Below are 64,465 nucleotides of genomic sequence, written 5' to 3'. Positions count from 1 at the left end.
AAATTTTTTTGGAGTTTCAGTTTTTGATGGGTCTTTCTTTTCTTCTATTTCTTTTATTTTCTTTTTGAAGAAAATAACTATTCTATTTTTGTACAAGGTCTTCTCTTCTTTTTTTTTTGATATCCATCCAGTTCTTAACACCTCAGCTGGGTAAGCTTTTTATTTTGTGTTGTAACGGGTTAGGAATTTATGGTGAAAAATAAAAAAGGATTTTAGAAAGAGTGAAGGCTCAAGAGGGGCAACTAAAGGAAAACTATCTTTTTGGGTTTTTAACATTTATTTGGCTATATCGATCCAAAAAGGGCCTAAATTCTCTCATAAGATATGGTGTGGTGATCAAGCAAGTGGAAGTGTGGCCTTTCTATTCGAACATCCTTTGTGTCAGCACTCAATAATCATTCAGATGAGGCTTTTGGCTAGATTCTCACAGGATATGGAACTTAATTGTTCTAACTTTGGCTTCGGAAACTCACTGCTATATACAAACAAGTGATGATACATGCCATTCATGAAAAGATGCAGAAACTATTGTACGTATATTAGTCTAAGTACGAAGAACAAGTCCTTACTCTATTGCTATAATAAGACTTTTAAACTTTTTATTCATCATAGAAAAAAGAAACAAAACTTTTTAATACTAAATGGAAAACTATTTTTGGTCTTTTTTGAAATTTTTTGTAGAAAGGAAGAAATATACTATTATATCTACTATATAGAAAATGCCTAGTTTTTACAAAATATTACTATACCACCCCAAAATATAACTATGCTTTGTCCTCAAAGTATGAAGAGACAAGGAAAGAGATTACCATAGAAGCATGAGCAAAAACGGCGATGCACATGTATTATGTTCTTCATGATGAAAATACGCCACCCCCAAATATGTTTGGGGCATGGGTTGTTTGATATAGAACGAGAAATACATAGTTTATTATACTAGGGATATTTATTCAACTATAAAATCTTTTTGGGTTTTTGTATTTTTGAAAACATGCATGGAAGAAAAATGGAAAATTTTGGCATGATGTATCTGTTTTACCGTCTACTCATATACCAAATTCCACAAGAAAAAGCAAAATAAAACAAGCAGATAATATTAAGAATAAAATTAAACTTATACTATGTCATACACATGAAAAATAATTAGAAAAAGAAATAGATTCAATAATTCCTTCTCTTTGGACACATAGGAATCCTAGTCAGAATCCGTGCATGACTCGTCTCGACGTCTAGAAGATCCTTCTCTTTGCTGACATCGAGACCTAGCATGGCTATCACTATGCGAGAGCGCGTCTCTGATGCTCTACAGTGTTCTAGTGACACTGTGCTGAAAACGTCGCTGCTCCTACTGGAAGGATCGCTGCTCCTCTCTGAGGGTATGCTACCACTCGGATAATATGTTGTTCCGTTATGATGTTCTGCTGAGTTTCCCTGAGCTGGTAGATATATGAGTGCAGAATCCTCTAACCTCCACGGAGGAAATGAATTCCGTCCATGAGCTAAGTCAATTGTTGAGTGGCATCTTCAGCGAAGTAGTCTACCTTCTTGGTCGGGCGTGCTTGCTCAGCGGCTCTAGCGGCAAGTGAAAGCCAAGACTTCTGGACGCAGTTGGCATAGATAGGACCTATGGTAGTGTCTTTGACCTCCACTAGTGCGTCTGTGGCTTGGAACCCCCAGTGCTGCCTGATCTTGGTGACCAGCACTAGCAGAGGGGCAGTTGACTTCTTCGGTTGCAGAGTTGCTCGAAGATAAAGGAGATGATGCAGAAGCTATTCTTCTGCTCTTGAAGAATCTATAAAAGATGAAGCATCGCCTTGCCTATATCCGAAGGTTTGGCCAAGCCTAGCAGGTTGTATGCTATCCAATGAGATACTGCTAGCTGGTTTCTTCGTAGCGAACTTTGGTAAGCACAGTAAAACTTGGGGTTTTTAACCCCCTCGAAAAGTGTTTGTACCATCATCACATCAATGGTCTTTTCATCTGGTTACTGTTTCGTCTAAACATAAGCATTCAGAGGAATCCCCAAAACTCCACTCACCACCTCCGTGGTAAGCTCCATCGAGCGGCCATCCTTAACAACCGTAATGCAGTCATCCTCCCCTCTAAGCATGCATGTATAAAATGAAAGAGTAAGAGAGGGAGAATAAACCACAACTTCCAACAAAACCAAGGGTTCCCATCCTTTTCTTCTGATCCTAGCCCTGAAGTGCACTTCAAACAAATCGAAATAGAAGAGGTCTTGAAAATTTTGCTCTGGCACGATTTTAAGAACTCAAGCCATTTAGAGTAGGGATTGATGAAATGGGGGGTTTCTTGTTGGAATAGGGGTTGAAAATGGGGAAGGTTGTGAAAAAACTGGATGGAGGTGTGTATGGGTGAGGTTGTAACCGCGAGTTGCGAGGGGGCAATCGCGAGTTGAGTGGGGTGGCTAGGGTTAGGAATTTGTGAGGAGGAAGAAAAGAAGGTGGGTGGGCACGTGGGTTTAATGGGTTGATGGCACGTGCCTCTTTTAAGAAATTGAAATTTTGGCCTAAGCCCAAATGAATTCAGGATATTCTGATCTTGTCCTCAGTACCTTGCCAACTTCAAGAGCTAATACGCGCTTCGTTACTCGTCTGATCTTTACTCGTGAGGTACCAAAATGATCAACATCGAAAATACAACATAACAGTATAGGGTACACTCACATCTAATGGTATATGAAAAATAGATGATGGAAAGAACTGTATAGGAACTGTAAGGAAATATGTACAGATAACAGAAGGAAAATTTTAATTAACTTTTTTGGGTTTTGAATAAGTTTGGCTGAAATTTTAAAAAGGTGGGTAATTTTAAGTCAGATCCCCAAGACTTGGAAGTTTTTGAAAACTTGAGTCAATCCCAACCAGATGCCTAGATTACTCTCTTAGACCAAGCATAATGCACTGAGGGGATAACACATGTAGACTTTGTAAAAATAATTATTATGAGGTTAAAGATGGGGGCAAGTTGGTGTTTGACAATTCAAGCACCAACCTTCTCTCTTAGCTCATCTCTGTAGGAACCGTTATTCAGAATGCAATATTTCGACAAACCGCGAGAACCCACGCGTAGCGGAATCAATGGGGTTCTCATGATTTTGAATAGAAAACATACCTTTGAATCTGATTTAGATAACTCTGAGAATCCAAGCTTTATCAAATCCAAAATCAACCCTTTGATATTCTGTTGTATTCCTTTAGAACAGATTGGACATTATGTGGACAACGATCTACCAACCCCCTTCTTTCTCTCAAGATCAGAAACGAATTCAGATCTACTTTTCTTGCCTCTTTTTCAGAACCAGTGAATAGTGAATTTCAGCCAGAGAGAAAGAGTATTCTATTTATAGGCTAACACAGGGACCATGAGGAGAAATTAGGGTTGGGCCTCCTGACGGGCTTGGGCTTCCCATGTTTGTCCCGAACACACGGCCCAAGTCCGTCAACAAATGGCTAATTCCACTAAAGGCCATTGTTGCACTACCGCCCTAATCCTAAATTACGTGTCAGCGTTTATGGGCTCCATATTATATACTCGTTGATCTCCCCGTGTTTAAGATATCGAATGTCCGTTGATTAAGTCAAGTTACTGACAACTACATTAATCAACTTCTTATGTCCTTGAGTAGTACCACTCAACCTCATTGTCATGTCGGAATAAATCCACCTGCAGGGTTTACATGACAATCTTTTTGAGCTCCTCAAGGGGACATCATCAACCCGACTTCTTGCAGGACACAGATTCCTTCTATAATCAACAACACACCTTACATACAATGTCATTACCCAATCAATCGAGTTTGTTGATTCACAAATGAATCTCACTCATTGATGATTTAAAGTAATGTACAATGCATGTAAGTGCCCGTTATTATATCCGAATTAGGAGGACAAACATCCATAATAACAGAGGTGTTTGTTCTCTTATACAGTCAGTATAAAGAGAAACAACCCCACTTGGTCCTGTTCAATACACACAAAGTGTACTAGTGTAATCCTATAGTCAAGTTAGACTAATACCAGACTATACTACAACCGTACTAATGGTTTGTCCAAATCCATATAGGTTATAAACGATTACTTATACTTTATAAGGCACTGATGATATGATCTTCTGTGTGTTCACACCATATCATCTACAACATAAAATATTAGACACATGCATATAACTAATAACATATATAATATGCATAATATTTTTCCATATGATTCTCATTCAAAAAATGAAGAATTAGAGTTAATACAAAAGTAATGCTTTTAGTATATAACCCTATCAGTCTCTTACGTGCGTATGAATTCTTCCCTAAACCAGGAATGATTTTCAGTATATGTGTCAATATCTTAAGTTGTAGTTCTCTAGGAAGTGTTTGCACACGATTATTGAAACTGATCCATCTAGTCTTGCTAGGTGGAGGGTTTTTTGTTTGCTACAGAAGACATTTTTAAAAAGTTTTCAAAAACGAGAGAGATTTAGAAGGGGAAAAGATTTAAACGAGAGGGGAAACATTTTTAAGAAAGGAAAATTTTCAAATTTTTGAAAATTTTTGAGTCTTTTAATGTCAGATTCTCAAGACAAAATAGAGAGGTGAAGGCAAAAGATAGAATTAACAGAGAATAGTATCACTTTGGGTTACTCAATTTGTTTAATTCTCGTTTGGAGATGCCTCATTTTTTTTAGTTGGTTTTCTCATTCAAAATATATCTCTATCCATATAGAGGTTTTGCCAAGAAGATAAAATTATATGTTAATCTGGTATCATTTTGGTTACTCCAGGCGTATAACTTTCATTTTTATATCTTCTGGTTTTGAAAACTATGGAGAGATGTTTTAAGAAACTCGTACCCAAAAGCAGTGATTCTAGATGTTACTACTCGAAAACAAAACATGACAGATAATCTTATGCAACTTTCATGTCGGCTCTGTGGCGAACCCAATCTAGATAGACAGAGCTTCAGCTATGCGAGTTAGGGGATTTATTGCGCAAGACATAGAATGTCCTGACCTGGGCAAATATCTCGATTATATAGGTGACCCTTGGTAAGCAAAGCTGATCTCAAATTGCCCCTAGATTACGTTGTTCTAGGGGTTGGTCTGTGTATGAGCATTGCCCATTTTGAAAAATCACTTAACTATTAATGTATCGAGAATCAATCATTAACAGCATAAAGAAAACAAACATTTTTGAAAAAGAAGTGTAAAATAAAGAAAAGAAAAATTGTATACTCGTTCCATAGATTCACAGTTACTCCAACGACAAGTAAAAAGTGTTTTACAAAGAATATGTGAGATATACTGTGGACTAAGGCTCCAGCACTTACAACCACACCCTCCAAGTGGAGAGGTCCGGTTACCTTATTGATGTATCCCTTTAAAGCAAAATATGGAATAGAGTGGGATAGGAATACATCGGAACAAGAGGAGTCAATCCTCGTAGATGGGGTGATCAAGAAAGAGTTTTTAACACTCTAGCTTCATTCATGTCACTTGTTGCTTCAAATGATGTGTTTGTTGGTTTAGGATTAGGAATAGCTTGACCTGGGAATACACCTTTCTGGGTTTTATCTTAGGTTAACAAGTTCAGAGATTGTTGCATGGATGCTAGGATTTGGGTTTGCTGTTGCATGATAGATAACATTATTTCGGTGGGCATATCTGTTTGGACACTAGTTGTGATAGGGTTATATACTAAAAACATTACTTTTGTATTAACTCTAATTCTTTATATTTTGAATGAGAATCATATGAGCAAATATTATGCATATTATATATGCATGTGTCTAATACTTTATGTTGTAGATGATATGGTGTGTGTTGACACAGAGAAGATCATATCATCAGTACCTTATAAAGTATAAGTAAATGTTCATAACCTAAATAGATTTGGACAAACCATTGGTATGGTTGTAGTATAATTTGGTATTAGTCTATCTTGACTATAGGATTACACTAGTACACTTTGTGTGTATTGAACAGGACCAAGTGAAGTTGTTTATCTTTATACTGACTATATAAGAGAACAAACGCCTCTGTTATTATGGATGTTTGTCCTCTTAATCCGGATATAATAACGTGCACTTACGTGCATTATACATTGCTTTAAATCATCAATGAGTGAGATTCATTTGTGAATCAACAAACTCGATGGATTGGGTAATGACATTGTATGTAAGGTGTGCTGTTGATTATAGAAGGAACCCGTGTCCAGCAAGAAGTCAGGCTGATGATGTCCCCTTGAGGAGCTCATAAGGATTGTCATGTAAACCCTGCAGGTGGATTTGATCCGACATGACAATGAGGTTGAGTGGTACTACTCAAGGACATAAGAAGTTGATTAATGTAGTTGTCAGTAACTTGACTTAATTAATGGGCATTCGATATCTTAAACACGGGGAGATCAACGAGCATATAATATGGAGCCCATAAATGCTAACATGTAATTTGGGATTAAGGTGGTAGTGCAACAATGAACTTTAGTGGAATAAGCCATTTGTTGACGGACTTGGGCCGTGTGTTCTGGGCGAACATGGGAAGCCCAAGCCTGTCAGGAGGCCCTACCCTAATTTCTCCTCATGGTCCCTGTTATAGCCTATATAAAGGAAACCTCTTTCTCTAGCCGATTTGTACACAAGAAAAATCAAGGTTTTGCTCAAGAAAAATAGATCCAAAAATCGGATCCAATTTTGTGAGTGAGAGAGGCCAAGAGAGAAAGAAGAGGTTGGAAGATCGTTGCCCACACAATGTCCACTCTGTGCATAGGAATATAACAGAAGATCAAGAGGTGGTTGCTGATTTCATAGTTATTGGATTCTTAGAGTTATCTTAGCCGATTTTAAAGGTAAATTTCTAACCAAACTGTGACACCCCTTATTCCGCTGTGCGTGGGTGTTTCGTAGTTCGTAGTAAATCATTCGGTGAAACCATAACGGTTCTTACAAGTTGATGGTGTAACAGGGACTACGTCTCTTTTGTTGTTGATAGGTGGGTTTTGGTAGTTCTAGTTAAACCTGGATGGAACCAATGCTCTGTTCTGATTGTTATAGGTACCTTGTCCTTGTCTTTATCTGAATGTATTTGTTGAAACTTGGTGGTGTTTGGTTTTATGGAATGTTGGTCAATGCAAAGTTTGGATGTTGTCTCCATAGTGCATTTAATACATTGAAATCACATACTTCTTTTGGTTGAAGTGATGATAGGTTTGTGATCAAGGGACAAGTGGCATCTATATGTTTTAAGCTTAGACAAAAATGCATGGTAAGGTATTTACTTTCATGACAGGATGAGTGGTCTGGTCTTTTTAGTTGGTCGTGAGGGCATCTATCTTTCTTGTGAGGGTTTCTATTAGGGTTTTAATTTATGGATCTGATTTCACCTAAAAAATACCACTAGCCTTAGATGTACTGGGTTGGGCTTTTCTGGAATTGTTTATGTCGCTCCAATGGGTACTCTTTTCAGCTTGGTTTTCAAGATAGTTAAGGCTTCGGTTGCACCTCTATCCAAAAAATTACCATTACTCATGATGTCGAGGATTACTTTGTGTTATGGGAGAAGGCCTTTGAAGAAACATTGGACAAGAGTGGATTTTTCTAGTTTATGGTGAGGACATGAATGGAGTAGGTTAGAGAATCTATCCCATGCTTCGGAAAATGTCTCACTCGGACTCTGTCTGAAGAACTGTATTTTGCTTACTATCTCTTCTGTTTTCTTTGGCGGAAAGTACTTCTTTATGAAGGAGAACACAATCTTTTCCCATGTATCGAAAGAGTTGGCCTTCTGTGAAAGAAGCTAAGCGTGACTCTTGCCAGCTAGAGTGAAAGGAAACACTCGTAGCTTAACCTGATCGTCGGTGACGCCCGGATGATAAAAGGTATTACATACTTCATGTATCCGGCGTAGATGCTTGTACAGTAACTCGTGTTCTAACCTGTGGAAGATGGGTAGAAGATTGAACACGTTCGGTGGAATCCTAAAATCGTTCGTAAGTGGTGTGAGTCATATACAAGATGGAGGCCCATCTTGCAATGGTGTGTAGAAGTTGGAGAGAGGCTCTTCAACTTGCACTACTTTGTCAGCCATGTTAAGTGATGGATGGCTAGAAACAGGAGATTGTCTAGGGCAAGGAGCTCTCCTACGTGAGTAAGTTTTATTCTTGCTAATACTAGAAGTGCCTGAATACAATATCATACACTTTTAGCAAGACCCCAAAACTATCCTAACATGCACAAACGGTGCAATGTATGCTCAAGCAATCGAAATTCGTTTTTGCAAGTATGGAGTTTTGAAAACTTTGCTTTTGGTATATATTTTACAATAAAGGCCCACTTAAAAAGCCCACAAGTTGGGTTTTTGACAATTTATACAACTTTGCCTTCAAGGGCTCAAACTTAAAGCTAAACTAAGATTATACTAATCTAATTAACTAGTTTTAGATTAATCACCAAGATTAACTAGAGTCAATTGGACTTAGAGTGTTGATTACCAAGTTGATCCATAGAATGTGAGCTATGATCCACAACTTGCCTCACACACTTGAACTTCCCAAGGCAATTAAAACTCTAATCCTTTGGTAAGTATAAAACTTAAACCAAGTTTAACTCATGTTCATTAGAAGAAATCAATCAAAAACCAATTTTTTATTTTTTGTTTTTCTTTTTATTACTAACTATTACAAACAAGTTCCACTATTTTCTCATACTCTATTATAAAATCCGAGCTCGGAGTATAACTGTTCGTCACAAATCAGTTGGACTGCAAAAAGACTGGACACCCTTCACTGGAAGTGCCTGGGAAGTAGCCCCCGCCACACCGGCGCGGTAGCCCGCCGGCACCGGTGAATGATCATCGATTTTTGTGTGTGTCTTCAACTCCTTATTTCCAACTTTGTTGTCCCGCAACCTGATTTGTAAAAAGGTATCTCAGTACAGTGAAATAATAAAATAAAATGACAAAAAGTTGAAATAAAAATAAAAATGGAGAGATGAGAATGATGCTCCCTTCTTAGATTCTCAACCAATCACTCTCACTTCAATCCCCGGTAGCGGTGCTATTTGAAGTTTTAGTAGTGGTTTGTATATTTCAAAAGAGTTTAGATTAGAAGTTGAGGTTCATCCTAAATTGTTTAGAGTTTGAGTGAGGGAGATGTGCAGAATAAAGGTAGACTCTAGAAAAGATTAGAATGGTTGTAAGCTAGTGAAAACTTGAAAGCTAGATTGTTGTATTGAAATGACTTGAAAACATAAAAGGAGATAATGATTAAAACATTGAAATAAGAACAAGTAAACAAGATTGAAGATTAAAACAAAGAACAAGTAAACAAGATTGAAGATTAAAATAAAGAATAAGTAAACAAGATTGATTGAAATAAAATAAAACAACAAGAAAGTAAAAACATGAATTGAAAAACAAGACAAGAAATTAAACAAACCAAATGGTTTGGATCCTAAGACAATGGATGGGTTATCTCTTCTCTTGTTTTTTGCTTATATACCCCTACTTTTGCCTTTTACAGATTTGCTCTTCTACATTACAAACTAGACACCTCACACTTTTACTTTTGCTTTTGCTTTTGCTTTTACTTTTTGGTTTCTTCATGAACAAGGTAGGTTTAGGGAGAAAGTCCTCATATTTTGAGATAAGGGCCTCCATCTCTGGTCTTCTAATTTGAGGGCTTTGACTTTTGACTTTGACCGATTGACTTTGACTTTTTAAGCACTTTTCCATAGCAGCTACTGGTCTTCATAATAAGCGTGATTAAGGCTCCTTTTGGTGGTAAGATACAACTTTTATGATAAGTGGTCTAAAATACTCCTTAACCTGAAAAAGGCAATAAAAGCTATGAGCTATCTTTTTGTTAAGCATAAAAGGGACTGTAATGTAGCAATATACGGGTAATAAAATGCACATTTGGGAGCTGATTACAATTCAAGTAGTTTAAGTAGATAGTTTAATCAGTAACTCATGACAAAGAAATCAAATTGATAAAACGTGTACCTGAACCTATGCTGTAGATATATAAAGTAAAGAACTCACGGATCTCACATTACCTCACCTATTTAAGAAAAGCTTTTCCTATTTCCATTCCAACTTTCATTATCTTTGTCCAAATCCAATTCTTAGAAAATAAGCTTTTATTTCCTACTGTCATGGGCTTTGTTGTTTTTAATTTCTTAGAATATCAATAGTTTATTGAGTGAGTGATTAGTTTTTAGGAATAAAAATAAGATTGAAAGAAGCTTAGAACTATTATGTGTGATGCGTTTGTGTTAAGTTATGTTTTAGTAAGCTGAAATCTTCTCTATTCCGGACAAGTAAGTTAGAATCCATTTTTATTTCGGACCTAATTCTAATCGATAACCACTTGAACCTAAAAACTAAAAATGCCCAATCGACTAGGGTATTATTATAGAAAACAAAGAAGGCCCAATACTTTCTTTCACTCATTGCCTCCATCTTCTACCTCCAGCCGCACTAAACAATAAAAGACCTCTCCTTCACCCAAAACCAGAAGCTACAGCTTCATCTTCTAGTCTACCCCAGACGTGGCACACTTGTAAATCGGCAAGGCTTACCTACATTCAGTTCACACTTGGCTTTGAAATTTAAAGTTTGGAACTCTACATTCCCAAAACAATAACTTTGACGTCCTCCTCTCCGGATAAGCTATCCCCCAATTTTAGAATTCTCTAAATTCTAGAAGCTCTCGATTGCATTTAATAGGTATTAGGTTTCTATTTTTGTCATTGTTACAATGCGAGAGATAGAAGAACATGAGGGGTGATCACGTGCTCTCAGGTATAGGAAAGGAATGGTAGATTATGGGTATTTGCTTAGGCTTGAGAGAGATTGGAGATAAAGAAGGTCTCGAACTTAACGACTTATTAGCCAACACTTGTTCTCTTTGGTTCTTTTGTAGTTCTTTTCTTAAGTTTGGCCAATATCTTTATTCTGTAAAGAAAACTCCTCAAGTAACAGTAGTGTTTCGATCGACTGGATTTTTTGTTTTCCAAATTTTCCCTTGCTCATATTTTCTATTTACAATAATCTAATATGATTTTATTTGTAATTTGTTGTATTTGACAAGGGTAAATATGTAAATATAATATTCAACTCTAATTAGAGTGGCCAACAATTGCGGCTGAGCTTATATTGGAATTCGATGGGCTTTTTGCTACTGGGATTCGGTTGCAATTTGGTTGCGCTTATTTTGAGTGGGCTTCGGTTGCAATTTTTTAAAAATCAACCTTGCCACATTAACTAGGCTTTTGTTGGGGTCGCTTTCGTGGCTTGGTTAATTGGACAGCTCTCACTTTCATGCTCATAGAGCGTGCCCAAAATGCTTGTATACTTTAAGCCATTTCAAGGACATTTTCGCAAATAGATATGATGTTAAAAATAGATGCCGCCAAAAATTAAAATAGTGTTGTTCCAATACTTTCTTTAGGCTCAAATTAGTAACTATTTAGATCACTCGTGTACTTAATTGTCTAATATGGCTTTATCACTCTTATTTTATGACCAAGACAAATCCTATATTATATTAGACAATGAAACTATTGATTCTAGTTATTGTTATTTTATTAATTGTTGTTTATTTCTTTTTTATTTATTAATTTATTTTCAGTCATGTCAGTTGTACATGTGACTCATGCATTCCACTCTAGCACATTTTCTCCGCCATTTTGGAGACGTGTAACTCTATGGATTGAGCACATGACAAATATTTAGTCATTGTAGTAATTTTAATCCTTATGAATCATTACTCTTATTTGTTTTGTTAAGGATATAAATTCTACAGGTTTTAGGTGATGTAATTTTGCACTCATTTAAGGTAATATCCCCCTTTCTCTAATCATCATTTCAATTATGGTAATCTTTTTACATATCTTATATAGTCATTGAGGACAATGCCTAATTTAGTTAGGGGGGTGAGAATTAAAATTTTGCAAAATTTTCATTACAATATTTGGAAATTTTATATGTGAATTATGGTGATTCTAGGTGAAAAATATATTTTTATCGTTTAAACTGGCTAATGAAAATTGAAAATTATAAGTCATAGTCAGGATTAGTAAGACTTTTAGACTAATTGGAAATTTAAGCACTTCTTTGCATAAATTTTATTTGCATATAGTCGATGGTATTACACACATACCTTTGGATCTAGTGATGAAAGGCGTTACTGAATGGGATGAATATGTGGTAGGATTCTTTCTAGAACGCAGACTTCCTTTCCTTACTATGAGAAATCTCTTGAGAAAACGATGGAACTTGAAAGGAGACTTTGAGATGGTTGCAGATGAAGAAATTTATTATTGCAAGTTCTCTAATGACGATGACAAGAAGAAGGTCTTAGAAACTGGATCTGTCTATATCTCTGGTCGATGCTTTGTGATATCGAAGTGGTCTCAATATATAGAACGAAGGAGGAATTCAGTACAACTAATTCCCATCTAGGTTAATTTGTACAATGTATCCAATGAGTTATGGATAGGGGATGGTTTGAGTTTTCTTGCTAGTCGTATTGGCATTCCAGTGAGTATGGATGAAGCTACTACACAGAAGAAAAGATTGAAATATCCCCAAGTAAGTGTGAAGGTTGAGATTACTGCTGAACTCCCAACTTTCTTTGATGTTGAAATGGGGGAAGATGACATACGGAGAATTTCTAGGGAATATGGTTGGATTCCTAAGATGTGTGGGAACTGTAATTTTTTTGGGCATCTTACTGTAGACTGTATAAGGAAGACGAACATTCCGGAGGCCCAGGTGAATAGAGAGAAAGAAGTAATGGTTGATACTACTCCTATACAACCGAAAGTAGCTGCCTTAGAATTGATGCTGGCGAGGTGGTTGTTAGTGGTAATGTTATGGTTGGTAATGCTAATGTTAATCCAGACACTAGTGAATCAGGTGTACGTGAATGTTGAGAGTGATGATATAGTTGAGAACCAAGACACTGAACAAGCTACTGAAGTACAAGAAGCAGATGTGGTTTTGGCAGAGGAATTAGAAGTTATGGTCAGATCTATTATTGTCGACGAAGCACAGCACAGAGACATAATAGAACAAGAAGAACAAGAACTCCCTCTAGTTGCTTTCAGGGAGCCAATGGTACATATGTCAACAGAGATAGCACCGTATATCAAAACCATACAGGAGTTTACTAAAGGTGGGGATCCACTTGGACATTATAGTGTGGAGCACAATGAGTATAACAATCTTGACGAGGAGATTAGAATTGGAACCTTGTCGGGAGAAGAAGTCTCTGAGGAAGAAACTATTCACTTTCAGGATAGAATTTCCTCGCCAGGTCATGAGGAAGAGACTCCATATGCTTCTAAGGAGATTGAAAGGAATAACACTCCGGTAACAAACAGTAAAAATAAAGAGAAGCATAATCAGAACAGCAAAAACAAAAGTGGGAAAATGACTAGGGGTAGGCCAAAAGGTTCCAAGAACAAACACCATTATTAATGACGATAAGTCCTATAAGTATATGGAATGTAAACTAATGAAGTGAGAAGAGCAAAAGAAATAAATAGGATGAGGTTGGAGAAGAAAATTAGCATTTTTAGTTTACTTGAAACAAAAGTTAGTCTTCACAAGTTTGATCACATTAGGCGTATCTGTTGCCCTCAATGGAGTTATGTGGAAAACTACGATAGAAGTCCAGCTGGTAGAAAATGGATTTGTTGGGACCCCTTTCAGATTAGTGCCCAAAAGTTGAGAGGAACATATTAGTTTATACATTGTAAAGTTAAGTATCTTCCCTATAATGAAGAGTACTTACTCACAGTGGTGTATGCTAGTAATAAGTTATTTGAGAAACAAGTTCTTTGGAAGGATATAATGGCTATTTAGAATACTGTGTTGCTACCATGGTGTATTGCCGGGATTTTAATAACATTTTGGAAGCCAAGGAGAGGAGTGGTGGGGAACCTATGCACCCAAAGGAAGCTATAGATTTCAGATTATGTCTCCAAAACTCAGGGTTATCTTATTTGGCTTTTAATGGATTTTACTATACATGGTCCAATAAGTCAATCGGAAGAAACATGATTATGACAAAGATAAATATATGTCTTGTTAACAATCTTTGGCACATTCGATATCATTTTACTTCTATCGAATTCTTGCCACATGGGGTCTCGGACCTCTCTCCACTTCTTTTAAGCTGGTATGACTTCAAAAGGAAACCTTCACCTTTCAGATTTTGCAATTTTTGGGTATATCAGGAAGAGTTTCAAAGTATGTTAAAGGAAGTGTGGGAAACCTCTGTTTACAACAATCCAATGTATGTGTTGATACATAAACTCAAGATGTTAAAAGATAAAGTGAGACTTTGGGCTAAAAGGAACTTCACCAACCTTTATGGACAGATGGAGGATGCCAAAAATACATTACATGATGTGCAAACCCTTACTGCAAACTCAACCTCATGATCCTTTCCTTGGTGAGAAGGAAAGAATAACACTTCAAATTTATGCTGATTTGGCTAAGGCAGTGGCCATTGATAGGGAGTAGAAATACAAGGATGAATGGATGAAGGATGGTGACAAGTGTACAACTTTCTTTTTTAATTAGATTAGAGAAAAGAGAGCAAGGAATGAAGTTTGGTCCATATCTGATGCACAGGGAGTTACAGTCACCGGCTAGAATGGAATTGCTCAAGTCATAGTAAATTATTATAAGCAATTGTTGGGAGCAGAGGCAGAACCTATCAATGAGGTAGAGTTTTTATGGAATTTGCAAGTACAGAATGTGGTACCAGGAACTGTTTACGATCAGTTAGAGACTGAAGTGATTGACTTAGAAATAAAGAAGGCTCTTTTTGATATGCTCCAGATGGTTTCAATCCATTCTTTTTCAAAGCTTGCTTGGTGACAGTAGGAGCCGATTTCACTAAAGCCATCCAAAATGTGTTCATAACAAACAAACTACCAAGAGGAGTGAATGCTACTTTCTTATGTCTTATCCTCAAGGTAAGTAACCCCTCTACAGTACAAGATTTTAGACCGATAGCTCTCTGTAATACCACATACAAATGCATCATTAAAATACTTACAAATAGACTAAAATCCATCCTCTCTGACCTTATTCACCCTACCCAGTCTGCCTTCATTATGGAGAGATCTATACAAGATAACATTATTTTATCTCATGAACTTTTGAGAGGTTACGATAGAACACATGGGCCTCCAAGGTGTTCAATCAAACTTGATGTAAAAAAAGATTATGATATGGTCAGCTGGAATTCTATTTTACATATGCTTGACAAGTTTCAATTTCTACCAAAGATCAAAGAGTGGATAAAGCTGTGTATTTTAACACCTTCATATTCAGTTTTGGTAAATGGGACTCCAGAGGGTTTCTTTTCAGGAGGAAGAGGGTTACGACAGGGATATCCAATCTCGCTATATTTTTTTGTGCTGGTTATGGAGATTCTGAGTTGTGTTATTGAAGAAAAGATTCTAAACAAAAGTATAAAGTACCATTCAAGATGCAAGAAATCAAAAGTTTCCCACCTTGCTTTCGCGGATGATGTCCTTTTCTTTTGCAAAGGAGAAGTTGAATCAGTGGAAAATCTCAAAGTGTGTCTCCAAGAGTTTGGCCAAGCCTCAGGTTTTCAGATAAACTCTCAAAAAACCACTATTATAACTGGATCCTTGAGCATTCAAGATTCTAAGGTCCTAGCAGAATCATTGGGAGTAGAATTGGTGTCTCCACCTGTCAGATACCTCAGTTTGCCTATTTTCTCAGCAAGACTTGGTATCCAGGAATGCCAACCTCTTATAGATTGAGTAACTGCCATAATTGCTGATTGGAAGTCAAAAATTCTATCTCACTCAGGAAGATTGCAGTTAATCATTTCTGTCCTCAGTTCGATGCACATTTACTGGTCTCGGTCTTTCACTATCCCTGTGACAGTGGTGGAAAAAATATGTGCCAATTTCTTGTGGAGTGGAACTGCTCATCAAAGGTGCTTACATCAAGCCAGTATCTCGACTATCTGTAAATCTAAGGAGGAAGGTGGTCTTAGGATTATGAACATGAGACTATGGAACAAAGGTGCGTACTGTGGTCTAGTCTTCAAAGTGGTTGCAAAGGAGTCAAGTCCTTGGGTTGAATGGTTCTGGAAAAATCAGATTAGAAACCAATTTTTCTGGAAAATGCAAATTCCTATAGATTACGCTTGGTCTTGGCGAGGAATTTTGAATAGTAGAAAAGAGGCAAAGGGATTTATCACATACATCATAGCAAATGGAGAAGGAACACTTATCTGACATGATCTTTGATGTTCTCGAAGCCCACTTATTCAAGACAGTCAAGCAGTTGCAAGCCTTCAAATTCCAGCGGATTCTGAAGTCAGTTACCTTATCATAAATGGGATGTGGAATGACAAGGTGGATAGTATACATGATACTTCCTTGAAGGACTGTATAAGAAGTGTAGTCATTAATGCACATCTAGATGCAGATAGAATCATCTAGAAACCTCATCCAAGTGGCAAGTTTACAGCAAACAGTGCATATCAGGCTCTAAGAACAGTGGGAAACAAAGTAAGATGGCAACATCTGGTATGGGGAAAGATGGTGCAGCCACGACACTCCTTTATAGTGTGGCAACTTTTTTCTAACAGTCTATCTACCCAGGACCGACTAGTATATAAGAAGGTACTTACCCACTCATCCTGTTGCTTTTGTGATCATAGCCGTGAATTCTCAAACCATCTTTTCTTTGAGTGTGAGTATTCAAAATAAATTATAAATGGCATCAAAGCACTGTTAGGTATCATAACTGGCACAAGATCCTCAAACTGAGAGTGGTCTTCTCTATTGCGAATCTGTAAAGGAAGTTCACAGATGGTTGAACTCTTCAAAGTATATATCTGTGCAACAGTCAATGCCATATGGAAGGAGCCAAATTTGAGGAGGTTCCAAAATAATTCTCGGCCTGCTTAAGTGGTTTTGAATAGAATCAAAAGGGAAATGAAGAATTATATTCAGGTACATCTAAGTTCTATGGTTGATTCTCCTGAAGCTAGACTTCTATGTCAATCCATTGGAATTCAGGTCCAATACAAGACAAAGGCAACTGTGTGGTGTGAGTGGGTTCCTCCACAAGAGGATAGAGTGAAGCTTAACACTGATGGGGCTTTAATAGAGTTGGGTGCTGGTCATGCAGGGGTTATCCAAGATAGTAGAAGAAGAGTAATTGATGCATTCTCAGGATCGGGTGGAGAACAAACAGTAATCTTCCAAGAACTAATGGATATTGAAATTGGGCTAAGTAGATGCCTTGAGTTGGGTCAAAGAAGGGTAGAAGTTGCATCTGATTCATTACTTGCTATTCAAATCCTTAACAAGATTGCGACCCATCCTTGGAGTTGCTTGGATATGGTGGTGCAATAGAGAGTCTATCATTAGATTTTCATTTTTGTTCTTTTTCCCATGTATTTAGAGAATGTAATAGACCTGTAGACCTCCTTGCAGGTCAAAATGTTGGATTACTTCTTTCATTGTTAACTGTTGGTCCTCCTTTAACAAAGGAACTACATATAATGATAGAGGAAGACGCAACAGGAACACCTTTTGTACGTTTTACTTGAGCAATACTGGTGGGGGTCTGCCTAGCCCTAGCTTAACTCTAAAAAAAAAAGACTTTTAGACTATAAGTTTCTATTACTAGAAATAGATCTCACTGATAAAAGTCTTAGTCTAGAATAAGTTCATATAATACACCACTAAAGGAATTTCAAATAAAAGAGCAACTCAAACTTTTACCAAACTAGAGGTCTAGTATAGAGACTTTACTTGTGAGACGTGAGCTAGCCTTTCAATTCTAATTTCTTGGAGATTATCTATGTAAATCTGAGTCCAAGTTGACTCAACCATTTTTCTGTGCTTAAATTTGTTGTGTAGTCTCATTTATTCTTGATTTGGTTAATCACGATGTGGGATCAACTGGGGAAATAGCCATTAGGTCTTGTAGTCTATTCGAAGCAGAATATCATACTGATAAGTCAAGTAGTGAACCAATCAGCCTTTATCCCACCTAGTAGGATTATCATGTTAATCTCTTTTGAGCCTTATATATTAAGTCTTTTCTTCTTAAAATAATCATTTTAAACCCAAATCCAAATAAGGAGTATAACCCGTATTATTAGCCTTATCTATATTTATGAGGATTTCTAAAGAACTAAGGAGAAAACCAGAATGAAGAAGATTCTGAAGGAAATTTTACCAAAGAAAAATGAAAAAAGCATCCATTATGCTCAAAGTGATAAAAAATAAACAATAAAATAATTGAGTAGAAGTGGTGAGAAGTTTTAAAGTGTTATGGTCTACAAAGTGAAGAAATTTCCAAGAAGGTCAAGTGCAAAATGCCTTTAGTATATTCTTAGAAATTTTTGAATCATTTTTACCCTTTTCTTGTTAACTTGTCCTAAGCCCCGTTTTAATACCAAGACTTATCACTAAAGTATCATATGAAGTGTAGAATAGGTGAGAGGATGCTAAAGTGAAGGACCTGACATTTCAAATGTGATTGGCATTCTTTTCATGAGACTTTATTTATATATTTGTAAAATTTTTGTCTTTCTGACTAAATATGTGGGATGTTCTACTTTTTATTCATTTCCCTGCATATGGAGATAAAATTGAAAACTTATCTGAGAGACTTTCTTGTGAGTGTATGAAATGGTGAGATTTGAAGTCAAAATACTAGTCCAAAGGTGAGGTGGAAATTCCATTGCTTGGAAAAGATAAAGGAATCAAAATGATTAAAAATGAATAAGCTCTAGTTAAGATGATTAGTCAGTCTTTTTCTATCTTTATGAATAGAACCTTAGCCTAATGTTTTATGATCATGGGCGTGATAAGTAGCAACCTTTTGATTTAGACATTTTAACTGAAAAAAATTGCTTTCTCTTGATTTCACCATAGTTCATATGTAAAATTGATTTTGTAGGTATATCAACTGAAAACCTTCACGAGACTATAACTTGTCCTTTAAGGGTAACTTAAAGGGTTAAGGGCTTGTGGCATATGGTAAATGCAACCGCAATGCTTGTGAAAGTAAGTTAGTTTATTATTTAATTAGTATTGTAAGCTTTGAACACTTCTCTAGTATAACACATATTTGCTAAGAAACTAGCAAAATGCTAGTTGGGGGCTGTGATAAGTGCTCAAAAGTAATGATTTATATCCCCAATTATATGTATGTTAGTCTTTATTTTATATTTAAATGTTCTAATATGATGCAATTTGAGTGGGCTGGAAAGATGTTATCTTTTCAGGGCAGAGTGGTTCTTGCAGGACACGTTCTTAACAACATTCCGGTGCACAACATGGCTATCTATAGATAGCCAAAATCAGTCCTGAAGGAATGTGAGACCATCATAAGAAACTTCATCTAGAGTGGCAACCCAGCCAAGAGGAAAGCAATAACATTTTCTTGGGAAAAGACTTGCAAACAAGTGGAGGAAGGAGGTCTGGGGATAAGAAGACTGCAAGACATTAATCTTGCAATGCTCATGAAACAAGCTTGGTGTTTACTAATAGAAGACTATGACTAGTCATCTTTTATGAAGGGTAAGTACACTAACAGAGTTAGGGGACGGTCCAAATACAAGTCTTTAACAGTTTGGTTAGGAATACGATGGGCCCTTAAAGAAATGGCTCCACTTCATGGATGTATTGTGGGCAATGGAAAAGATATACACTTATGGAGGGACAATTGGTTACTGTAGAAAACTATTTATGATTTCTTTCAGGAGGAAAGAAATGAAATTATGAAGCTTTAGGCTACTCTGACTGATTGCATCCATGGAGATGACTATAATTTTTCTACCAAGATGATTTAGGTGCTAACTCACATTGGCATTGAAACCACAAAAAATCAGCAACCACACAGTTCCAGAGATGATGAAAGAATATGGCTATCAATGAAAAATGGATAATTCACTTTCTCGACAGGACATGAAGGTATAAGAATCAAAGCGCATAAGCCCGTGTGGTGCAAATTCATATGGGGTGCCCATGTCCTACCAAGAATGAAAGGAATAGCTTGGAAGCTGGCACATGGCACGACTAGAACAGATGAGCAACTGAAAAAAAGAAAAATCCAGCTGGCCTCGAGATGTTGCATATGTAGAAAACAGGAAGAAATATTGGATCATCTACTATTCCAATGTGATATGGCAAAGAAGGTTTGGCAGTATGTAGGACATTGCTTTGATCTCAATTAGAGCAAGGAATCACTAAACGACATCCAACAACAGGGTAAGCACTATAGCTCTTTGATTCTGGATATGTGGAAGGCATGTTCCATGACAAGTCTTGTGAGTCTATGGAAGAATTGGAACAAGGTACTATATGATAACAAGGTTTCCAACATCAAAGAAATATGTTTCTTGATTCGAAGGGCAATAGTAAGGGTTTATCATAAGTCCTCGGGACACATGGAAAATTCGATGCAAGATATGAAGATTCTTTGAGTCTTCCACCTTCAGCACAAACTTTGAAAATCTCCAAAAATATTCGAATGTTATTGGAATCTACCCATGCCTGGAATTCTAAAGATGAATGCTGATGGAAGCTCCATGGGTAACCGGGGTAACTCAGGGTGGGGTGTTGTTTATAGAGATCATAAATGAGCAGTCTTTGGGGCAACAGCAGGTGGGTTGGGAATCACAACCAACTACATGGCTGAAACCTATGCAATAATGGAAGGAGTCACAAAAGCTTTGGAAATGGGATGGAGATATATATGGGTGGAATCCGATTCTTCTATAGTAGTCCAAGCCTTTCAGAAAGGTAACATGCACTAGAGAGTAAGGGCACGATGGAAGATACTACAATCGCAAGCAACATGGATTAATATCACCTCAATATGGAGGGAAACTAATTTGGGAGCAGATAGTTGTGCCAAACATAGAGCAGGATTAACTAAAGGATAAAGTGTATGGTGGCAGTCTCGACCTCCATTCATGAGACATCTTGAGAACCATTACACTAGGTACATTAGATTTACTCATTAAGAACTTTTGTATTGAGAAAGGTACACATATGATTTACCCTTCTTAGTCATTTCATAATGCTCGTATTTTTTCTCATTGTAATATTTATCCTTTGAAGTTAATCAATTACCTTTTAGCAAAAAAAAAAAAGTTTTTATAGGTCAAAGAATCTAAATGTGAAATATGGAGGAAAAAGAAGTCAAACAAGTCAAAAAAGAGTCATTGGGAATTACAACTAAAGACATAGGGCAAAAACGTCATATTTCTCTCCAAAAGTACCAAGCCTAATAGGATTCTAAAAGAGGATAATAATTGAGTTAGAAAAGTTTTAAATATGATCTCAGAGCTTTAATTTTGAATTCATAGGAAGAGGAGATCAACATGAAAAAAAAATTAGAGTTTCACAAGAATTAGGAAACTAAAAGCTGTCAGAAGTTGCAGCGTCAGAAATAGCCTGCAGGGAAAAATGGGTCACGTCTAACTTTTGTGTAAAGGAATCCAACTTTTTTAGGATTTCTGCAAAAATGATTCCAAAGAGTTTGACACCGAAAAAACATATGATTCGCAAATCTATCCAGATGAACATGTAAGCCAATATATAAGGCACAAAAACCCAAGTTTTAGAGGATCTAGGAAATTTAGTTTTTGCATCTTAGATCTAAAATTAAGAGAGAAGAAAGTTCAGACCTTTTTCACCATTACCATCAATAAAGATTATTCCTTTTCATATTGTGTTCATAGCATAATATGAGGAACTAATCTCCCTTCTCTTGGGAGGGGAAATGAAACATTTTTCTTATGTTTTAGTTTAGTTCTTCTTCTATTATGTTTTAGTTTAAATCCCCCATTGAGTTTCTTCTTATTTATTCATTGTTCTAACGCTCTTTGTAGAGGTTAGGAGGTCTTAGGGTAATTCATGATTGTGTAAAGCCAAATACCACAAATCCTAGATTCTTTTCTTCTAGTTTTTAGTGTTCTAGTGTGATGATTGGATTCTTTATGGTATCTCAATTAGTTATATGGTTAATGCCACATGTGGATTTTCTATGACACCTAGATTTATATTTTGAATGCCACTTAAAACACAATTTGGTTAGATAGAAGATATCATTGGAGATTAAAGAAATATTTGATGGAAAGATAGAAAGCACGTTGAAAGCCACATATTATCATCATGGTTGTGAGCATAAGGTTTGTAGGTATGGTGAGTTTCTATTGGTGATTTTACTAAGCATGATAGGTAGATCAATTAGACTAATTCTATGATTTTGGTAAATTAATCTCTCCCAAGATACTCTCTCTCTTGATTCATATTAATATATTTAATTTAGTTTAGTTTATGCATAGTTTAAAACTCAAATCAAATCAACCATATATTCATTATTATTTAGCCACATCTTTTACTTGCATCCATTAAAGTAATTTAGATTAGGAATTTCTATTATCATCAACTAATTATTTAGAGTAGGATTGATACCTTGCTAGCCACGATACTAATCAATATTGAATAGGCTAGGTAAGATTTGTAAAAGAAATATAAAACAAACAATGGCACAAATAAATACAAGTTTTACGTGCTATTTCATATATGCAATAACCCGTCATAATTGAATTGTCCAAAAGAGTGAGAGGTTAGTAGTGGATGTCCTCCATAAGGCTCAAATGATAGGGAATAGGACATGCCAGGTTTCTCAACTACTTAAATGATGGACTCTTGCTTTTGTATATTGGGTAAAGTCTCTTTACTAGGAGGATTGAAAAAATTATGAAGTATTTCAGAGGCGATTGGTTCAAGTGCGAAATTGAGGTTTCTTTGAAATAAAGGAGAGATGGATAGCTTGGTGATGTTAGATGAGTGAATGGCAAGAGGTGTTAACTTGGAAGAATGGTAGTTGGGTGGTGGCTTATCACATACTCTCGGGAACTCAAAAGACTCTTCATCTAGCTTGGGTGTTTCCACATAATTGTGGTTCATTTTAGAAATTGTAAGGATGTCACAAATCTATTCCATTGTTAAGTCTTGAACGACCAAAGTAAATTGAGATCCTTGTTCCACCATAGATTTTATATTCTTTTTTTCGGGCAGTTGATTTCCTTTGTCTTCTTTTCCTAGAACTTCATAAATTTTCTCAATATCATTTTCCAAGTGTGTCGAGTCCAACACATGCTCTAGAATTTATTCTGCCAGAGTTTTCTCATACATATAGTCATCATCATAAGATCTGGAATTGACACAATACTCAGGTGGAAGGTGATAGGGTTTTACTTGGTCATACATAAATATTAGGATGGGCTTTATCATTTTTGTTATAGTAACACCTTGTTCCTCTTGTTAGATGGGTTCTGGATTGGTGAGAATAATATTAGTCTCAGATGTGAGCATCTTTTGAATCGAATTGGAGAAAACATAAGGTCATTGCTATTTGCTGAATTAGTATTGTTTGCTCGGCCATTTCCTGGTAAAGTTGGTATGTGATAGATGGTTGAGTGGGATATGAGTTTGATATGGATGGTGATGTGAATGGTAATGGGCTTTGGGTGAAACCGCACTTTGACTGACTATATGGATACATTAATGGTGGTTGACTATTTGTGGTGGTATTCCATAAATTGTCGGCATGACTAGAAAACTCTTGAGTGTATTGGGTACTAGAAAAATTTGAAAATTGAGGTTCGTAATCGTAAAGATTTCCCATATTAGAATCGAATTCGAGATATGATGAACAATGAGATAACCAGTGATAAGGACTACTACAAAAAGAACAAGGTTTTTGTAATTCCATGACGGTTGCGATGCATATTGATAAGCTATGGATGCTCAAACAAGAATGATGCACAAACAAAATTCATTTTTCTGAATTTGAAGTTTTGAAAATGTTTGCTTGGTCAATAAATTACTATGCCCTGTTCGAAATGAACAGTTTAGCACGAAACTAGGTGGGATCTATTACACAGCTTATAAGAGTAATATAATCACTTCACCAAGTGGTGTGCTACCAAGAAACTTACTCACGGTAAATCTGGAGGAGAGGACTGAAGAAGGTAGTTGGTCCACCGAATCTGGTAATTATTTACTCTAAATTCTCGTGGCTATATTTTTGTCCTATTCTGGAGGAGCGTGACTACTTTAGGCTTTAGTTGATTGATTTTAATTTTTGTTTGTCTAGGCCTCAAGTAACAAGCAACGTCCGGTTACTACATTGGGTCATCACCCCAATGGTTGTTATTTGGCTTGGGATTAGCCTTATGCACGAAATTAAAAAGACTGTGCGAAAATTGAACTCAAACAATCACGTAAACAAGCTTATAACACTTAAGGTATCCTATTACATGGTAAACCAGAGTTGAACTCAAACAATCACGTAAACCAGAGCTTACCTCTCAAGTCATGCTTACACACTACTTGAGGTGGAGTCGACGTTGGTTGGCGCGTGATCTGAGAATCAAGCCCAACCATTCTAGCATTTTTGATTTTTTTTTTGATTACAAAAACCTACTTAAAAAGCCTATAGTCCGGGTTTTAATAATTATACAACTTTGCCTTCAAGGGCCCAAAACATAAAAGTAAAACTAATACTAATATACTAATTATATTAACTAAAGAAAATTGTAATTAGAGTACTGATTACCAAGTTGATTCGAAGTGTGCGAACGTATGATATACGACTCACCTCGCACACTCAAACTTCCCAAGACAATTAAAACTCTAATTCTTGGTAAGTTGTTTAACTTTAATCGAGTGATTAATTTATCCTAAACATAACTAATATTAACTATATATAACTATAACTATAACTATAACTATATATATCCGTTTGACTAGGGAGATATCAATTTCCCAGACAACATCCAAAAAGCAAAATTTCGGCCGTTGGATCAAAACAAATCAAGATCAAGATTAAAAAATGAAATTTCAAAATTGACCTCACAAAATACGAAATTTCAAAATTTGGTAAGCTCACAGAAACTCAACAAACAACAAACTCACATGGGTTTTGAATTCTTTCCAAATTAAACAATTTCGAATGACAAATTAAACATAGGTAAATTTAATTGTTTCTCTCCCAAATTTTATTTCTATTTTGCGATAAAAATGACGAAGAATTTGGTCACTAAAGACAAAGAATTTGGTTGCTCTGTTATGGTCACTAAAGACGAAGAATTTGGTTGCTGTGTTGTGGTCACTAAAGACGAAGAATTTGGTTGCTCTTATGCTTAACTCCTTGTTTGACGAAATCAAATGCTTCATTTCCTTACTAATCCCAGCCAATATGACCACAATTATTTTGCTATCAATAGCAGACATGCACTCCCTTACTATACGTTCCAACCAATACTCCAAGCACCTCCCCTCTGATAATAAGTCCACAAAAAGAACTCCTCCTTCTGCTTCTTTTATCTACAATTAATACTATTAAATAAATCTTGCTAAGAAATGACAGACATGCACTAATGAAAACAAAAATCATATACCTTTTCCTCGATATTTGTAGTTTGCAGTTCTCTTACTTTGTCCGTAGATAAAATTTCAAGAAAATGGATTAGTCTTCCGACTGTTCGAGCCACCTCTAATTTTTCTGTCGTGCAAAATGATAACTATTAGCCTACTAGAAACAATCTTAAAAACAAATATGATTAATCAATAATGTGAATTTTTTTTAGTTTATTTGGGGTTTATTACAAATCATATTGACTAGTTTCACATCAGAACTTCCAAGTACGATGATTTTGCATTTATATTAAGAACCACAATTAAATTAATTATCCGTGTATAATTTTGCAACTCAAAAAATGCTTATGGATAAATTTTATTGTAGGGACTAGGGATTGAATTTACTGCAAGAAATCTTAAGAAACCAAAATTTTCATGCACAACATTAAGTTCTTTTAGATGGAAGGAAGAACATTATATAGTTGGAACTTGGAAGGGTGCTTTATTATGGAAACATTCAAATATTATGTCAAGTCAATTACCTGCTTTAGGATTACCAAGAAACACTATATGAGGTGTTCTTAGTTCATTGATCTTGAGCCCAAGAGCCTTGCGCTTCTCAACCAAAAACATTTCTTTTGCCCATGCTCTGAGTTGTAACTTGAGATCATCCAGACCTGTAGTGGTAGATATTATATCTTCAATTTCAGCCATCTTGGCTTTTAGTTCCCCACACACTTCATCAACTCTGCATTGTTTTTGCTCCTCATTAAGCAAATGGAGAAGTTCACTCAAATCCTTACTGCCAGTACCATTTGAGAGATGGTTTATTAGAGTCAATCCATGCTGCAGCTCAAGGGGTTTCTTATAAGAGATCTTAAACGAATACGGTCCACATTTGTCATAGTAGAAATAAATCATAGATATTCTTACGTTGTCAGTAACACTACAACTAGCATTGTACTCGAGTAATGTCTTTACAGTTGAAACTGCTTGAAGTGAGTGTTGAACCGCATGGCGCAAGGGAGTCATCCCATTCTGCAAGGGAGATACAAACTGTACTGCTTCTTGATGCAGGTTCGTCATTGTATCTAAAGGCAAATTCCATCTACCATCAAGTAATATTATGTACTGTTAAAGCAATAACACTTGAATCACACAAAACACATATATCGCTTGTATGACCAATGGGCAACGAGATATTTTATACAATTTCAAGCTATATATTGATTCAAATATAGTTAAAGAATATTCTAACATGTCACTCACTTATATACAGGACATAAATACTAAAGATTTATTACAGAAATTGCTTTGACTTTTTAATTATAGCAGAAATTGAAAACCTCTAAAATTTTAATAAAACTAACAAGTGATTTATGATAAAATTAAATGGAACCGTGAAGTTTTGAAGGAAGAAAAATCGTGCTTTAATGAGAGAGACAAACCTGGTTACTTTGTTCTTTTGACTTCCAGTAAAATCCACCGAAAAAGATTGTGTTTTTCTAAATAAATTTATTTAACAACCAATGAGTGAACAAACAATTTATTTTAAGATAGAATGTAAATAAATCAAAACAAATCTCACAACAAGGAAATGAAAAAAAAAAATGAAGTTGGAATCAAACCTATTCAAAAGGCATTGTTGGCCATTTTTGATACAGTAAGGCTTATTATTATTTCTCTGGTTCTTGCAGTTAGCCAACAAACAAGATGTTCGTTGTTAACACTACATCAACCAATCAATTAATTAGATCAAAATCATCAAATTAACAAATGAAACCTCAATAAATCAATTTACCTGGTGACACGTCTTTGAGAGTCCAAAGACTTGATCTTTATCACATTTGACTCGTTTTGAAGAACAGAGAATGGGAGATGGGTTTCGCTTGGTGTCAACCTAGTGGGATTTGATTTTGGGTGGAAATTTTGGGTTATTCCAATTTTTGATTTCCAGTAGTGGAGGAGAGAGAAAGAGAGAGAGAGAGAGAGGGCGCGTGTAGTTAAGGGTTTTTGATCGCATAATAGAAATTAAATTTGGGAGAGAAACAATTAAATTTACCAAAATACCCTGCTCTGTTTAGATTTGGCCTTTGATTTCTAATTTAGATTTGGTGATCTAGTGGTCGAAATTTTGTTGTTTGATTGCTGTCTATGAAATTAATGTCTACCTAGCCGGATTGTATATATATTATATTTATATTTCAAAACAAAGTTTACTAATGCGCACTACTCTATTACAAAATATGGATCTGTTGTTGAAACAACTGGATCAAGTAGGCCTGACCGACCAAAAACTTTTGCTCTATTGCTAATGTGGCAGGGGTGGGCACAGGGTTGGTGGGGGTGTGGTTGCGGCATAGTCAACGCGTGGCCGCGACTTTGGTTTTGGTCAAACTCCCACTTCCATCGACAGCTCCAACTCCTCTCTAGCTATTCAACAATGGATCTAGATTCAAAACACAGTAGATTAGTAATGAAAACTAAATGAAATAAAATGACAAAAAAAAAAAAAAAAAATGAAAATAAGAACTTGAATGTGGGAGAAAGATACTTCCCTCTTAAATTGTCAATCCAAGCTTTAAATAGGGTCAATCCATGACAGCTGACGCCATTTAAAGATGTAGATTATGGTGGTAAGTAGATCGAGGTTCACCATGGAGAGTTGTGTTTTGAGAATGGAGAGTTTTTGATGAAGAGGGGAAGATATATGGTTTCTTAGCTTGTAGTGTCACTCTACTTTACTTAATGTTTGGATTTGAAAACATGTAAATGAAAACAAGATTGAAAACATGAAATGAAGAAGAAGTTGTAGAGAATGAGAAACAAAATTGAAAAGTTTTGAATAACAATTTAGATTGAAGAACTTGATAACAACAAAAGGGAAATAAAGCAAATAAAAGACTTGGAAAAATAAAGGGCTTGAATTAAAATTCTACAGTACTCCTATATGACCATAGATTAATTCTAGGTGCTCTATCTTCTCACACTTTTTGGTTTATATACTACACCTTTTACAAGTTACAGATTTGACCTTCTCCCTTTAATTCAAGCCACCTCATGAGTTTGCTTTATATTTTTTCTTAGATGCAAGACACCTCATGAGTTTGCTTTTTCCTTTATACTTTATGTTTTTTGCTTTTGGTTTCTTCTTGAGCAAGTTTTAATCAAGATTACTTTTGAGATAAGGCCATAATCTTCAATCTTCTGGGTTTGGGTCCTTGACCGCTAACCGTTGACTTTGACTTTGACTCTTCCACACTTCCTCATATAAGCTTGAGTCTTCCTAAGCAGCGTTAATAGAGCTTCTTTTGGCGCTAAAGTGTTTCTTTTACGATAAGTAGTTAGAAAAGTCCTATAACCTGCAAAGGGTAGCAAAAACTATGAGTTGTCTGTTTATTAAGCATAAGAAAGACATATTTGAATCATTGTAAAGGTAATAAAACGCACATAATCAACTTCCTAGAAGACTACTTCCATTAGGGCTATTTGTTTAAGCAATTCTATCCATTCGTCATATATTTAGAGCCAACTTGGTTATTAAACTTAAGTATAGTGCCACGTGTCATGCTCTTATTGGTTGTGAAGAATGTCTGTTTTGTTTCCATATAGCACCACGTGTCGTGTTGTGATAGGAGGATAAATGGATTATATTATGTACGTACATGTTGTGAATAGGCTTTGTATTTGAACCTTTTGATGAAAGAATAAGATGAAATGATTAATAACAATATGGTGAAGGGTAAAAACATACATATGGGTGTCGAAAGAAGGATGGCCATATAATATAATGCATGTTAACTGTAGCTCAAAGAGGAATTTTAAAAAATAGTGCAGATTATAAACTTTAATTACAACAATTAATTTTACTTTCACAAACGATGGCCACCATAAAATTATTGTGATATCATTTTACAGCCCATTACTTCATTACTTCTAGTGGTAGAAGTGATGGGTTGTGGTTGTCATTCAAAAATATTCATAACATTTGTTTAGTCATTTGGAAAACTAACCTCACTCATAAACGCACATAGTCACTTAGTAGGTGTATGTGTGTGTTGTTTTACAACAAGGGGTTGGCGTGCCTGGTTTTATTTGGTGTACCTTTTCGGTTGTGAAGCACCACTGTAAGGAAATTGAGATTAACTTGATATTATTATCAATAGGCATTAATGAGTGGAGGATATCATAAACATATAGGGAACGTAAAAAACATATAAAATAACAAAGTATAAAGAGGAGAAATGTGATGTCCCAATTCCCTATATTCAGGCTTACCTGCTAGTAAACCAAAAGTATAAGAATTTGGCACGTCTAAGGTATCTTAAGTGTCTTAAAAAAACCTAGATCTCTTAAGTACTAAGCTAATATCATTTCACTAAAGACATCTCTATGTAGGAACCGTTATGGTTTCGCCGAATGATTTACTACGAACAACGAAACACCCACGCGTAGCGGAATAAGGGGTGTCATGGTTTGATTAGAAATTTAACTTTAAATCCGGTTTAGATTACTCTGATAATCCAATAGCTATGAATTCGAATCACCTCTTGATCTTTTGTTGTATTCCTTTCAATAGATTGGACGTTGTGTGGGCAACGATCTACCAACCCCCTTCTTTCTCACAAAGCTAGAACCGATTTTGGATCTATCTTTCCTTGCCTCTCTTTTCAATCCAGATGAATAGTCAATTTTGGCTAGGAGAGAAGGGTTTCTATTTAAAGGCTACAACAGGGACCATGAGGAGAAATTAGGGTTGGGCCTCCTGATGGGCTTGAGCTTCCCATGTTCGCCTAGAACAAACGGCCCAAGTCTGTCAACAAATGGCTTATTCTACTAAGGCCATTGTTGCACTACCGCCCTAATCCCAAATTACATGTTAGCGTTTATGGGATCCATATTATATGCTCGTTGATCTCCCCATGTTTAAGATATCGAATGCCCGTTGATTAAGTCAAGTTACTGACAACAACATTAATCAACTTCTTATGTCCTTGAGTAGTACTACTCAACCTCATTGTCATGTTGGATCAAATCCACCTGTAGGGTTTACATGACAATCCTTATGAGTTCCTCAAGGGGACATCATAAGCCTGACTTCTTGCGGGACACAGATTCCTTCTATAATCAACATCACACCTTACATACAATGTCATTACCCAATCCATCGAATTTGTTGATTCACAAATGAATCTCACTCATTGATGATTTAAAGCAATGTACAATGCACGTAAGTGCCTGTTATTATATCCGAATTAAGAGGACAAACATCCATAATAACAGAGGCATTTGTTCTCTTATATAGTCAGTATAAAGAGAAACAACCTTACTTGGTCCTGTTCAATACACACAAAGTGTGCTAGTGTAATCCTATAGTCAAGATAGACTAATACCAGATTATACTACAACCGTACCAATGGTTTGTCCAAATCCATCTAGGTTGTGAACGATTACCTATACTTTATAAGGTACTGATGATATGATCTTCTGTGTGTTCACACCATATCATTTACAACATAAAGTATTAGACACATGCATATAACTAATAACATATATAATGTGCATAACATTTGCCCATATGATTCTCATTCAAAATATAAAGAATTAGAGTTAATACAAAAGTAATGCTTTTAGTATATAACCCTATCACTCTAATGTAGTGTGTAAAAATCCAACTCCACATAGGTGCTTGATAAGCACCCAAAACTGTAGTTTAAACCCCTTAATAGTATTTCAATTAGGTTAATTATGTTATTAATAAAGTGAGTTTAACACTATTTACTTACTTTTGTATGTTACAGGTCTTGGAGTTGAATATGTGTATAAAAGACATCACTTTTATATGAAAAATGAGTTAATATGATTGCAAGAGAAGTTTTATGGTTAAAACACAACTTATAAAGAGAAAACAACTTTTAAAGCCTAGTCAAAGATAGAAAGTCAAAGTCAACTTGGGTAGAAAAATGACAAAAAGTCAATACAACTTTAACAAGCTGTATCTTTGGACCCAGACCTCGGAATTGGGTCTATTTTATATTAAAATGACCATTTCAGAGAGAGCTTTCTAATGGTCTAGGACGTGACCCAATCAAAGGTAAAATTGGATGAAAATGCCATTACAATAAATTCTAGCAGTTTGGACCCTTTTGGATTTAATTCTTTGAACTTTGAACTTAATTTAGTGGCCCAAACCTTAGCTCCCAAGCCTATGCATGAAAATTGTAACATAGTCCCTTGATGATATAAAAAGGATGAATGAAAAACCCTATCTTCTTTTCCCCCATCCCATAGTTTATAGTAATTTAGGGTTTATATTTCTAGTCTCAACCTCCATTAAAACACCATTCTTTTAATAAAGTTCATTCATTTCTTCATTAATTTAGTTATGTCTTATTTAATTGTTAGTATAGTTGTTATTCCAATGAAGTTAGGCTAATCTCCCCATTAGAGGGGATGATTATGAAGCCTAATGAGGATTTGATATTTAAGGATGGTTGTTTCATTGTAGTTGTTTTACAAGTTTAGTTTCTTATGCATGCTTAGAGATAAAATGTATATTGAATTAAATTGAGAATTGTTAGGGTTAGAACAGAGACATTTAATCATAATTCTCTTTCATGCTAGTAGTAATGACTATAGAGATGTAGGTTATTGCTTGGGATTAATAAAGTTTGAAGCTTTTGTTAGAACATTGCCGAAAGACGAAAGATAAAAATTTTATAATAAAACTATGTGATTTTTATATCTAGATAACTTATTAGGTGAATTATTCATCCTTTCTATCTTCTCCTAATTCATTTGACTATCATATTTAATTGCTTAGTTAATTTCGTTAACAATTGCTTGAATTCATTAGTAGTAAAAGTAGAATAGAAAATCTTAAGAAACTATTACTCTCACTATTTTTTCTTTTGATTTAATTAGTTGAATTCCTTATTTTCTAGTTGTTAAAGTGTGGAACGAAATCCGTACTCTTTATATTGCATTGATTTGTTTTGGAGAGTAGGAATATTGATTTAAACATGATAATTGTTAGAGTAATGTTAGTGTTTTACATTATTATTTATTCTTAACAATTTTTGTGTTTATCAGTGCCATTGGGATTATACACCCCATCTACCTCTCTAGTTAAATACATAAGGTTTATATTTACGTGTAGTGACCTGCTCTTCCAATGGTAGGTGAAGGGAATGTGTTAAAAAACTAACGATAGACTAAAACTATGAAATCATTCAATAGTTGGAAAGAATGAAGGGCTCGGCCAGTCGCAAAGACTTAAAACAAGTTTTAGTGCACTTTCGCACGTCACTCCAAACAACGCCCGTGTTTTCCAGCTCTTAAAATAACTTAGCGACGGACTGGGACGTCCTTAATTGAGAAATAAAGTTTAAATGAGAGTTGAACTAACGTCTGGGTTTTTAAGTGGGGTGTATATCGGATGGAAATTTCCAATAAAATTTATCAGCTAATAACTATTATGTATGGTATAATCACTCCATTGGGTAAGAGTTTTCATGGGGTTTTTAGGTTTTCCCCTAATATTTAGCCATAATTAGGTTTTGACCCCCCTCCCCCCCCCCTTTTTCATTTATTAGGTATCCACATGGTGGGGATTGGCAGTGGTATTAACTTAATAAATCTATTAAAACTATTAGAAGGGTATATTTGCCTGTTTTAAATGAGGGGACAATGTATCCCCAATATTTCTCAAATTTTTTAGAAGGGTACATTTGCCTCCTCCAACGATTATAAATTCCCTTAACTATTTCAAGCACATCAATTTAACTAAAAAATGGGTTTTATTAATTAGAAGAGAATGATCAAAGAGTGTGAACAAATGAAAGTTAAATCAATCTAAATCGACAACAGTGTTAAATGGAGCATTTAGATTATTTGTTGGTGGTTATTATCGTAGTGATTATTTCTTTTTTTCATTTTGGTAAACTCTAACTGATTGTTTTCTGATGTCAGATTGGCATCCTTATTCTTTTAACATGCCAGACATAAATATTATGTCCACCCCGAGAAGACTAAGTGAGAGAGATAGAGAGTCGAGAGAGATGAATATGATTATGACTTTAACATATATTCATGCTCAGTGATGAAAAAGTGGAATTACATCATTAAAAATTTTCTTCTTAATTATAAAGCTGGTGAAAGCAAACGAGAGCCAAGTGGCGCAATGTTTTTGTTGTTGTTGACCAGATCAATACATTGGTTCCAAAAACTATGAGCCCACTTAATATCTTCTTCTTTTTCCATATGCGTAACAAGGTGGCTCCAACATTTCTTTGGATTCGAAACTACAATTTCTTGGCAACAACTAATACTACCATTCAAACTCCTCGCTGTTAAATTTATATCTAGTATATTTCCACATTGGTCACTAATATGACAATCTTTATCCATAGCTGATGTGATCGTCAACCCCACTATAACAAACAGTAGTCCAAGAAATAATTTTGTTCGTTGGAACTTTTCCATGATTTATCTCTATATCTTTGTCTTTTCGTTTGTTGGTTAAGTTGATGTAATGCGGTGGTACAATGAGTAGACTTTGGTACCAATATATATAGAGGAAAAATATATTCAATGAGACATACAAAGCGTTTTGTAATTAGTTATGTTATTAATTTGATCAGATAACAATTTATTTTCATATAACTCAATTAATACCAATCCCCACAATTACCCTACATGTTTGGGTTAGTTTAATTGGGTAGTTTCTGAAAAAAAAAATTAATTATTACTCTCCATATTCAATTTATTGAATTCACGAAATAAGGTTCACCACTGGAAAATAACATATTTCAATTCACTTATATGTTACACATTTACACGGGTATATCAGTTCAGTTCAGATCAGTTGTTAGCAAAAAATGAAAGTTATATGATTGCCTTATTTAATAAAATAATTGGGTATATATTGAAGTTTAATCGGAAACATACATTAACTAAATCAAGAAACACAAATTTTAAATTTTTGATCATTGACTTATTTATTATCTTCTTGCTATCTATGAATTTACTTTCTACGCTAATAAATTTGTGCCATGATAGTTTCCTGATATCCGTTGGGTTATATAAGGTTGAAATTGGATGAAGTTTTTCTGCATATTTACTGTCAAACTTTGGTAGAACACTGTGACCTGTTTGGACAGATTTGGAGTCCTGCTGTCTAAGTTTATGAGCGACCACCCATTTTTTGGACTAGAAAACTGGGCACACGCCCTCCATATTTGACCATACCAGGGCGACTGCCCATGATTTGTAGCCATATTCCAGGCGCCCACTCATTCGACTAGTACTTAGACTTTAGATTTTTTTCACGACAGTCGCACTTCTGACTCAGGAGTACAACCCTGTACTCGTGTGAGCTGATAAGAGCCCAAAACTGTAGTTTTAACCCCTTAATAACATTACATATAGACTAATTATATTTACTAGCATCATGCACATGCGTTGCACGAATTTATATTGGCAAAGTTAAATATTTAAACTCTTCAAATATGTATTATCAGTTCTAAGAAAACAAATATTTTTACACCCAGTACTTTATTAGTTTTCACAACCCTTCCATTTTCTTTTGTGTTCTTCATATACGTAACCTTTTAAAACACACTTAAACTAATAAATAAAATAGGAAAAAGTAGAAAAACCAATACAACACTGATATGTATGGGAGCATAATATAAGTTTAAAAAATTAAAAATGGAACATTGAGGTACATGCATTTCAGTAGCAGAAATGAGTGCTCGATGAGATGTTGAATAGATAACGATCAAAAGTGAGATGTTCAGTACCTGTATAGTAACGTTAGTAATTTTGATTGTTAGTGAAAAGAGTGATAACAATATAAACCAATAAGAAAAGGAGGTGGAAAAAACATGGAACTGAATGTCGTATAATCAATGTGCGTCAAATAAGCAAGAATCAAAAGCCCTGAACTCCAACATATAACAACCTAAGGGAAGCAAGCTCTCCCTTGAGTGCCTTGAGTGCTTCTGCTGTTGTAACTGCATCCCAGTCGTCCTCTGTGTTGGTTGTTGTAGTCCGTGAGCTCCCATGGGAACCACCATTTTCTCGGGGTAGTAGAGCACTAAGGTTACCAGGAATATCAGGTGTAGAACTCCCAGGAGAAGTGGCTGCCCTAGCCTGCTGGAAAAAGAGGGCCTGTACCACAACCCGTAGAGGAAATCGCTCATTTTGCACGGTATGCATGCAAGCATCTGGCGTTAACTTCTTGTAGTCCATCAGTTTGTAGGTCCTTTTCCTCCCTCTTGCTTACACCTAGGTGCTCCTTGAGAAACATATCAATAGCACGATAAAGTCCGTCATGAGCTGGCCCTGAGAAGCCCGATACCATCTCAGCAAGGTCAATAAACTTTGACAGTGGAAGATTTGGGTCCTTTGCAATTTCAGTAAGATATCCGTCAACTAATTTTGCCACTGTAGGCTTGGAAGTATTTGACATCAATCCTGAACTTCTAATCACCTGCATCTCTTCCGTTGGCAGAGGATCAATCCCCAGGCCTATGAGCAAGAGAATGTCGTACTTCTTGTAGTTTTCAGCAGGGGCCCCGTATGGTCCTCTAATCAGCACTTTTGGGAACCTTTTTACCACATTGAAACATATCAGACCTGAGCCATCTTCAAGTAATAAGAAAGTGGGTAAGTTGCCTCACCTAGCTTGTGCTTTAACGAAATCTTTCATCCCAGTTGTCTCTACTCTTGCCAGTCTACCTTTTTTTGGTTCAGAAGCCGGAACTTCACAAACCTGCATGGAGGAAGCTCAAATATCTTCAGTATCCTCTGATGAGACTTTTTGTGTTGCCTAAATTACCAATCAAGTAACAAACTATACAGCTTAAATGATTACCTCTTGAAATATGTTTCTAAGTTTTGTTGTCCAATCTCCCAAGGTCCGAATGTGAATGCTTAAGTAGTCATCTCTAGGCGTGGAAGTGATGGAGAAGGGATGCCTATAGAATTTTCAGGTCAAAATCATTATTTGTTTTCTACAAACTGTCATTATATTGTCAGTAAGGAACTTGTCACGTACCACTCAAAGGGGGATATATTTGGACACTTCACAAACATGTACATGCCGTTCTCGTATCTGAATCCTGGTGGTTTGGTCATATACAATGCAAGTAGTTTATTTGTGCAGTGAAGTGCCTAATAATGAAAACTTTCAACATGGTGAGTTGTGGATTCGTTTCAACTCCAAGTGATCAAATCATAGAGACATCTTAGTTAAATGACATTAATGCTGGGTCGAAAGTATTTTTTAATCAGTCGCTTAAGTTTCGGGCCGGTTGAGTTTCTACCAACCGATATATATGCTCGTTTAATACTTTAGGTAGGTAACTACGAACCCTAATAACGTCCACATCATTGTGGCTTCGGCTTCGAACTAAAGATGCGTGCATTCTCTCACTAATGTAGAGGAGGACCGGAATCATTATGTACATCCATGTTTGTAAAGAAAAAAAAATAAAATTCCAGTCAGCATTGATTTATATTATGCCTATCTGAGTATCTGTAAAGAAAAAAAATGAAATAGATTTTGTTCCTGCAATACAAATTCTTCCACTATACTCTGGACTACATCAACATCATACGTCATTGTCTCACCTTCTGGGGTTGGAATAAGTAGATTAGTAACTGAAGCTTCATCTAACTATTGGCCTATTCTCTTAACCAGCTCTCTCCTTGCCATGTCTCTAGAATCGAGTAAGATTGCAGCTTTTAACATTTTCAGCAGAAAACTACAGGATACACTGTCTTTTTCAATGGGTAACAACCATATAATGGACTCCACTAATGATCAGCACTTGGCAACATCACAACCTTGGATGACACCCTTGCTAAAGCCTGGAATTCTCCTTAGTGCATATGCTTTGAGAGCTTCTCCAATTACATCGGCTGACACTCTTCCCTTGGTTTTGATGGTCGTTATAACACGCTTGTAGAAATAAATATCGAGCTTGCATAGGTCCTCAACCCACTAGTCCTTTGGCACCATCTGTGGTTTTTTGACACCATTCCAGCAAAGAAATCTGAGTAATGCATGGTCACCAAGAGCTACAAAGTGAAAGGCAAATTGTTAGAATAAGGTTTATATATATTTAACACCACATTAAAAACTATGTATTATCAAAACAACCATATACAGTGCACCACATATATATTGAAACTGAGTTCAATAATTAAAAAAAAAAAAAAAAAAATATAACAGCAACAACAACATGAGCACCTCGCCTATTATTTACAAAGGTGACAATTAACTAAATTTCTCCAAATGATGATTCTAAATAATAATAGAGTGTGTCAGACAGAGAAAATAAAGGCAACGACCAATTGATTCATTGGTCGAGAATTAACAGTTTGCTAAAACGAAATACACCAATAACAAAAATAAAAATAAAGGTTTCAATAAGGGTTACCCAGATGTCCGCACTGATGTGTGATTGCAGTGCTTCGTCGAGCGTCCTTGAACACTGGAATCAAATGTATGATTGCAGAGAAGATGATTCTCGATTGTCACATAAGAAAAAAACATATAGAGGGGGGAAAAAAGCTTCATTACCTTATACAAACTGATGTGATATTATGAATAGAGGGGTATTGTTCAAAAAGAGGGGTACTGTTCAAGAGTGAAAGAATACCTGCCTCAAGGATCTGCTATGGTAACCTCAACAACTGGTTCAATCTGGATGGAAGTGATTTGTTTCACAGCTTTGGACGAACTCAGCAGATCAAATACTCATTTTCGATTATCGATACCCCTATACAACCGGGCGAACACGATACACTAAATATATTATGTGTATACTAAAGAACTGAGAATTTCATTGTATTAAATATCATTATTACATTCTGGTAACAAATTGAAAGGTGCATGAGAGTGTAATCTGATCATTTGTGTTTTGATTCATAAGCTAAGTTTTTAGATAAATTAACCAAATTCAATCCTAGTAATAAACCAAAAAAAAGTACTAGTGTAGTTTAGTGCACTGTAATTCTCCAACAAAACCATCTCCCTAAGAAAATTCACAATCTCCTTTTGTACATAAATCAACTTTTCGGGGGATTCATTTGCCTTCAACATTCTATCTTGCAACTCCTGCTTAACACAAATAAAACTCCGACAGTTCACAATGCCATTGAAATAGTAAATAACTAAAGACCCATATCAACATAACCCAAACAATTAGTTTATTTCATTGGTAGTATAATGAATAACAGTTAAGAAAAACAATTACCAAAAAGATAAAAAGTAAATGTATACCTTTTCAGGAACAGAGGTATTGGTTGGGTCTTCTTCACTGCCCACTAATTTCTCAGCACTCCTCCCTTCCACTACTTGGTCTTTATCTCCTACTACCTCTGCTAGATTCAAAGCTGGTCCTTCTGCACCTCCAAAGAAAGAACTTCGGAAGAACTTCACGAGGAATCTCGTGTTCGATCTAGACCAACCCGCCCTAACTCCCCTACCTCTAGCTAGCCGGTCGGTCTTCTTGGTGTTCTTTGAAGGCCCTCTCCTCACACAGCTGTAGCATTGCCACCCCTTCCTCTTCCAACACCACCACCCCCCTTCTTCGTTTGAGTAGGTCGGACTAATTTTCTGCTTGATTAGAAGGCTAAATATCATCAAGTTTTTGGGATCTTAATCTAGCTTGCCTAACTCCACTCCTCAACTCTGGCATTATTTCCCCATGCAAATTACACCCGCTCCAAATTCCAGTGAATCACATTGCGTTAACAGGAAAAAAAATGAACACCTAAACACATAAAAGACTGATCAAGAAATCCAATTATTCAACAGGCAATAAATCATAGGCGTGCACGTATATTAATTGCATCACGCCGCAACCAAGAGATGATTGAAATGTCATATGAGAATAAAACTTAGAGGTTTTGAGGTTTTGAGTGCATCAACAACACGTATGGTTTGTTCGCATTTAAAATCGGTATAAATGGTAATAAATTCGGCATTAATGTGAAGGCCTTAGTTGTGTACAATTGAATAGTGGCGTGTAGTTGATTTTCGACTTGAATTTACACACACATCCTTAAGGGCACTATATCATCTTAAAGGTATAAATGGTAGTAAATTTTGCAGTTCGCATGGTAATAAAGTGCTGCTAATGTGTGTTATGATAGTAGGTCTATTGTATTTCTTTTTGCACTAAGTGATCGGAAACTTAAGCCTATTAGGTTAGGGCATCTAGACCAATCTTTTTCATTGCAGGTATGATTCAGATCACAACCTCTTTCAAACGCAATGTATTTGTCAGGGTATGAGTGAGGTCCTGGGAAAAACAGAGATTTGTGTACCTTATCATAAGTTCATAGTATATGTGCTTCAATTCTAGCAACGAAGGTATATCAACAGGGGCCTCTTCAACTACGTTATTGCCTTCCTTGGGGTTTTTCTTTTCCTTTGAGGTATCAGCATCAAAAACTCTTAGGTTGATCTTCCTTGAGAGAATTTGAGCACGCACATAATCTTGGCGGTCTAAACACAGACGAACCTGGTTTTGAGTTTAAGCAAGTCAGTTAGTGCATATAGAGGATAACACTTAATCTGTTGAAATTATACTTGTCCTAATCAAATTATCATACTTGTTCAAGGATAAACGCTATTTTTTCTGTTTTTGTCATTGCTCCAAATGTTTCCACCTGTAACATAAACGCAGGAAAGTCATTACTATATCATACAACAACTAAGCAACATATGAAAATGCTGATTTTCACTAACACCCAATAGAAAAAGCACTGTAAGGTCCTATTGGTCGTGAAATCACTTACAACAATTTTCTGCATCAAGTCAGCAGCCTCAGCAATAAGACCCTGAGATTCCTTGATCTTCACTAGTTTTTTTTATCAATCATGCACGCTCCAGTTCAACATAAATCTACACGAGAAACAAAAATGCACAAGTACGGTACTGAAACCAATAGATTGCTGTTACCACGGAAAATCAACTTTGACCTTCATTCCACCAGAAATTCAAACCATGAACCCCTTCCTAAAAAATCAATGACATGAATGAATGTGTTATTTAACGATGCAAAAATATGGACCACACCAAAAACATACTCCCCATCTCGTACAACAGGTCCAAGACTTGTCACGTTCTCCTCCTTGGATTCTCTGGCATGGCCTTCCTCCTTGACATGGTTTCAAAGACGACAACGTTTAATTTGGGGAATACGGTTTTAGCTACAGAGTTGTTTCGATACTTAATTAGATAAGTGTAAGATTTAGCCCTCAACACTGTTGGTTCACTGTTTTGCAGTCCTTATAATTTACTTAAGAGCCGGTTTCATCTCTTCTATCCACACCTTAAAAAATAAGCTGCTAGGTAAACTATCGTAATTCCAGGGGAGAAAATCGTCACGAAATTGAAAATCAACTGCTACCACAGTAGAGATATATCTGAAGAAAGTTCAAAAGTAACATAAAAATTATCACAAACTCTAACTTTCTAAGCTTGGTATAATTAAACTCATTTGGTGTAAGATCTCAACATCCTTTGATTTTCTCATGGAAACAAACAATAATTAAGTACAACAACTCCATGCTCATCAAATTTGATTATCAATATCTATATAGATTTTCCCGACATATATAGCAGATAGGCATCCAAAATATAGATCTTTGTCTTTTTATTTTACTTGCCCATAAACATAGTCAAACATAGAAAGAAGATGAGGAAAAAAAACGTACCTTATGCAACCATCAATTAAATTTTGGAGAAGGGAGAATTGTTGTTGGCTTTGAGTTAAGTTGGGTTTCTTCACCAAACGAAAGAGCAAAATCCTTGAAAAGATGGAGAGACAGGACAGTGAAATCCTCGATGGTTTCAGGCTTTTAGTCTAATCTAAATAGTGATAGCCTAATGCCATTTATCATTCAAATTCCGACTAATCAATCATAAGTGTTGCAGACCACTACGCAAGTCCATCGCCTTTCACTTGTTTACACAGGAGTACTGCAGTGACCAACTACAGGAAACAAAAGAGAAACATAAGGAAAGCTTCAGCAGTCTATCACCACCCAAGAACCATAGGCCAAACTGACTTTAATAGCTTATCACTATAATAACTTATCTACCCCAAAAAAATGATATTGATTATCTCCACATACATAAACTTAAGTATGAATTTAACGAACATGTTGAAGTGGAATATGCTTAATTATATATAAGCAAGAAAATTGTTCAGTAGAGAGAAGGGAGGGAAAAATGCATACTTGGCACGAAGTATATATTCTTTGAGAGCAATCAACCTTTAAGTTAAAACAAAAGCTCTACATAGGCAAAAGGAAAAATAATATAAAAAAGAAAAGTATGGCCAAAAATAGAACATCTTGTTGAACGCCCAAAGGTTAATTGGTTTCTGTCAAAAGCAGGCTTAGATCGTTTATGAGAGATTCCTTATTATCAGCTAGACTTACCAATCAATATTGAATAATGCCTTGTAAAGCAACTAATAAGTGAAAATTCTAAAGTACTATCCAATTGGTTTCTGACTTCAATCCTTACCACTATCCAATTGTAGAGCAAGTTCAATCCTTTTGTGTCTAACCATTCTACTAAACAACTAATAAGTGAGTTGCATACATAAGTGCATGTTCTACAAAAGCAGAATGTATGAGCTCACAACTGAGTTCCCTCTTAGTTTGCTCGTGTGTCAAATTGGCAGGGATTGCCCAACGACCAGATTAAACACTATTCTATTTTTTTTTAAAAAACAATGACAACAACAACAACAACAACAACAATGATAATATTCCCTACAACAAATGTGTTTCACAAAGTATAAGGAAAATTCAGTCAAAGAGCAAGAACAAACCGGGAGGCCAACAGCTATACTAAGTGAGGAAATCTTGTTAATGCCAGCTATCATCTTCACACTACTAATGAATGTTAGTAGTGCGGATTTTGCTAAACTCCCATATACGCTTCCTGCCAAGAAGACCGAAAACAATACTTACCTACATATTCTACAGTTTTGTCTACCCGGTGTCCTTTTTATTCGTACATTTAAGTGTCGAAAAACAAATTGGTGTTGAAAAGTTGTGATGCCATTGTTCTTTGTTGCGTGTATGTAACTATGTATGGACTTATGCAAAGCAGAGATGCGCTTGTGGTGCTTAGCCTGTTAGACTCTGGCCATTCGCTAGCCAAAAGTCGTGTCACCTTAAAATAAATTGTTCACATATCTAGATTACTCTATTAGGCTAAACAGAATGGCAGAAAGTGAACTACAAACTCGTTCTTTGGCTTCTATTTGTATACATTGGATTATTTTCACAGATAATGAAAATGGCTTACTTAACTGATGAATATTCAAAAGTTACACCCTCACTCCAAATAATCACTTGAAGAATATAAATGTGCAGTATTAAGAATTAAGATTTAATAGTTGCTTCGCACCTTTCTTTGGAGAAACCATGTAGCCACCAGCAGTGCGATGGAATTTCCTGTGCATCCAGTTGAAGTTCTGTTGCGCCAAACAAAACCCATATAAATAACTCAACAACGATATGTATTACCTATTTTTTATAAAGTTTATAGAACACAATCTATTATATCACCATCAGGACGCTACAACAACAGCAAATTGATCAACTTTCCAGCCAAAGCAGAAAAAAGAATATGCCGACCAACTTGCAGATTCATTATTTATGATCACGCTGCTGATTAATTTAGCATAGCCTTAACTCAGAACCCGAATTGGAATCGCCACAACTCTTATATAAATATATAATCATAAGTCATAACAACTGACATAACCTCCAGAACATCCAGTTTTTAGACCTGCTTGTACGTAAATTAAGGTACTTTCATTTTAGATAATCAAATTCAATAAGGAGATTGAAGAAGCATCAACCAATGACCGAAATGAGGAAAATATATTACAAAGTTCATCCAACAGAAATCAAATCTGAATACAGCAAGTTACATGTCAAATTTTAACTTATTAGGTACCTTGAGCCCTCGAGGCATTAGTGAATAATGTTATCCTATGAATCATCTCAGATATTTCAGAAACCAAAGTATTTTATGAAGCGATTAGTCAAACAAATCAAAATTTATATAGGCTAATTGATGAGCATGAGAAGTATATCTCCACTTTCACAGAATTGGCATTCAATTATAAACACATACACAAATCTGATGCGACTGAAATCTACAACTTAAAAAATGAATATTTGGTATTATCAGATAAATGTATGAAGAAGGACATACTATCTTTGATTGCCGAAGAAACCCAATCGAGGAACAGAGTCTCAAGGATATCTGGATTTAGTGTTTGGAAACAAAAAAGCCTACCTGAATTGTCTTGACTGAAGGCTTGGTTGAGACTTGAGACGTTCGATTATTTGTGGGAGAACTCAATTGGAAGAGAGAGAACGATGGCTGAGATTATTTCATTTTCTGTTTGCAAATGAGGGGAAGTCGTAAAGTGGAAGAGAGACGGTTGGTTTCTCGATTTTAATTTCATAAAAGGTATTTATTTGGACAATCAATGCTGGTTAAGTTGCGAACAATTGAATAGGGGCGTATAGTTGATTTCCCACCTAAATTTACACGTACGTCCTTAAGTCACTATATAATCTTAAAGGTATAGATGGTAGTAAATTTTGAAATGACTAAATAGTCCTTCTTAAAGGCATTGAATAATTGATTTTAATATTTTATGAAGGGTATTTCATGGTAGAAAAAAGGTTGGTCCAATTTAAATGTCCATGTTAATTATGGTATACTCTACTAATTGAGATAATAAATAAGTGTTAGTACTGTTTACGTACTTTTTTGTATTTTAGGTCTTGGAATCAATTATGTGAAGAAATATGTCACATTTGCAATAGAAATGAGCAAAAGTTGGTTGCTAAGAAGTTCTATGGTTAAAGCCAAAGTTTCAAGGAGAAAAAGCCTTTTTAAAGCCTAGTCAAAGCTGAAAAAGTCAAAGTCAACACAGTAATGGATGAAGGGCCCGAAAGAGACAGTGTTATGTCAATATGGAATGTTATGGTGGAAGTAAGGCCGAGGATAGCTCGCTATTGTGAATGGGAGAAGGCAAATATGGGATCGTACTGCCTCAATACTAATGGAACACTCCAGGGAGAACAAGGGGGTGGGCGGTTGTGATAAGAGACAGAGAATGAGTTGTTGTAGCAGCTGCACAAGGGAGATTAGAATATCAGACGATCGAACTCATTGAGTTACAAGGATTGGCCAGAGGACTTCAGCTGGTGGGGAAGAGAGGATGCTTAAATGTTAGAGCCCAAATGTACTCAACAACAGTAACTGCTTATATGAGGGATCATGCCCATTATCCATGGCGAGCCCATTATGTTATGGGTGAAATCCACCGTTTGAAAGCCCAACTTAAGAGTTTCACACTCAAACATGTATTTCGTGAAGCCAACAAATTAGCCGATATATTGGCTAGTAATATCCTGACAGCAAGTTATGTAGTAATCACCCCTAGTTCATTTTCTGAAGATGTAAGGAAAATTGTATTCGATAATGCCATGGGAAAAAGATATGTAAGAGTATAAGTTATGTAACCAAGCTAGGTTTTTTAATATTAATAAAATAGGGGTAAGGGACCTCTCAAAAAACCCTGTTTGCCTTTCAAAAAAAAAGTCAAAGTCAACGCGGGCAGAAATAAAGCATAAAAGTCAATAGAACTTTTGTAGATAGGCCGTATCTTTGGACTCAAACCTTGTAATTGGGCCTATTTTATGTCAAAATGACCGAATCGAAAAGAGCTTTCTAATGGTTTAGGTGTTGATTCAATAAGAGGAGTAAAAGTGGACAAAAAGGCTATTGCAGTAATTTCCAACAGAGAAATCCTTTTTGGACTTAAGTAATTAGGTTTTGGACTTGATTTAGTGACCCAAAATATAGCTCCAAAGCCCATGCACGAAATTGTAAACCTAGCCCTCTCCTACATAAAGAGGACTAAGGAAAAACTCTAACTTTCTCTCCGATTAGTTAATTAATCTCTTATCTCTTAGTTTTTGTTTTTAGTAAACCTAGTTTATGTTTAGTTAGCCTAGCCACCATTAATTTAATTCAAGCTATTTTCAATAAAGTAGTTCTTCATTATGTCTTCTTATTTTTATTATTTATTCCATGATAGTCCCATGATTCATAACTAAATCTCCATTAGAAGGGTTTGATTGAAGATTTGATGAAGACTTGATGTGTTAGTATAAAATCATTGTATTTAAGAGTTTCAATTCTAGAGGGTAATTCATTCACCATGAGAATGGGTTTAAACTTCCTCTCATGCTAATTATTAGTTGGTTAGAGATGCCATGAATAATTAGGGATAAAAATACCTAACTTTTATGTTGAACCTTCTATGAAAACATAAATATTAGGTTGCAATAAAAACCTATACTAGTATGTTAGGGATTAATTATAGTGGATATCAAATCTCCCTAATTCCTTCTCATATTCAATCTTATTATTCAATTGTCATAGTTTAAATTACAATATATTAAATCATAGTTTTTGCCACATTAGTTATATTAGAATTATTACTCTCATCATGTTTGTGGAATTGTTAATCAATAGTAAAATTATTTACGTTCTAAGCAATTAGGAGTGGAACGAATTCTGACTCCAGTTTATTATATGATAATCGAGAGTAGAAATTTGATCTAATTATAGAATAATTTAGTTTTCTTATTCCTAGCAAAAATCACTATTCGTTAGGATAGAAACGTGCAATTTTAGTATTATCAAATGGCGCCGCTGCCATCTTAATTGTGTTTAGAAAAGTTTCCATTCGTATTTTCAATTCTACTAACATCCCACTTCACCCACCCACCCGATTGTTTGTGTTTTCATTGTGTTTACTTTTTTCAGAAAAATAGAAAATTTATCCTGGAAATCTACTGGAAATTTTTGCAATTGTACTTAGGAGCGCACCCGCGCCTGTCTTCCAGTAAGTTTATTTCTTGGTTTATTTCAAATTTAAAGGCCCAGCCCATTAAGGAAGCATGCGAAAGCCTAGTGCTAAAAAAATCACAGAGTGCGCATGCGCCCTTGTGGCCTTATATTTGAGTGCGCCCGTGCTCCTACTGAAGAAAGCCCGATTTATAGGTTAGTTACAAACTCTCTTTTCATTCAAGTTAGTTTTTATTCAGTGTTCCAAACCTCTTCTGTACACTGATATTGCGTATAAAAGACGCTATTCATACGCGTATCAAGGAGGCATTCAGGTACTCCTCATCTCTTCTGTCAGAGGAGTTTTAATTCTAGTATATCAGGGTTGTTTGACTGCTATTAGTGTTTCTTTCATATTGGACTTAGCCTTGCATGAGATTAAGGTCTGGTAAGAGAAAACCATCTAACGTTATCTATCGTAAATGTCAACGCACACGCCTATCTAGAATATCACACACTACACCTGCATCAATGGCTGAAGAAGTAGAGACTCCTCTCTCTGATTTTTACAAAGCCCTAAATGATGGCCCTAAGTCTTGCATTGTTCTTGCAGACCCAGTGGAGGATTTTTGAATTCCCCCAAATATTTTTAATTTGTTACCCGTTTTTCATGGTTTAGACCATGAAAAGACTTATCAGCATATGCGTAGGATAGAACAAGTTATCACTACATTTTATCATCCTAGCATAGGTTATGAACAAATTAAACTGACGGTGTTTCCTTTTACCCTAGCCGATAAGGCAGCGTCTTAGTTAACTGCCCAAACGCTTAATTCTGTGGACTCATGAGCCAAACTCGTTCAACTGTTTATGGAATAGTTTCACCCACCGCTGAAGACAGATGGAATGATTCAAAAGATTCATTTCTTCTGCCATAACCTTTATGAATCCTTTTCTGAGGCCTGGAACTGACATACTGATCTTCTTATAGAGTGTCCACATCATAACCTTGCAAAAGACACACTTGTTTGCACCTTTTTTAAGGGGATTTCACATCATCATAAGGAGGTTCTTGATATAATGAATGGGGGTAGTTTCCTTATTAAAGGAGCCTCAGAGGCTTATAGGTTTCTAGAAGATCAATTTTAGCATAATAATAATATTGGGGTAACGACATCCCCCGCTCTGCTAATTCTTTTTCCACAGCCAAGGCTGCCAGTATGTTTGAGGTTAAAACTGATCTCGAGCTTAGAACTCTAATCGAATCTTTCACAAAAAAGGTAGAAGCCATTTCTGTTCAACATAAGCCTACTCATGTCATGAATGTCAAATCTATTCCATGTAATTTTTGTTTGAGTCCTGAGCATCTCGACTCCTATTGTGCTCTCGTCTATGAACAACCACCCGCACAGCTGGATAATGTTTGCTCCATAAATAGCTAACCTAACACACCTTGGAGACAAAACCCCAACTTCGGTTGGCGAAATAATCAACCAGTTACACCTTCAGGGTTCAAGAATCAAACTGTTAGGCTAGCAAACAATTACAGCCAAGCTCTACCAAGACAAGGACAAGGACTAGGTAATTATAATAATTGTAATAATTATAATAATAATAGAGGTATCATCCTAGTTAATAACCTGTGGCCACTGCACCTTTTCAACCGGATCGTTTTGATGCCTACATGCAAGCTCAACAACAGATTCAACAATCCATACAACAGTTAACCCAAGAGAAAGCCCAACCAAAATGTGTGTTTCTAGGTCAAACTATACCTAATCCTAAAATGCCAAACACAGCCTTTAAAATAACCGGTAATACTAGTAATGCAAATTTAAATGTAGGGGAGTTAAATGCCATCACCACTCTCCGTTCTGGTAGAGTGGTTGATAACACCGTAACTATGCCCATTGATATACCACCAGTTGTCATTGAAAATGAAAATTTACTAGATACCGATATAGAAACTGATGATCCTACTCCCATAGAGGTACCAGTTAAACCACAACCCAAGAAAAAACACGGCCAAGGTTAAAACTCCTATTGATCCATATGCTAAATATAGAGAGAAAACACCATTTCCCCAGAGACTAGCCATGTTAAACAAGGATACAAATTTTGATGAGATTAGGGAAGTTTTTAAAAATCTAACGATAAACCTACCTTTTTTTGAAGCTATTAAAAAATTACCATAACATGCTAAGTATCTAAAAGAGTTGTGCACTACTAGGTGGAAAACAAACATTCCAAAAGACGCCTTTTTAACTGAATAGTTTCCCACTCTATCTGAACATAATTAAATCGTTAAGTACAAGGACCCTGGTCGTCCTACTGTACAATGCACCTTAGGGGATACCTACATGACAACTGCTCTATTAGACCTGGGGGCAAGTGTTAACTTACTCTCTTATTATATATATAAACAAAATAGGTCTAAAAGAGATGCAACTAACTAAAATGACGTTGCAATTAGCTGACCGTTCTATTAAGTATCCTAAGGGTGTCGTTGAAAATGTGATTGTTAAAGTTCAAGATTTTTACTACCTAGTTGATTTTGTTATCCTTGACACAAAAGTCGTGAATGACTCTGTTCCTATCATTTTAGGGCGTCCCTTCTTGGCAACTGCCAACGCGCTTATAAACTACCGCGATGGTTCAATGTCCATGTCCTTTGGGCACCTTTCTATTGAGGTGAATGTTTTCAAAATTATGTAATAGTTACCCAATATGACTATCGATGGAGAAGTTAGCATGATCGAGAGCTTAGCTCAAGATTATTTCAACAACACGTTTCCAGAGAATCAGATGCATAAATTTCTTCCCTTTGAAAGTTTATACTTCAACGATTACTCCTACGTAGAGGAAGTCGGGCCCTTTTCGAGTCTACTCCTATCTTAGATCCTTCTATCGCTCAATCTTTCGAGTTTGAAGACCTATTACCTAAAGAAATCTTTAATACTCAAGACGAAGACCCTCCAGAAGCCTTTCTAACCATTCCTCCCACCCCTATGCTTAAACCTCTTCCTACCGAGTTAAAATATATCTAGCTTGATCTAGATGGTAGTCATCCGGTGATCATATCTTCTCAGTTGTTTGCTAATGAAGAGGCAAGTTTGATTTGGGTGATTAGGGAACATCTTTCCGCGATCGGCTGGTCCCTAGACGACATTAAGGGGATTGACTCTAGTGTATGCACACATCACATACATTTGGAGGATAACGCGAAGACTTCATGAAAACCTCAGTGTCGCTTGAACCCTGCCATGAAAGAAGTGCTCAGGGAAGAAGTTTTACGGTTGCTCGATGCGGGTATCATATATCCCATCTCCGACAGCGAATGGCTAAGCCCTATTCATGTAGTTCCTAAGAAATCGGGGGTTACCGTTGTGCGTAATGCTATTGGTGAATATGTTTCCACACGAGTTCCTATAAAATGGAGGATATGTATTGACTACCGACGTTTAAACGCTATGAAAAAAAAGGATCACTTTCCTTTACCTTTTATAGATCAGATGCTCGAACGTCTAGCTTGTCATGCTTATTACTATTTTTTAGATGGCTACTCTAACTATTTTCAGATCATTATCGATCCTGACGACCAAGACAAGACTACCTTCACATGTCCTTTTGGAACATATGCCTATAAACGAATGCCTTTTGGCCTTTGTAGTGCTCCTGGTACCTTCCAGCGGTGTATGCTTCATATCTTTAGTGACATGGTAGAGCGCTTCATGGAAGTTTTCATGAATGATTTTTTTTATTTATGGAGACTCTTTTAGTGACTGCCCATCTAACCTTTCCAAGGTGTTGACACGGTGTGAGGAAAAGAATTAGGTTTTAAATTGGGAAAAATATTATTTTATGGTTAAAAGAGGAATAGCGTTAGGTCATATTGTATCTAGTGACAGCATTGAAGTAGATAAAATAGCGTCTCTACCTATACCATGGACTATCCGTGGCATTAGAGCCTTTTTAGGCCATACAAGTTTCTATAGGCGTTTTATCAAGAATTTTTCAAAACTAGCTAGGGCTTTAACTAATCTGCTTTTAAAAGATGCCATATTTCATTTTGATTATAACTACAAACATGCTTTTGAAACATTAAAAGATGCTTTAACATCTGCACCGATTATACAGCTTCCCGATTAGTCTAAACCTTTCGAAATTATGTGTGACGCTAGCGATTATGCTATTGGTGTTGTGTTAGGCCAGAAACTAGATGATAAGTTTACTGTTATTTATTATTCTAGTAAGACTTGAAATGATGCTCAAAGAAATTGTACTACTATGAAAAAGGAATTTTTAGCTGTGGTTTACGCTTTAGATAAGTTCCGTCCTTATTTGGTTGGTTCAAAGACCTTAATATACATTGACCATGCAGCTCTTAGGTACCTTCTAGCCAAGAAGGATGCTAAACAGAGATTGATCCGATGGATCCTTCTCCTGCAAAAATTTACATTAGAAATTAAGGATAAACGAGGGAAAATGTAGTTGCTGAACACTTATCTAGACTGATCATCTTTATTTTATTTTTTCTACACCTTGGTATGCCGACATTGTAAATTTTTAGCTTATGATATTATTCCTGATGTTGATAGGGTTATATACTAAAAGCATTACTTTTGTAATAACTTTAATTCTTTATATTTTGAATGAGAATCATATGGGCAAATGTTATGCATATTATATATGTTATTAGTTATATGCATGTGTCTAATACTTTATGTTGTAGAGGATATGGTGTGAACACACAGAAGATCATATCATCAGTACCTTATAAAATATAAGTAATCGTTCACAACCTAGATGGATTTGGACAAACCATTAGTACGGTTGTAGTATAATATGGTATTAGTCTATCTTGACTATAGGATTACACTAGTACACTTTATGTGTATTGAACAGGACCAAGTGAGGTTATTTCTCTTTATATTGACTATATAAGAGAACAAACGCCTCTGTTATTATGGATGCTTGTCCTCCTAATCTGGATATAATAATTGGCATTTACGTGTATTGTACATTGCTTTAAATCATGAATAAGTGAGATTCATTTGTGAATCAACAAACTCGATAGATTAGATAATGACATTGTATGTAAGGGGTGGTGTTGATTATAGAAGGAATCCGTGTCCTGCAAGAAGTCGGGCTGATGATGTCCCCTTAAGGAGCTCATAAAGATTGTTATGTAAACCCTGCAGGTGTATTTGATCTGACATGACAATGAGGTTGAGTGGTACTACTCAAGGATATAAGAAGTTGATTAATGTAGTTGTCCGTAACTTGACTTAATCAATGGACATTCGATATCTTAAACACGGGGAAATCAATGAGCATATAATATGGAGCCCATAAATGCTGACACATAATTTGGGATTAAGGCGGTAATGCAACAATGGCCTTTAGTGGAATAAGCCACTTGTTGACAGACTTGGGCCGTGTTGTCTAGGCGAACATGGGAAGCCCAAGCCCGTCAGGAGGCCCAACCCTAATTTCTCCTCATGGTCCCTGTTGTAGCCTATAAATAGAATCCCTTCTCTCCTGGCTGAAATTCACTATTCATTATGGATTGAAAAGAGAGGCAAGGAAAGATAGATCCAAAATTGGTTCTAGCTTCGTGAGAAAGAAGGGAGTTGGTAGATCATTGCCCACACAACATCCAATCTATTGAAAGGAATACAACAGAAGATCAAGGGGTTGATTGTTGATTCAGATTCATAGCTATTGGATTCTTAGAGTTATCACAGCCGATTCAAAGGTATGTTTTCTGTCCAAAATTATGAACCCCATTAATTCCACTACACGTGGGTTTTCGCGGTTTTTAGAAATTTCCATTATGAAATAACGGTTCCTACAGATGTTTGCTCAAAAAATGAACGTAAGAAATTTTTGGCCAGAGTTAAACTATACTACTGGGATGAGCCCTACCTTTTTAAGTATTGTGCGGATCAGATTATTCGTCGGTGTATTCCCCAGTGGGAATATAATGAGGTTTTATCCTTCTGCCACGACAAAGAGTGTGGTGGCCATTTTAGTGGTATGAAAACTGTAGCGAAAGTTCTGCAATATGGTTTTTATTGGCCTACCCTTTTTAAAGATGCCCAAGTTCATTGCAAGATGTGTGTTCATTGTCAACAATTTGGGCGTGTCACTAAACATAATATGATGCCTTTAAATCCTATTATGGTAGTGGAATTTTTTGATGTATGAGGCATTGATTTCATGGGTCCTTTTCCTGTTTCCCAAGGTTTTATTTATATTCTTGTTGCCATGGACTACGTTTCCAAATGGATAGAGGCCATGACTTGCTGTAGCAATGACCATAAAACAGTTGTATTTTTTGTTAAGGAATACATTTTCTGTCATTTTGGCATCCCTAAAGCCATCATCAGTGATGGCAGAACGCATTTTTGCAATAGAGTTGTTGCTTCTTTAGTTAAGAAGTTCGTAGTTACCCATAAGGTGGCAACTCCTTTTCATCCACAAACTAGTGGGCAAGTAGAAGTCTCTAATAGGGAAATTAAAAAAATATTAGAAATGACAGTCAATCCTGATCGGAAAGATTGGTATAAACGTCTAATAGATGCCTTATGTGCGTATCGGACAACTTTTAAAAGTCCTATAGGAATGTCTCCCTTTAGACTTGTGTTTGGAAAACCTTGTCACTTGCCCGTTGAATTGGAGCACCATGCTATGTGAGCCATAAAAAGCCTAAACTTCAATATTGATGAGGCGGGTGTCAAGTGCAAATTGCAATTAAATGAGCTTGAAGAAATCCGTAGCAATTCTTATGATCTCACGAAGGATTACAAAGTTAACATGAAACGTGTTCATGATAAACAAATTTTGCATAAAGAGTTTGTAGTTGGTCAAAAGGTTTTGCTTTACAACTCATGTTTGCATATTTTTCCAGGGAAATTAAAAACCCGTTGGTCTGGTCTTTTTCTGGTTACCGAAGTTACCCCTTACGGGGCAATCACCTTGGTAAATCCTAAGGACAACAATACCTTTCAAGTCAATGGCCAATATTTAAGATATTTTCACGAGTTAATGTCTCCAGATGTGGAAAATGTCCTTTTACAGGACCCTATCTATGATGACTGACCTTTGATATTTGGTGTACTTCCTTTCATTTCCATATATTAGTAAGTGCACCATTAAGGTAACCGGGTCCTCCCTTTGGAGTGTGTGGCTATAAGTACCAAATCCTAAGTCCACAGTTAACGTAATTCACGCTTTCCACTCTTGCATGTTTTCTCATTTTTGAGTCGTGTTTCTCTATGGAGTGATTTACGTCTTTATTACTTTATTGTTTTCTTTTATATTAAACTTTATGCATAAAAAGTAAAATTTTTAAAAAAAAACCTTATAAGTTGTAATCTAGTAAGTTTTTTTTTGATAGGCAAGCGGGGTTATTTAGAGGTCCCCTACCCCTTTTCATTAATTAAAAGAGCTTAGTACATTCGTTTATAGACTGTTCCTATAGAGTCCTCATATACAATCTTTTTAACATCCTCTGCAAAAGAGCTAGGAACAATATCTACAAACCTATGACTAGGTACATTTTTTGCAAGTGCATCTGCAAGGCTATTTGTTTCTCTATATACGTGAATAATAGAAAAGAACTCTAGTCTATCAATCACTCTTCTAATGTCTTCAATGATCTTGTTAGCCTGCCATGGATGATGCCCTTCATTCCTTAAGAATGAAATTACATTGCTCGAATCTGTTTGTGCTTGTATCCTCTTCACATTGTACCTTTCTGCTAGCTTGAGTCCTTGTTGCACTCCTTGCAATTCAATCATTGCAATTGATGTGAAGCTTGACTTTCCTTTAGCTGCTGCTACCACTACTCCTTCACTATCTCTTATGGCTGCTGCCCAACCTCCCACTAAACCTTGTAATGTGCCATCTGTGTTAAGTGTGCTATTTCCTTGATCTGATTTAACATATTTGCATTGAATGCTTCTAATTGTACTCACCCCAACTTGAACTAACCATCTCTCCATGAAGCTTTGCCTTGCTGGTCTTTCCTCCATCTTGATGTCAAGTGAGTTCATCTTGACCTTCACATCATGAATGATCTGATTTGCAACCTACCTTCCTGTTTTGTATTGGGTCTTAAAGATTCTTGCATTCCTTTACTGCCACACATGATAAAAGAATGCATTAGTCACCAACCGGATTGCATCTTGCCTTCCACCTTTGCCTTTGGACTTGTTAATAATCCAATGCAATTCATCTTCCCATGTAGCTGCTCTCTTCTTGTTAAAGCTTGCAAATAGTAAAATAGTATTCCAAATGTATTGGGAATACACACAAGAAAAGAACAAATGTTTCTTTGTTTCCACATCCCTCCAACATAACACACATAAATCAGATTGTATCACCTTCTATTCCTTGACTTTCTTGAGAGTTTTCAATCCTTCATTAAGAACCATCCACCCTATAAAAGAGTGTCTAGGGATTCTATTAGTGAACCAACAGATCCCATGCCATTCCCTAACTTGCCTTTTCTTCCTCAAGCTTTGGTATATATCTTTAAGTTGAAACTCCCCATGTAAAGAATCAACCCATACAACCACGTCTTCTCCTCCACCAATCTGAGCTTCCTCTTCAATCTCAATGGCAATGTCAGGGAAGTGATTCCTAGTATGTTGAGGAATACTCCACCTTCCATCTGAGATAAGCTGCCCCACCTTTACATTGATGTTAGCTGTAGAGTTATAAAGCAAGGCTTGAGGAAAATAAGGTTTCAATATACCTCTCGGGTGCCAAGGGTCTAACCAAAACTTAGTAGATTTTCCATCACCAATCTGATGACGAGGAATAAGTTTTGCATCCACTCTGCCCTTCAAAATGTTCCTCCAACTCCATGATACATCTTGAGGAATGCTAATTTGCCAAAAGTTCCGTCCTCTGATCAGATTCTTGTGTATCCACTCCACCCATAGTGTGTCTTTTTTACTAATAATATCCCATATATGCTTTAGGTTGGCAGCTGAATTAGTAATAGCCACATCTCTCACTCCTAATCCTCCCTCATCATAAGTAAAACACACATCCTTCCATCCAATAAGAGCATGAGAACTTGTACTATCCGGCCCCTTCCACAAGAAATTTCTACATAATCTTTCTATAGAATCAATAATGGCTTGTGGTAGAATATAAGATAGAGACCAATATATGCTCATGTTGTTAAGAACAACCTTAACTAATTGAAGCCTACCTGCATATGACAAGAACCTCCCTCTAAACCCTTGGATCTTCTTTGAAAACTTCTCAATCAATGGTAAACAATCAGCATAGGTAAGCCTTGTTGTAATAAGAGGCAAACCTAAATACTTGACAGGTAACACTCCTCTTGGAAATTGTATCTCATTCTGAATTGCTTTCACCATGGTCTCCCCAATGCCACATGTAAACAAGTTGCTCTTTCCAATATTAGCTTCTAGGCCCGTAGCCAATCTAAAGCTCCTTAGATTGCTTGCTAGAGTTCTTGCTGTAAGTACATCTCCATTCATGAAGGCAATGAGATCATCTGCAAAGGAAGGGTGAGTAATAACAGGGTTTTTACATTTGTAATGAAGCTTCTATGTTCCTTCTTCTACACTTTTAAACATCAGATCCAAGAAGAGCTCCATAACTATTACAAATAAGTAGTGAGACATTGGGTCCCCATGTCTAATTCCTCTTGTGCTAGTAAAGTAGCCAAAAGGAGTGCCATTCACCATCACAGAAAAGGTGGCGGTCTCTATGCACACTTTGACCCAAGTAATGAACTTATCTGGCATACCAATTCTTCCCAATGCATAAACAACAGCTTCCCACCTCACTAAATCATAAGCTTTCTTGAGATCAATCTTTGCTGCACATCTTGGAACCCCAGAATCTCTATGTTAATTATGGAGCAACTCATGGCACAACAATATATTGTCTTGAATACTCCTCCCTGAAATGAATGCAGATTGGTTCTTAGACACAATAGAATGCATTATGCCCTTCATTCTCATTGTAAGGATCTTTGTTATACACTTATAGACCACACTACAACAAGAGATTGGCCTGTAATCTCCAAAATTCTTTGGCCTTAGTACCTTTGGAATCAAAGATATTCATGTAGAGTTTACTTCCTTCAACATATGACCAGACCTAAAGAAGTTCTGAATTGCTTTGATAAAATCATTGCCAATTATTCTCCAAGTAGCTTTGAAAAAGTAAGAAGAGAAGCCATCTCCTCCAGGTGCCTTATCACTATCAATGCAAGATAGTGCCTCTGTAATCTCATCTCTAGTAACATCCATCTCCAACATATTCTTAACATCTCCACTAATCATATGAGCAGATTGTATATCATTAAATATAGAAAAATCCACCTCTTGTACCCCATCTGGTTTGTATAAATTCTGATAAAACTTAACATATTCCTCCCAAATGGCACTCATGTCATCTATAATGTTCCCATTCTCATCCCTCAAACAAGTAATTCTATTCTTCACTCTTCTCATCTTAACTGATTCAAAGAAATACTTGGAGTTACTATCACCCAGAACAATATCCTTGTCTTTAGATTTCTGCTTGTAGAACCCTTCTTCTGCTCTTGCTTCTCTCACATACTTCCCAATGATCTCTTTCTTTTTTTGTATCAGTTCATTGCTAAGAGGGAATTATTGTAATCTTGATTGGACTCCATCAAGATGCTATTTTGTCTCTATTACTCTTGTCATTACATTCCCCACCTTGGTTTTGTTCCATTCAATCAATGCATACTTGACCTGCCTCAGTCTCTTCATAAAAACAAACATTGGATTACCTACAACTTCTGTATTCCATGCTTGATGTACAACATCCATAAACCCTTGTTCTTGAACCCATAAGTTAAAAAACCTAAAAGTTTTCTTTTGTCTATCCTTTTGTGCCAAGGAATAAACAACCATAGAAGAGTGATCTGAAATTGCTCCCGGATTCAAAAACTCAGCTTCATAATCTGAATACTCATCTACCCATTCCGAGTTCACCATAACTCTATCTAATTTCCTCCATTTCCTTTGAACTTGCTTGTCATTCCAAGTAAAGAAACATCCTATATATCTCAAATCAACTAATCCAGAAGTGTTAGTACAGTTCAAGAAATCTTCAAAATGATGACTTCTAGTTTCCTTCCTTCCAACTCTTTCATTAGGACTTAAAACAGAATTAAAGTCCCAAGAACAATCCATGCATCTTGGAATGTCCTTGAATGTGCAACTAACTTAGCCCATAAATTCCTTCTCAGATTCCTATCATTACTTGCATACACAATGGTAATAAAGAACTTCTTACCACTTATAAGCACTACTTCAGCTGTAATACTCTGTGATTCACAATCAATTACTCTTACACAACAAGCACTGCCATCCCACAAAAGCCATATTCTACCAAGGTCACTATACAAATAGTTATGTTCACAATTCCATCCCATGCATATTTTGTTCACAACCTCACTCTGATTTGGTTGTTTAACCTTTGTTTCTACCAATCCCACAATACCAAGCTGATATTTTCTAATCAAGTTCTTAACTTCAGCATGCTTAAACCCTTGATTCACTCCCCTCATATTTTCTAATCTAGTAAGTCTCAGGAATCTGACTATAAAAGACCCACGTTTTTAAACAAATTTTCTAAACCTTGTTTTCAAAAATTTGTTTGGGGGTGGGATGTTTGGTCTTTCCATTGTTGACCACTCAACTTCCTATTCTTGTTGTTTATGTCGTTTAGTTGTACTTTGATTATGGTTGACACTATCTATGAATTTATATTTCTTTTGATCACATAACTTATGCCATGCACACGTTTTGATGTATTTTTCCATCTTCTTATATGTCAACCATGGTTAGATTTGAGTTTTTTTATAGATCATTGGATTGCATTTTCTCTGCTGATCATTTTCATAGCTCATTCGCCAAAATCGGACCGTTAACGAATCGGAAATTTTAGTTTTAAGTTGTACGAGGCATATGACAAGATGGGTATTACAGATTTGTTTTGGGCTTGGGCCCGAAATTTTAAAATCCCTACACGGTCACATGCCCCACATGTGACTCCCTTTTAAAAACCCCACGCGATTTTTCTTCTTTTCTTCTTTGCCTTCATACTCAAGAACATCGCTTAAACCCAGAAAACCTTGAGCGCGCACGCCCTTTGGGCCAGGTAAACTTTAGCGCGCCCGCGCCCTAACCTCTACACAACCCCAGTTCCAATTTCAACTGAGTTAATTTTTACTCTTCCACACTTTAACTTTCACTACAAATTTCAAATCTAGATCTCAATGGCTCTTAGAAACCCTAAAATTCTTCCTGAGCAAGTTTTTATTGCTGAACAGTTTGTACCCTTCTACGATACAGAAATGCACCTTAGGAAGGGGGAAGGGTTGTGGTATGCGACGGATGATTTTTATTACTCGGATTTGGTGTTCTCTTTTTACAAGAAGAGGGTGGTTAATGGTCATAGGATTTTTGTTGAGGTGAATGGTAGTCGGAAGGAATTGACTACAGCAGTGTTGGCTAAGGTTACTAGCATTAAGCAAAGAGATATTGTGATCAACACGTAGGAATCTCAGCTTGGTGGAATCGGTACGTTGATGGCGGAGATAATGTTGGAAGGACATTACAATCCTGGCTCACATTGTGTTCGTTAGACATCTCTGAGAAGAAACTAGCTGGTTGTGGCTCAGTGGATTGGTAAGAATGTGATTGCCACAACGAAAGCCAGTGACATCAAAGCAAGTTGTCTGCACATTCTCTGGATCTTTCAGAACATGATGTATAAGTTTTGCATTCTTGAGTTTATGATACATGAGATTATAGCAGTTGGTCAAACTACCGCAGCTTTCCCTGCATTGATTACAAAGATTATGTTGTTTTGGGGATGTATTATGGAGTCGAGTAAGGTTAAGTTGAAGGTGTATGAGAATGCATGTATTTATAGGGAGTGTATTCAGAAGGAGTGGAATTTGGCTGAGGTTTTGGCTGCAGAGATGGAATTGGATAAGGAAGAGGAGGATGACACAACCTGTTTTGATATAAGAGCTTTGGAAAGGGCTACTACGGATGTAGCCCATGTTTCCTTACTTCATCGTGGCCTGCGAACTCTCTATAACTAGTATGAGATGACTCGTACAGTCCAACATTCACTTAATGACCTCTGTGAGGCTATTCAGACTAAGCAAAGTCACTTTCAACGTAACCAAGAGAAGCTTCAGAACAATATTCAGTTGCTAGGCGATAGTCACTAGGATCTCCAGTCTAACATGGAGACTGTCGCTCATACTCATCAGGAGCATTGGGAAGCCATGAATATCTTCATGAAGCAGTAGAGCGCGTTTCAAGAAGAAGTCCTACGACGCTTGCCACCTCATGATGGTTCTTCTCCTGCTGAGTCGAGAAGGCGTGAGTGTCGTCGACACAGGACGGATGGCTCTGGCCCTTTCTCATCTCGTGGCTAGTTCATTAATTGTATTATGTTTAGGAATATTTCCCTGTTTTAGTAGAATTTTTATTCCGAGTTGTTAGTTAAGTAGTTAATATTGGATTATGTATTTGGTTGTTATTTGAATTTCAAGTTAATTTAATTTTTGTCCAAGAATGCTATCTATTTTTCATGAATCCCACCTTTCCGACTTGTTTGGGGATGACATTATTTGTTTAGCATTGTATTTACCCTATCCATATATTTTTAGAAGTTAATATTGCAAGGTTGTAAGAATATAGTTTATATATGAGCATGCTGCTAATGTGGTATAGTTAGAATTAGCAACTGCTGTTTGGTGCAACCTCAAGGGTTAAAGGTATTGAGATTGCTATTTTGATAGGATGTAAAAACCATGTAGAGTGGTTGCTGAAGTTTCTCTCGGCTGTTTCTATTTTGGTTTTTAGCAACCCTTTTCTTATTCCATCTCTTTCCTTATTAATTAGGGAACCTTGAGGACCTTTTTTTAAGAAACTAGTGCTCTATAAATATATGGCACACCATATACTTCACACCGCACCTCACAATTTCATACCACAAGCCTAGCTCAGAGCGCGCATGCCCTTCATTGAAGAATTTCCTTTTGTTAGAGTTGAGCGCGTCCGCGCCCTGACCTTAATAGACCTCCAATTCTTTTTTTTTGGGTTTTCCGCAGTCACTTCCAGGAGTTCATTAGTGTGTTTATTTGTGATGAAATCTCCTCAAATCACACTGGAGCAGTCTTCTTAAGAATTTCTTGAGAGTGACACCTATGGGTTCTGGTTCCGCCACTTGATTGTGCAGTCAGGATGGCAACCTCTAATGGTAAGTGCTGATGAAACTTATTCTCCTTCACTTACTACTTATTTTTATGATCATTGTAAGTTCTTTTATCAACTGGATGGGGAACAAGTGTTCTCTATCACCATTGATGATGTAACAATGGATTTAAGCAAGTTTTTGTTGGCCTTTGCTATGGGACTGTCTATGCTTGCTGCCCAAAACTCATGGGGGATGTATGGCTGATAATATGTACATCTACAACTATAAGTATTTGTATAAGACCTATGGGGCAAGGATTTTTCGTGTAGAGGACCAAGGGCAATATAACGTATCCCTTGGTACCTTGTCCCTTAACATGGGCATTATTTTGTTCTTTATGATGCTGAATATCTTAGGGGAATGACATTTTTCTTCTGCGAATAACGCCACTTGTGACGTCTTCCTTGCTCTAGCTGAGGGACATATGCTTTATGACCTTCCCCAAACCTTAGTGTCTAGTTTAGCATGAGCCCATAGTGATAACCCGAAACAACAATAGAATCCTAAATATTAATGCTACAAGAACACTAATACGAAATCCTACCGTTCTTACGTTTAAATCAATTCTTCTTACTCTCAAAACATAATCATGCAATATAATGAGTAAGGAATTCGTTCCACTCTTAATTCTCAAGACTTAAACAAATTCAATTGATCCAACACAAGGAACAATGGTGAGAGTGATGTGTTTGGTGTTTAAACTAAAACTAATTATAAATTTAAGACAACTAAATCTAAAGATTCTAACTTTATGAAATTTAACAAACAATAATTAAAATCTAACATCAATAACTACTGAAAATGACTAACAACCAAGAAATGAAATTAGATCTAAGCAATAGATAAATGACAAAATCGAATTTGATCAATAATAAACTACTTGATTTATCTAATGAAGCAATAACAATATTTTAATACTTTAAATTAAAACAAGGGAAATGAAAACTAATAAAATGGAGATTCAAAACTAGATCTAGATCTAAAAAACTAATCTAGATCTATTTTTTTTCTAACCCTAAACTCCATTAACATTAGCTTCCTAACCTAACTGCCATTAACAAAGAGTCAAGCTTTTGTTTTATACTTCCAGATCCAAAATCGTGCATGGGCTTGGAGCCATGTTTTGGGCGGAAAATCGGACCCAAAACCCAATTTCTTTAGTCCAAAATGGGCTCCTCAGCTGCAGTTGGCTTCGATAGATGTTTCGTCCACTTCTGCTCCTTTGATTGGGTCAAGGCTTGGTCCATTGGAAAGCTCTTTCCGAGCCGGTCGTTTTGACATAAGGTAGGCCCAATTCAAGGTCCGAGTCCAAAGATATGGTCTTGAAGTTCTCTTTGTCTTTGTGCATCAAGTTTTTACTTTGCGTGGACTTTGACTTTTCATCTTTTGACCAGGCTTTACAAAGGCTTTGTCTTCTTGAATCTTGGCCTTTAATCACCGAACTCCTTAGTAACCAACCATTGCTCCTTTATCTCATCAAAGTGGCACATTCCTGCACATAATTGACTTTGAAGCCTCGAAATACATAAAACACGTAATCGGTATTAACTCTTACTTATTACTCACATAATTGGTCTAAAAGTATGATCATGCTAAGGGGTTAAAACTACAGTTTTTGGGCTCTTATCAACCACCCCCAAACAGCATTTTTCTTGTCCTCAAGCAAAGATGAGAAATTAGAATAAGTGACCAAAAATGGAGTTCTAACTACTCGTTTATTTGAGTGTGATTGCATTGACCATATGCAACAAGGCCTTAAACCACTAGGAATTCCCTAGTGGGCCGAAGTTATAGCCTCGTAAGAGTTTTCCATGAAGGTACTCACAAACTTCATCTATACTACAACGACTAAGAAATAAAACTATTGTTTTCTCATTCATGTCTCAACTATCTATACATCTCACTAGCAAATACATAAGAATAACTCAGTCAGAACCCTAAGCTAATATATGCATAATAATCAATCATTTAAAATAAACATATAACAATGAGTAATACTATGAAATGTAATAGCAGGTCCGTTTCTGAAAACTCGGAATAGCGTCCTTAAGTAGGTCCTCACATAAATGTCAAGACAAAAACCACTCTGATTTTTCCACTCAAGTTTCACTACTCCAGTGTGCAGTGGGCACACTTTACCTTACAATCTCAATGACAAACAGGAAGCCGGAGTCGATCAAACACATCTGCCACTTACTATCACACTAACCTATTCCTAATTGAGCTAGAGGTCTTTATTAGGTGTTGCGGGGATTAGGAGATGGTTTTGAAGGAAGGAAATGGATATACAAAATGACAAGTCCGAGATAATAGAGTCTTCATATTATGTAACTTAGAAAAACCTTGTTATTTTCTTTTGCTTCTATACTTTGTTTCCATCCTTAGCCATATTTTTCTTTTTTTTTTTTTTCTTTGGCTTTTGACTCTCTTTTATTCTATTTTTGGAGTTTTATTTATTTCTATTTTTCTTTTCTTTTTTTTTTCTTTGGATGGAAACTTCTTTTCTTTTCCTCAAAGCAACTAACTAATTTTTGTTTACACAGTGTTTTTCTCTTCTTCTTTCTTCACTCATTCTATTCTCGGACTTATTCTAGATTGGGTAAGTTGAATTTTTTATTTCGTTTTGTTTTTGTAACGAGGGTAAAGGAATTGTGGTTTATGGAAGGCTAAAGAAAGGCTCGAGGGGCTTACTAGCGGAAAATAATTCATAGGTTTGAATTTTTTGCTATATCGATCCAAAGAGGGCCTAAATTCTCGCTTTAGGATATGGCATAGTGATAAAGCAAGTGGACGTGTGATTTCTCTATCCGGATTTTACTTCTCCCTTGTGTCATTTCTCAAATATTTAAACATATATAAGGCTTTAGGGTTATATTCTCACAGGATTTGTAGAATAAGTACTCTAGCCTAGATTTCAGAAACTTACTACTAACAATCATAGATACTCATGTAATATATTTATAGATAGATGCAAAGATTATTACCTACATATTAACCTAAGTTTCTAACAATTATTACGATGCAAAAGCTACGCGGAGACTTCTAGATTGTTAAGAGCATAGAGAAAGAAAACAACACCAATATTCCTAAGTGTATAGCATAAACTTATTTATTTATATTTTTGAAAATTTTAACTTGAAAACAAATGCATATTATACATATCTATATCCTAACAGATGTCTTAATTACACGTGTTTCTATGCCCCCCCCAAAAAAGAAGCATGCTTTGTCCTCAAAGCATTTAAATAAAGAGGGTAGGAAAAAAATACCATTGAAGCGTGTGAAATTCGGGAACATCCGCAAAACAAAAGGTTAAAACATACAAATATAGTAATATAAAAAAAACGCGAACTCTATAAGAGTTCCACCCATTATGGGGTTAATGTAATTAAATTGCTTGGGACATAAGCGCATACGAATGGCAAACTAAAAACTTACCTCCACTCCAGCTGTTTTATTTCGTCATCCTCCTCTTCTATAAAGAAGTGAGGTTCCTTCGCGATCCCCGCCATGCCATTATAATTTGCCAAGCTTGCCGCCATTTATCATCTACGGATCCTAACACATTAAAAGCCACTTGGTCGGATGGGGTGTAAGGTGCAACCTCGATGAGGTTGTATCCTCCACCCTGCCAAGTCATTGCACGGAAAGATCGAATAATAGAATTGGTGGGTCTCACAATGTCGACCCCCAACCTAGTCCGTGAAAAACGGGCACAAAAACAGGGAAGAAACATAGTATAATACGGCAAACTAATATAGGCATA

The 64,465-nt window shown here is 36.1% G+C and overlaps 2 protein-coding genes, 1 long non-coding RNA gene and 2 pseudogenes across 12 annotated transcripts; all 5 read right to left on the bottom strand.

Annotated features, from left to right (window-relative positions):
• Window positions 1-9,318: 9,318 nt before the first annotated feature.
• LOC147504546 (uncharacterized) lies at window positions 9,319-27,508 on the bottom strand. Of its 10 annotated transcripts, none has more exons than XM_086557365.1 (8): window positions 27,271-27,508; window positions 27,098-27,198; window positions 26,918-26,974; window positions 26,403-26,577; window positions 26,012-26,315; window positions 25,511-25,614; window positions 25,187-25,436; window positions 24,936-25,149 (listed from the first exon to the last, which is right to left on the bottom strand). In XM_086557365.1, exons 4-8 carry the CDS (start codon window positions 26,553-26,555, stop codon window positions 25,115-25,117), a joined length of 846 nt encoding a protein of 281 aa, XP_086413491.1. In that variant the 5' UTR covers window positions 26,556-26,577; window positions 26,918-26,974; window positions 27,098-27,198; window positions 27,271-27,508; the 3' UTR covers window positions 24,936-25,114. The 10 variants fall into 10 exon arrangements, with proteins under 10 accessions (XP_086413495.1, XP_086413491.1, XP_086413492.1 ...); XM_086557366.1 differs by having other exon boundaries at window positions 26,403-26,560; XM_086557369.1 differs by lacking the exons at window positions 24,936-25,149; window positions 25,187-25,436 and adding an exon at window positions 9,319-9,831.
• Window positions 27,509-35,269: 7,761 nt separating this feature from the next.
• Window positions 35,270-36,611, bottom strand: LOC147504545 (phototropic-responsive NPH3 family protein NPY2-like; annotated as a pseudogene).
• Window positions 36,612-36,999: 388 nt separating this feature from the next.
• On the bottom strand, window positions 37,000-37,657 carry LOC147504544 (phototropic-responsive NPH3 family protein NPY2 pseudogene; annotated as a pseudogene).
• Window positions 37,658-38,311: 654 nt separating this feature from the next.
• On the bottom strand, window positions 38,312-42,067 carry LOC147504543 (uncharacterized). The gene is made up of 5 exons (XR_015220419.1): window positions 42,025-42,067; window positions 40,101-41,485; window positions 39,813-40,009; window positions 38,764-39,256; window positions 38,312-38,598 (listed from the first exon to the last, which is right to left on the bottom strand). It is a non-coding gene; the product is annotated as an uncharacterized LOC147504543 (long non-coding RNA).
• Window positions 42,068-54,785: 12,718 nt separating this feature from the next.
• Window positions 54,786-57,413, bottom strand: LOC147504542 (uncharacterized). The gene is made up of 4 exons (XM_086605258.1): window positions 57,163-57,413; window positions 56,545-57,048; window positions 56,189-56,286; window positions 54,786-55,933 (listed from the first exon to the last, which is right to left on the bottom strand). The coding sequence occupies exons 1-4, from the start codon at window positions 57,411-57,413 to the stop codon at window positions 54,786-54,788; spliced, it is 2,001 nt and encodes a 666-aa protein (XP_086461384.1).
• Between the last annotated feature and the right edge of the window lie 7,052 nt (window positions 57,414-64,465).

The sequence above is a fragment of the Coptis chinensis genome, chromosome 4 (genome assembly GCF_015680905.1).
Source record: "Coptis chinensis isolate HL-2020 chromosome 4, ASM1568090v1, whole genome shotgun sequence".
NCBI classification, from domain to species: Eukaryota; Viridiplantae; Streptophyta; class Magnoliopsida; order Ranunculales; family Ranunculaceae; genus Coptis; species Coptis chinensis.
This window is presented reverse-complemented; position numbering and strand designations above follow the sequence as displayed.

What these genes read in the sequence shown, in the direction of transcription:
- LOC147504546 (XM_086557361.1), bottom strand. Translation starts at nt 26,555, where the DNA reads ATGACGAACCTGCATCAAGAAGCAGTACAGTTTGTATCTCCCTTGCAG. An exon ending in GTTGTAGTGTTACTGACAAC is followed by an intron (nt 26,316 to 26,402) that starts GTAAGAATATCT and finishes CTTGAGCTGCAG; the next exon opens with CATGGATTGACTCTAATAAA. An exon ending in CTACAAATATCGAGGAAAAG is followed by an intron (nt 25,437 to 25,510) that starts GTATATGATTTT and finishes TATTAATTGTAG; the next exon opens with ATAAAAGAAGCAGAAGGAGG.
- LOC147504542 (XM_086605258.1), bottom strand. Translation starts at nt 57,413, where the DNA reads ATGGTGAACTCGGAATGGGTAGATGAGTATTCAGATTATGAAGCTGAG. An exon ending in AAGAGACTGAGGCAGGTCAA is followed by an intron (nt 57,049 to 57,162) that starts GTATGCATTGAT and finishes ATTCCCTCTTAG; the next exon opens with CAATGAACTGATACAAAAAA. An exon ending in TTATGCATTGGGAAGAATTG is followed by an intron (nt 55,934 to 56,188) that starts GTATGCCAGATA and finishes CTTCCTTTGCAG; the next exon opens with ATGATCTCATTGCCTTCATG.